The sequence below is a fragment of the Humulus lupulus genome, chromosome 9, assembly GCF_963169125.1.
Source record: "Humulus lupulus chromosome 9, drHumLupu1.1, whole genome shotgun sequence".
NCBI classification, from domain to species: domain Eukaryota; kingdom Viridiplantae; phylum Streptophyta; class Magnoliopsida; order Rosales; family Cannabaceae; genus Humulus; species Humulus lupulus.
Window position 1 is genome coordinate 177,096,440 of NC_084801.1, and position 72,089 is coordinate 177,168,528.

General features: G+C 36.3%; 1 protein-coding gene, 2 long non-coding RNA genes and 1 pseudogene across 3 annotated transcripts; 1 reads left to right on the forward strand and 3 right to left on the reverse strand.

Moving 5' to 3' along the window:
* Positions 1–23,554: 23,554 nt before the first annotated feature.
* Positions 23,555–24,641, reverse strand: LOC133801287 (probable glutathione S-transferase). The gene is made up of 2 exons (XM_062239459.1): positions 24,173–24,641; positions 23,555–24,037 (listed from the first exon to the last, which is right to left on the reverse strand). Exons 1-2 carry the CDS (start codon positions 24,482–24,484, stop codon positions 23,693–23,695), a joined length of 657 nt encoding a protein of 218 aa, XP_062095443.1. The 5' UTR covers positions 24,485–24,641; the 3' UTR covers positions 23,555–23,692.
* A 2,342-nt stretch (positions 24,642–26,983) lies between these two features.
* On the forward strand, positions 26,984–28,794 carry LOC133800356 (protein FAR1-RELATED SEQUENCE 4-like; annotated as a pseudogene).
* A 14,893-nt stretch (positions 28,795–43,687) lies between these two features.
* On the reverse strand, positions 43,688–47,508 carry LOC133801290 (uncharacterized). Its single transcript, XR_009876812.1, has 3 exons — positions 46,001–47,508; positions 45,005–45,068; positions 43,688–43,844 (listed from the first exon to the last, which is right to left on the reverse strand). It is a non-coding gene; the product is annotated as an uncharacterized LOC133801290 (long non-coding RNA).
* Positions 47,509–48,876: 1,368 nt separating this feature from the next.
* On the reverse strand, positions 48,877–52,644 carry LOC133801291 (uncharacterized). The gene is made up of 3 exons (XR_009876813.1): positions 51,815–52,644; positions 50,819–50,882; positions 48,877–49,658 (listed from the first exon to the last, which is right to left on the reverse strand). It is a non-coding gene; the product is annotated as an uncharacterized LOC133801291 (long non-coding RNA).
* Positions 52,645–72,089: the final 19,445 nt, after the last annotated feature.

The window sequence follows — 72,089 nt, forward strand, 5'->3', positions numbered from 1 at the left end:
CCAGGGCTGCCGCCACGCATGGAGATTGAGTTAGCACCGGGGACAGAACCAGTATCGTGAGCACCATATAGGATGGCACCAGCTGAGTTGAAGGAACTAAAGATACAGCTGCATGAGCTTCTGGATCTGGGTTTCATCAGACCTAGTTACTCACCATGGGGTGCTCCAGTGTTATTTGTTAGAAAGAAGGATGGGACGTTGAGGATGTGTATAGACTATAGAGAGTTGAACAAGTTGACTATCAAGAATAAGTACTCTCTACCAAGAATTGATGACTTGTTTGATGAGCTGCAGGGAAAGACGGTGTTCTCAAAGATTGATCTGCGATCTGGTTATCACCAGTTGAGGATCAAAGATGAGGATATACCAAAGACAGCCTTCCGGACGCGGTATGGGCACTATGAGTTCTTGGTCATATCTTTTGGTTTGACCAACGCCCCGACAACTTTTATGGATTTGATGAACAGAGTGTTCAAGGACTTCTTGGATCAGTTCGTCATTGTCTTCATCGATGACATCTTGGTATAATCCAGTTCAGAGGCAGAGCATGAGTAGCATCTTCGACAGGTTTTACAGAGGTTAAGGGAGCATCAGATATACGCTAATTTTAAGAAATGTGAGTTTTGGTTGCCAGAGGTGACTTTTCTTGGGCATATAGTCGGTGCAGAAGGGTTAAGGTGGATCCGTCCAAGGTGGAAGCAGTAAGAGATTGGCCGAGGCCAAGGAACACCTCGGAGGTGCGGAGTTTCCTTGGGTTGGCAGGGTATTACAGACAGTTTGTGGAGGGATTCTCAAAGATCGCTTCACCAATGACAAAGTTGACGACGAAGAATCAAAGGTTTGCTTGGTCAGAGAGGTGTGAGAACAGTTTCCAAGAGTTGAAGCGACGGCTTATTTCTGCACCTGTGCTGAGTCTTCCTTCGGAGGAAGGAAAGTTTGTGGTTTACTGTGATGCATCGAGGATGGGTTTAGGCTACGTGCTGATGCAGAATGAGAAAGTTATAGCCTATGCATCGCGGCAGCTGAAGGAGTATGAGCAGCGGTATTGTAACGACCCAAAATCACTGATATGGCTTATTAGTGTGCCAGGAGGGCATAATTGGTTTATGTGTGAATTTATTGATTTAATTCATGATTACATGATAAGCATGCTTGTATGATTATATGTATATAAATGTTATACTTGTGAGAACCACATTATTATGTGGGTAAATCTGCAGCGGACAACTTGACGCGATCGTAGGGAGCTAGATAGCGGGAAAGTCACAACGGGGCCTAATGCTTGACTTTGGACAAGTCAAGGGGTATTTCAGGTATCGGGTGGTTATTTAGATTACTGGGTTATGAAAATAAATCATTTGAGATATATTTGAGGTTAGGAGGTCTAGGTGGGAATATTGGGGAATTTTACTATTTTGCCCTCAGGGACGTTTCCGGTACCCCGAGCCTTGGGATTAACTTGATTGCTTAAGGATAGACTTAAGAAGATTTTAGAAAACTGTGGAATATAGCAAACCGACCCTCTCTTCCTTTCTCTCTTTCTCTCCCAAAGAAAACCACAGAAGCTTAGAGGTCTTGGCTGGAATTCTAAGAATTAAAAGCTGGGGTTTATAGGATTAGCTCAAGGATTGTCAAAGAAACTTAATCAAGGTTGAGGTTGTTGGGTTTTATGCCCTTATAAAACCATGTCGAACATGTAGCATGATTTCATATTATCAATAAAAGTAGTAGAAATCATTTAGTTTGACAACTATGTTGCTTGCTTGTTTTATTACATGGTTATTGAAATAATACAAACATTTATAAAATCCCGAACATATGAATAGTTACAATTATAGTGACTAGGTCACAGTAGATTATAGTTGTAATTATATGTTCAAAAGAACGAGTCCTAAGATTAGATCAGTACATTGGATTTTCACTGATTAGGAAATCTACGATATGATCTACTTACACATTCAGGGTGTGATGTCTTGTCGAAGGAATTGACCAAGTAGATAAGATCGGATGTATTTAGTTACATCGGACTAGGACCGATATTGATTATTGATTGATAAATAAGTATCGTTGTTATCAAATCTAATCAATGTCACAACGTTGACCATATATTAAGTCGATCTTAATTCTGAGTGATAATATTCTTCTAATTATATTATTTAAATCTTTTGACTTGTTCGTTACCATCTTACCCTACGGTCTAGCCCATACTTACATCTTGGAGATTTATTAGTGTAATTGAGTGGGAGTATTATTCATAGATACGAAATCTATAACTTATGTATGAGAAGTGAAAAGATGATTTCCTTAAGTGCTTTGTTCAAAAGGTTAAATGATTGAGATCTCATTTCTGTGATTAAGTTCACGAAAATATCATTTATAAGGAACTTAGTGGGAGTTAAGGATAAAATACTGATGAGGGGTAAAACGGTAATTTTCACCCAGCTCGTTAGTAAGTCATCGATAGAGGATTGACTGATTGTAATGGTTATAACAATGGATAACGTATTTATGGTTTTGAAAATAAGTTCTATGAATTCAAGAGTTCAATTCTGAGTCTATAGTAGAGTCACAAGAAATTAATAAGGTAGTGAAATTATTCATAAATAAATTCACGGTAACTTGTTGGAGCTTGATTTCATGGATCCACGGTCCCCGCATCACCTTTGAGCAAATCATCTAGAATGTCTCAATTAATTGATTTAATTATCAATTAGGATTTTTAAAGTTGACTAGGTTAATTTTGGAAAATTTACAGAGATATGAGATTTAGAGAATAAAAGAGAATCTTTGGGTAAATTTATTAATATTGATAAATTGGTATCAATATAAATAAATAATATTAAATCAAGTTTCAAATTATAATTAGTTGATTTGAATAAGGATTTAATTAATTAATTAAAAAACAAATAAATAAAAGGTTTTGAATTTAGGCCCAGTTGGGATTTAAATTCAAAACAAAGAGATTGGGCCCAAGTCCATTTATGGCAGCCCAAGGCTTTTATTTTTGTTTATTATTGTTAATTAATTTAAATTTAAATAAATCTCATTAAGTTGCCTATATAAGGAATATGACATCTAGGGTTTTCAGAAGAAAATAAGTTTCAGTTGATTGGTAAGTGAAAACCTAGACAGTCTAATCTTTCTTAGCCACTCTCTCTTCTTCTTCTCTGCAAGATTTCTATCTCATGTGTTGAGAACCAGCCCACACTAGTTCTAGGTTGATCAAAGGCTTGGTGAGGAAGACTGTGTTGCTGATCTTGTTCAATCTCTTGATAATACTCTGCTACAGAAAGGAATCAAGGGTTAGAGAGATTGAAGGATGGAGTTGTTCCAGTTCTGCTGCGTAATGTAATTTTTTACTTTACTCTGTATCTGTATCAATTTCATAGGAGCATGTTCTAGGAATTTGCATGTTTGTTTGATAATATGTAAATTGTATGAAAATAAATAAAGATCCTGCAATTAGTATATCCTACAAAGGTAAGCATTGAATTCCATTTTCTGTGGTTGAAAGTCTGTGTTTTTTAGTGTGTTCTAAGAGATTTTGGGTTTTTGGATTTGAAAATTAAATTAAGGCTGGAACCTTGGAAGTTAGGCCAAACAACTCTTGGAGGATTGGTTCTGCAGCTGAGGTAAGCTCTAATTTAAGGTTTAAAGGTTGAGTTATAGTGTTTCCATGGCTGGGTTTTGAGTTCTTGAGTTAGAAAGTTTCAGTGATTGAAGTGGGTTTTTGATGCGTTTCTAGTCTAGGTTTCAGCTGGGTTATGTTGCTGGAATCTTGTGGGAAGTTTTTGGATAATTGAGTTGTGGAATTGGGGTAGTTTTGAGTGAGTTTGCATGAGGTTTGAGAGTCAAAAATGGAGGTTTTTCTGGGTTCGAAGGGGTCGGACCGCGACATAGTTCTTGGTGAGTCGCGGCCCTTCGAAGCTGATGGGTGCTGAGGAAGGAGGGCGGGCCGCTACATGGTCTAAGTAGGGCCGCGACCCTTACCTGTTTTTGGGCATTAGGAGGCCTCTGGTTGGGGCCATGCCGCGGCATGGGTGGCTAATGCCGCGGCCCTAAAGATATTTTGGGATTTTGAGATTCTAGGCTTGGGAATTTAAGCTAGGGTGCTCGGGATTGAATCTTATACCATGTTTGGTGAAGTTTAATGTTCCGGAGACTAGAACTTTGTCTAGAAGCTCATTTAAGATTATTGATGGCATCCTTTATCTTGGTTGTGACTAGGTGCTAAGCTAGGGCTCAGGGATCGAATCTCGCTTAAGGAGCATCAGTCGTAACTAGTACACTTGGAAGCCAAAGGTAAGAAAACTGCACCCGGTTGTGTATTTGTAATGGGACTAAGGGTTCCCTAATAGGCATGCTTTGAAAAGGATGCTATTATGCCATGTAAATAGTAAACCAATGGCCTAAGAGTGCCAAAGGTTACACTTGCGCACAGGGGGCAGCTCAGCCACTGGTAGCCGAGGACAGCTTATTATGCACTGAGCTCGGTTTAAGCGGGCCGGAGTCAGTGGGGTAAACAGAGGGTGTGGCCTAAGTTGTCGACCCTAGTTATTATGTGATTTGACTGTTATTAATGATTGGTTGCATCTTTGATTCTGATTACATGCTATGTGATTAATGTGGAATGTTAAATGTTTGATCATGCTTAAAAGGTTATACTTTTGTTATGATTGTTGAGATGTGTATTATGTTTTCTTGCTGGGCCTTGGCTCACGGGTGCTACGTGTTGCAGGTAAAGGCAAGGGTAAACTTGATCAGCCCTGACTTGGGGAGCTCTGTGAGCAGAATGTACATGACCAGCTACTCAGCCGCCACGGTTGAGAGGATAACAGGAACAGAAAAGCTATAAATGCATGTTTTGCCTTAGAGTGGTTGATGGTAGTCTGTATTTTGGAAATTTTGTAAACTAACCTTTAAACATTGTTCCTTTTTGGGATCCCATATGTAAATCTGTTTAAATATATGAAATGTATCTTTTGAGACCAAAACCATTTTAACCTTAGTACATTTAAGGTTTAGTATCACGTTTTGACTAAATGACTTGATTAGCAAGTGCTGCACCTTTATAAGTACACAGTGTAGCGGTCCTGGCTATCCAGGGCGTTACATGTATCCTACTCATGATTTGGAAATGGCAGCAGTGGTATTCGCACGAAAGGTTTGGCGGCATTACTTGTATGGGGAGAAGTGCGAGATATACACTAACCACAAGAGTTTGAAATATTCTTCACTCAGAAGGATCTGAACATGAGACAGAGGCGTTGGTTGGAGATGGTTAAGGATTATGACTGTGATATCCTTTACCACCCGGGGAAAGCCAACGTGGTGGCGGATGCATTAAGCCGGAGGGGCCCAGGATAGTTGTATAGTTCCACCCAAATCTTGAGGGAGTTAGCAGATGAAATGACCAGAGCAATGATAGAATTTGTGGTGCGCTAGTTAGCTAATATTACCCTGCAGTCGACCCTGCTAGAGAGGATTAAGGAGGGACAATTGGTGGATGTGCAGTTGCAGGAAGTTAAGCAGCATGTTTTAGCGGGGACAGCTAAGGATTATTCCGTCTCTGAGACTGGTATGCTTCGATATCAGGGGCGGATTTGTGTTCTAGCAGATGAGGGGATCAGACGAGAGATACTGGATGAGTCTCACACTGTAACGACCCAAAATTACTAATGAGGCTTAAGGGCCTTGATTAGTGTGTCGGGAGGGCATAATTGGAGGTTAAGAGAATTAATGGTAAGAAAGCATGAATATGGGTATTGGATAAGCAATGCGGGCCGTGTTTGGCTGGTAAGGGCATAATTGTAATTTTGGCCTATTTGGGCATAAACGTGATTGTGTGTGTGATAAATTGTTGAGACCACATTATTATGTGGATAGGTATATATATATATATATGCATGTGTGTTTGTAGCTTTCGGCACGAGGCGATCCTAGAGCTAGATAGCGGGAAAAGTCACAACGGGGCTTAATAGTTGACTTTGGATAAGTCAGGGGTATTTTAGGTATCGGGTTATGAAAATAAATATATGGAGATATATTTGAGGCTAGGAAGTCTAAGCGGGAATATTGGGGAATTTTACCGTTTTGCCCTCGGGGACGGTTCCGGCACCCCGAGCCTCGGGTTTGACCAAAATGATAAGGTTAGACTTAAGAAAACAGTAGAACACAAATAAACCGGCCTTTTTCTTTCTTCTCAGCTCTTTTCTCTCTCTCTCAAGGAAATTAGGCAAAACCACAAGGAAAGAAAAAAAGAGAAAACCAAGTGGATTGAGCTGGGAATTGCTGAGAATTCAGTGGGGATTTAGAAGCTCAGTTCAAGGATTATCCAAGAAAACTTTAACCAAAGCCAAGGTGAGAATTAAACTGTGTTTTAAAGTTAGAAACTTTGAGCTTTTGACTGAGTAGTAAGATGATTGTGTTGTTGATGTTTAAGGTTAAATTGGAGCTGATAAACTTGGGAATTAACTGGGATTCTGCTTATAGAAGGGGTTCAGCTAAAGAGGTAAACTTTAATTCATGATTAGAAGCTTAAATTTGAGCTTTGTTTGGTTGTTTTTAGTGTTTGAAGTTCTTGAGTTTCAGAGATTGAAACATGGATTTTAATGAGTTTTAGGTTGGGTTTTCTGTTGAATTATGTTGTTAAAGTTATTTTAAAAGTGTTAGGAATGATTGATAATGAAATAGGGAGCTTTGGGATGATTTTGGGTAAGGTTTAGAGGTTGGAAATGGTGGAAATTTTTGGGCTCGAAGGGAAGGGTCGCGGCTCTGTTATAGAGCGCTGCGGCCCTAGGATGAAGATGAGCCAGGAGGGCTCGGCAAGGGGTGAGCGTCGCGGCGCCCAAAGCAAGGGCCGCGGCGCGTGTCTTCTTCCAGGGAGGGCTTAGGTTCTGTTTTAGGGCAGGGCCGCGGCTAGGTTCAAGGGCCGCAGCCCTTAGTTGTATACTTGAACATTTGGGGTTTTAAAGCATGGGAATCTAACCTAAAGTGCTCGGGATCGATTTCACCACCATGTTTGGTGGAATTCGATTTCCCGGAAGCTAGTTTTGTACCCGAAAACCTATATTTGAATATTAATGGAATCCATTACCTTGGTTGTGACTAGGTAATAAGCTAGGGCTCAGGAAACGGATCGTGCTCGGGGTCGTCCTTTTTATTTAAGGCACTTGGAATTAAGGTAAGAAAACTGCACCTACGTAGGTGGATTGGATGGGACTAAGTGTTCCCTATGTTTGTATGTGTTGTTATGTGATTGTGATAAACCATGTGAATATGTTGGGACTAAGAGTTCCCTATAACTGTATGAATGTCATGAGGTGGCATTATGCCACTGGGACATGTGATAAACGGCCTAAGGGTGCTGAAATCAATACTTGTGCACATGGCGCAACTTGAACACTGGTATTCGAGGATAGCTTATTAATCACTAAGCTCGGTTAAGCTGGCCGGAGTCTGTGGGTATGTCAATGGGCTTGGCCTAAGCGAGCCAAAGACAGTGAATTAAATAGAGGGTGCGGCCTGCGGGCATTAACCCTAGTAATTGCTTGACATATGTTCTATTGTTGATTATTGTGTATGAGTTGATGAGTATCTGGAGCTGAATTATTGGTTATTGACCAATGCGCTGCCTTGAATGTATTTTATGGTTTGCTGGTAACTGATTAATGCCTTGTAATTATTGGATTATGCTCTACGAACTGTTTAGCTGCTAATACAGTTATGTTACGATATTTTGCTTTCATGTTGGGCCTCGGCTCACGGGTGCTACCTGGTTCAGGTAAGGAAAGTTGACCATGGGTTGGAGAGCTCTGGGGGTGAGGTGTACATTGTCAGCTGCCCAGCCACCACGGTTAAGGATTTGTACAGGAACGGGAACCTAAATCGTATATTTTTCCATTAGAGTGGCTTGGTTATTTTTTTGTTATTGAAAATTTTGTATTTGCGTTATTTAAACCTTGTTTTGGGATCCCATGTATCAAACATGTTTTTTTTTCATAAAATGTAATCGTTTATAACCAAAATTCTTTTCAACCTAATTTGTTTATGTCATTAGATACACATTTTGATTTAAGTGACTTGATTAGCAAGTCTTGCACTATTTCAAACACAGAGTGTAACTGTCTTGGTTATTCAGGGCGTTACACACACTATGCCATACTCGCTTCATCTGGGTACCACGAAGATGTATCAGGATCTACGGGCATTATACTGGTGGCCCGGGATGAAGAAGGATGTGGTAGAGTATGTGTCTAGATGTTTGACATGTCAACAGGTAAAGGTTGAGCATCAGCGACCAGCGGGATTGTTTCAGCCTTTGGGTATCCCAGAGTGGAAATGGGAGGACATCACGATGGATTTTGTGGGAGGATTACCCAAGACAGTGGGACTTTGTGACTCGGTGTGGGTAATAGTGGACAGATACACCAAGTCAGCTCATTTTCTGCCAGTAAAGTCGACGTACTCTGTGGAACAGTATGCAGAGTTGTATGTGAGGGAGATAGTTCATCTCCATGGGGTTCCAAAATCTATTGTATCTGATCGAGACCCTATCTTTACTTCCAAGTTTTGGGGAGCTCTACAGAGAGCCATGGGGACTCAGTTGAAGTTTAGCATAGATTTTTATCCTCAAACTGATGGACAATCTGAGAGGATGATTCAGGTGTTAGAGGACATGCTTAGAGTGTGTGTGATTGATTTCGAGGGATCTTGGAGTAAGTATCTACCATTGATTGAGTTCTCGTATAATACCAGTTATCAATCCACGATTGGAGTGGCTCCTTATGAAATAATTTACGGGAGGAAATGTAGATCACCCATTCACTAGGATGAAATGGGTGAGAGGAGTTACTTAGGTCCAGATATGGTTCAGAAGACTAATGAGGTTGTTGAGAAGATTCGAGCCAGAATGCTTGCTTCGCAGAGTAGACAGAAAAGCTACGCTGATCCTAAGCGTAGGGACGTGGAGTTCCAGGTTGAGGACCACGTGTTTCTGCGAGTTTCACAACTGAGAGGGGTGAGGAGATTTGGGGTAAAGGGCAAGCTGAGCCCTCGGTTTGTTGGACCTTTCGAGATTTCGGAGAGGATTGGACGGGTGGCTTATAGGTTGGCCTTGCCACCGTCACTGTCAGGGGTTCATAATGTATTCCACATCTCCATGTTGCGGAAGTATGTTTCAAATACAACGCATGTGCTGAAGTATGAGGACTTAGAGTTACAGACAGATTTGTCCTATGAGGAGCAACCAGTTCAGATTTTGGCTAGAAAGGACAAAGTTTTACGGAATAAGACAATTCCTTTAGTAAAGGTATTGTTGAGAAATAGCAAGGTCGAGGAAGCGACTTGGGAGTTAGAGTCAGCGATGCGGGATCAATATCCCGAGCTATTCAGGTAAATTTCTAGGATGAAATTCTCAGTAGGAGGGGATAGTTGTAACGACCCAAAATCACTAATATGGCTTAAGGGCCCTGGTTAGTGTGCAGGGAAGGCATAATTGACTTATGAGTGAATTTATTGATTTAATGGATGCTTGTATGAATATTTGAATGTAAATGTGGTTAAATTTTATATCTGTGAGAACCACATTATTATGTGGATAGATTAGCGGTGAGCGACTTGAGGCGATCCTAGGGAGCCAGATATCGGGAAAAGTCACAACGGGGCTTAATAATATTTGACTTTGGATAAGTCAGGGGTATTTTAGGTATCTGGTAGTTATCTAGACTATTGGGTTATGGAAATAAATATATGGAGATATATTTGTGGATAGAAAGCTTAGACGGGAATATTAGGGAAATTTACCATTTTGCCCTCGGGGACGTTTCTGGTACCTCGAGCCTCGGGATTGACTTAACTGGTTAGGATTAGACTAAGTTAATGAAAAACAGAGAAACAAAACACAAACCAACCTCAACTTTTCTTCTCTCTTCCCTTCTCTTCCTTCTCTCTTCTCTTTCAAGGAAAACACAGAAAAATTCAAGGGAAATCAACTGGGAATTTAGTGATTTTGGCTGGAACTTGTATGTTAAATCTAGTGCTCAGCTAAGGGAACTCAACCAAGATTAAGGTAAGGGCTGAATCATGTCTCTCAGCATTTGAATTTTGAGTTTTGACTGGGTATTAAGGGAGTTTATGGTTTTGATGTTTAAGGGTTGAATTAAGCTTAGAAGCTTGGATTTAAGCTCAGGAATTCGTCAAGAAGGTGGTTCAGCAAAAGAGGTAAGCTTCAATTCGAAATTCATAGGTTAAAATTTGAGTTTTGCATGACTGGTTTTGGTGTTTAGAGTTGCTGGGTTTCAGAGAATCAAAATGGATTTTTAGTAGGTTTTTAGGCTGAATTTCTGTTGGATTATGTTGTTAGAGTCATGATAAAAGTTTTGTGATTAATGGATTTTGAGTTAAGGTGCTTTGGAATGGTTTTGGATGGGGTTAGGATGCTAGAAATGGTGGTTTTTCTGGGCACGAAGGGAAGGGTCGCGACTCTATTCTAGAGCGCTGCGACACTACGAAGCAAGAGAGCCAGGGAGGCTCGGCCAGGGGAGAGCGTCGCGGCGCCCTTAGGCAGGGCCACGGCACGTGTCTGCTTGCTGGGGGCCTTGGGCTCTGTTTTGGAGGCAGGTCATGGCTAGGCTTCAAGGGTCGCAGCCCTTAGGAGCATTCTTGAATATTTTGGGATTTTAGGCACGGGAGTCTAGCCAAGGGTGCTCAGGATCGATTTTCCCACCGTGCTTGGTAGAATTCGTTGTCCCGGAAGTTAGTATTGTACGCGAAAACATTTACTTGAATATTAATGGAATCCAATACCTTGGTTGTGATTAGGTGTTAAGGTTAGGGCCCAGGAACGGATCGTGCTCGGGGAGCGTCGATCGTAATCAGTGAACGCAAAAACTAAAGGTAAGAAAACTGCACCCGATTGTATATTTGTAATGGGACTAAGGGTTCCCTAATATGTATGCCTGAAAAGATGGTATTATGCCACGTAGACAGTGAACCAACAGTCTAAGAGTGCCAAGGGTTACACTAGCGCACAGGGCGCAGCTTGGCCACTAGTAGCCAAGGACAACTTATTATGCACTGAGCTCGGTTTAAGCGGGCCGGAGTCAGTGGGGTAAACAGAGGGTGCGACCTAAGTTGTCGGCCCTAACTATTATGTGACCTAATTGTTAGTTGTTATTAGTTGCATTATTGGTTATGTATAAGTGCTGAGTGGTCAATGTGGAGTATTAAGTGTTTGAACATGCTTAAAGAGTTGATTATTTGTTATTGTTGTTCGTGTTGCATAATATCTTTTCTTGCTGGGCCTTGGCTCACGGGTGCTACGTGGTGCAGGTAAAGGCAAGGGAAAGCTTGATCAATCCTGACTTGGAGAGCTCTGCGAGCTTAATGTACTTGACCAGCTGCTCAGCCGCCACGGTTGAGGATTAGGCAGGGACGTGAGAACCAGAAATGTCTATTTTGCCTTAGTATGGCTGATGGTTGTCTGTATTTTGGAGATTCTATAAACCAACTTTTAAACTCTGTTTCTTTTTGGGATCCCATGTATAAAACTGTTTAATTATATAAAGTGTAACCTTTGAGGCCAAAACATTTTTAACCCTAGCTCATACATGCTTAGTGACACGTTTTTAAATTAATGACTTGATTAGCAAGTCGTGCACCTTTATAAGTACACAGTGTAGCGGTCTTGGCTATCCAGGGCGTTAAACCTTACCTCTATGTTAAACACACCCTTGAGCTGATTTCCCAAGTCACAACAAGTAAAATTATTCAGTTCTTAGTCTAAAATCCTCAAAGTTCTTCAAGCTCCCAATCACCAAGGAGAGGCAAAGGGAGTGTCGAGTATAAGAGAGAAAGCTGAGAAATTTCTTGTTTTTGTTTCTTTTCCTTTCCTCTAAGTCTCTAGAAACTCAGCATCTCAAAATCCATATACATCCCTTAGCTAAAAGTCCAAATTACCCCTTAAGTATATCTAAATCCTCAAGTTCCGCAAAAGGGCAATTTCGTCATAAGCCATATCTCGCTAAGTCCCCGAGTACTCCTACAAATCCCCGTTAATCACGGCATATTCAAACCATTACTAAATTACTACTTGTTACTCGATAAATCCCAAATTCATATTACATTCCCAAAATACCCCTAGGCTCCTCCCGAGCCAGGTATTTGACCCTGCTATGACTTTCTAGCTGAACTGCTCCCTAGGACTGTCTCGGATCGTGCATCACATATATATCACCACTCACACATGGTCTCAATCACAATATACACAAATATTGCATTTATGCCCTCAACGACTAAAATTACAAATATGCCCTTAACAACCAAATGGCGCCCACATGCATATTTAATTCACCTAAGCATGCATTCCTAATCACATACTCATCAAAGTCACATATTAACATAATAAATCAATTATTGCCCTCCAGGCATGCTAATCAAGGTCCTAAGCCTTATTATAAAATTTGGGACGCTACACTCAATCTTGCTTCAAAAATTCAAAGGAAAAGAGGAGAAGGAGAGATGATCGAGAGGTAGAAGGAAAAGGCTCTATTTTCAGCCTACTTCTTTCTACAACCATCTAGTTTAAATATAACCCTTGGTCAAAAGACCAAAATGCCCCTATGTCCATTTAATTCCTTAACAGCCACCCAAGGGCAAAATAGTCATTTTCCACTTATCCTGCTAATTATAATTAACGTCCTGCAATTCCTGTTATTCCCAATATTCTCAAATAATAATTAAATCATATCCCATTACCCGTTTGTTCCCGGTAATGTACTAAACATCAAATTACCACTAGGTTCACCCCAAGCCCGGAAATTAATCACATTATGACCAAACCGCTAATTCGCATTCTAAGATCGTCTCGTGCCGAATAGCTCAAACGAATCCACATTATAATGTGGTCTCATCCATACATCACAAACATGCACATAAATATACATATTGCCCTCAACATACCAAATTATGAAAATGCCATTCTAATGATAAATGAACCCACATGCATGTAATTATCATCATATAATCATGCATTTAATCACATAATGGCATAATAAATCAATTATGGCCCTCCCGGCCTCCTAATCCGAGCATTAAGCCACATTAGGAATTTTGGGACATTACATGTATGCTAATTTACTCGGGCTTGCCAAAGAGTTTCTGGGGTGAGGCAGTAACCACGGCTTGCTACCTGATAAACAGATGCCCTTCCTCAGCTATTGGATTTAAAACTCAAATTGAAGCTTGGACGGGAAGGCCTGCAAACTATGGACATCTAAGAATATTTGGATGTGTGGTATATGCCGATGTTTGATAGGACAAGCTGGAACCAAAGCCAGAAAGAGCATTTTTCTTGGTTACCCCGAGGGAGTTAAAGGCTACAAAATGTGGAGCATCGAGCATGGAGATCACAATAAGTTTTTCATCAGTAAAGATGTCATATTTGAAGAAGAAAAGATGTATAAATACACCCTATAAGCTCAACTTACAGTTGGTCAAAATGCAGTGAACAAAAGCTCACAAATTGAGGTGGAGATTGAAAAGGACAAGGCTCAAGCGGCTGCATATGTACACGTCCAATAAATCCTAGTTCCTCTGAGAAAGCTTGGCCATGGTGGTCAAGCGAATGCATATGTACACGTCGCCACCTAAGCTCTCCAACTCATGGCTAGTCCAGCTTTTCTTTTCTTCACCTACACCACATAGCACTTGTGAGCCAAGGCCCAGCAAGAAAACTTAATACAAGTGCATGAACAATATATACGGATTCAAATGTATATCTAGCATACCCATGTAATGACCCAAAATCGCTAATAAGGCTTAAGGACCTTGATTAGCATGTCGGAAGGGCATAATTGGTTTATGTGTGATTTAAATGATTAAATACATGATTATGTGATAAGCATGATTATATGATTATATGGATATGTGAAATGCATGTTTATGAGTATTAATATGCATGTGGGCCCTATTTTAGCTTATAAGGGCATATTTGTAATTTTGGCCAGTTGAGGGCATAAATGTGATTATTTGTGGTAAATTGTTAAGACCACATTATTATGTGGATGTATTTGCAGCTTATGGCTCGAGACGATCCTAGTGAGCGGTTTGGCAATATAGTCACGGCGGGGATTTATACCCGGCTCGGGTGAGCCTGGGGGTATTTCTAGGAATTTGGGAAATATATTGGAGATTTTTAGACATTGGGAAAAAATAATTAGTGATTAATTAGATGACGGGATTTAAATGATAAATATTAGGAAGACTCGAGGGATTAGCGGGAATTGGGAACAAATGACCAATATACCCTTAGATTAATTAAAAGGCTTAGTTTTAGGTTGGGAAGGTAAAAGAGTCTTTTGGTTATTAGAGGGGATAACTGATATAATCTGTTTTCCTTAGACTATAGTAGAAAGAAGTAGAAGCACTGAAGGAAAGAAACAAAAACAGAGAACACTTAGCTCACTCTTTCCCCTTTCTCACGATTTATTTCTCTCTCACTCTCCCTTGAGAATTTTGAAGCTTAAAACTCAAGAGGAAGTCTAGGCTAGGTTTTGGGGCTTTGATCCTTAGAGTAGCTAAGGAGTTCAGCTGGAAATAGCTTCCAAATTAAGGTAAGGTTTAAGGTTTTATCTGAGTTTGCTGAGCTTTGTTGAGAATGATTTATGAGTTTGGTTTTGGATGGAAGTTTAAGGATTTAAACTTGGGAATAGGAGGAATCAAAGCTGGGAGGAACATTGAAGGCAACCTAGGGTCGGATTCATTCATTAGAGGTAACAATTTCTGACCTTGATTATCTGGGTTTCTGGCTTTAGATGGTGTTCTTAAGCTTCAGAGCTCAAGTTTGATTCTTGTGTTTGATGAAGTTGTTAGCCAAGTTTTGGTGTTATGTGGGTGTTTTGGTTGAGCTATAGTGAATTGTAGGTTCAATTTTGAGTTTGGTTTATGATTGGAGTGGGTTTTTGGAGCTTTGGCTCAGGGAAGTTCGATGGGAAAAACCCAGAACTTTGCATGTTCTGGTTGTAGCGATAGGTTGGGAGCGCTACAGCGCTAGGCTGCGTTTTCTGAGGGGGCTAGAGTCTCTGACTCTAGCGCTGTAGCGCTCACCTAGTAGCGTTGTAGCACTACTCAGCCTTTTGAACTTGGTTTTTGGGAATTCTTTTAGGGTTTTTGCTTGGGGGCTTGGGGGACGATTTCACCACTTCCTTTGGTGGGATTAAAGGTCCCAAGAGCACGAGTTTGGTCTCGGGATTGTCCTTAGAATTCAAACTCATCGAAGTACCATTTTATGGATTGTAACTAGGTGTACGCTACGGCTCAGAGCAGGATCATGCTCGAGGGTCGTCTCTATTAACCAAAGCAATCAAAATCAAAGGTAAGAAAACTGCACCCTTATGTGATTGTGTGAGACTGAGATTCCCTGTAATCGAATGCATATGTTGTGTGATCATAATATGCCACATGAGCATGAAATAAACGGCCTAAGAGTGCCGAAACTGATATTTGCACACATGACGCGGCTCAGCCATTGGTAGCTGAGGACAGCTAAATAATCACTGAGCTCGGCTTAAGCAGGCCGGAGCCAGTGGGTTAAGCACTGGGCTCGGCCTAAGTGAGCCGGAGACAGTGGATTAAATAGAGGGTGCGGCCTAAGGGCGTCGACCTTGAGTATTGTATGATGAATATTGATATGTTATCATTGTTTTCTATTGATTATAACTTGTTTAATACTAAGATGAATAGCTTATGAATAATTGCTTAACCTCTCTGAGTAGATGACTGATATGCCATGCTGAACACTTGGTTAACAACTTTATGGATTATTTGATTGTCTGTACTGTTTATGCTCTGCATTATGGTTTTCTTGCTGGGCCTTGGCTCACGGGTGCTACGTGGTGTAGGTAAAGGCAAGGGCATGGTGGACCATTCCTAAGTTGGAGAGCTTTAGGGCAGAATGTACATAGTCAGCTGCTCGGCCGCCACGGCCGAGGGATGGTACAGGGACAGGAGAACCTAAAGTGCCTATTTTACCATTAGAGTGGCTTGTGGTTGTACATGAACTTTGAAATTTTGTAAACTGCCCTTTAAACCCTGTTTTTGGGATCCCATGTATCAGATGTTTAATTAAATGAAAATTTGTCTTTTATGACCAAAATCTTTTTAACCCTATTTCGATTATGGTCTTAGTATCACATTTTTGACTAAATGACTTGATTAGCAAGTCTTGCACCTTTATAAACACACAGTGGAACGGTCTTGGTTATCCAGGGCGTTATAACCCTACAGTAATAACCTTACTCATGCATGCATACAAGTACTAATAAATGATTATAGAATCATTCTGGGGCTCGCAGCCCTAATCAGATGACCATGGAGTCAACCTGAGGCCCTTTGCCCTGAATAGATGACCATAGGGTCAACCTGGGGCCATTTTCCCTAGCTATGTGACCATAGGGTCACTTGTTGGTTTTTATAGATCAAATCAGAGATTATACGCAGCGGAACAACAATCAAAATTGTTAATTTAATCCCACAAGATTTCTAGATCTACTTCTTCACATGCATATATATATATTGAATCAAAGACATGAATAGAAAATTACCTCAGGTCCTTCCTTGTTGCTATCTTTTTGTATGGAAAAAATCCTTGAGATCTCACACCAAGATCTTCCAAAATGTTCTCAGCACACAAATAACGAGTGTGGGCTCGTTATACAAAATAATAGACAAAATCTATTTATCAGATGTTCTCAACACATGAGATCTGATAAAGTTTGGACCTAAGTTTGTGAAGAACAGTGACCTCTGCTTGTATCACTGTTCTCTTTCTCTCAGAGAGATTTCACAATATTTTTCTATCCCTGAAAAGTTACGTTCTAAAAAACTGATATCCTATATTTAATACATCCAATATATTAAAAATAAAATATTAGTTATTTTAAACAATTTGAAAATAACTAATCAGATATCAGATTATGTTTAAATAATAATATTTTAATCATATTACAATATCTCATTATTTATTTAATATTTAAATAACTAAAATTGTGGAACCAAGAAACTACTCAGAGTCTCTTATGCGTGTAGCACAGTGACTGTGCACTGTGCTACACGTGTACCACATGCCAGGGATGGCATGTGATTTTTCTCAATTTTTTTTCTTATTATTTAAATGCCAAAAATCCCAAATATAAATTAATTCAAAATTAATTATATTTTTGTTAAATCAAATAATTAATTAATTAATTACACATAATTATACAATAATTATGTTTGATGCATAGAAAAATATTTTACTTATCAAATAAGTCATTTTGCTCATTTTTGTATTTACCTTTGTCAGTGTTTGTTTGAGCCATTTCGGGGACCATGGACCTATAACATTAAGCTCCAATAAATTGAAACTAAATAATTAAGCTTTTTAATTATAATAGTTAATTTATTGATTCTGATATTTCTCCACTATAAATTCAGAATTGCACTTTTTATGTTATAGATATACTTTTACAGAAATCTTATCTTAAGTCGTCCATTGATATAACCATCTTACAATAGTTAAACCCTCTAATTAAATAGTTCATAAATTAGAATGGAACAATTACTATTTTACCTTTCTAATTTACTTCTTATTCCTTAAGTACCATTAATTCACTAGTGAATAATTAATCTATAATCTAATTATAGATTTGAGCTCAAAATCATTCAGTTCCAAAATTAACCCTTAAGGGAACTAATATACGATCCATTAGGAAAGATTAGATTCTGTATTTTTGATACATGTTCCCAGCCATCCATGATATTAAATCTCCAAAACAAAAGTCATTAGCCTCATACTATGAAGAGACCTTACCGAATGAATCAAAATATTTAATAAACATGAACAGGAGTTCATGAACACTCAGGATTTAGGTTGATCTATAAATGATCGTCAGTTATGATATGAATTACAAGTCTTTATTGTTAAATGGTTTTTGGATAAATAATTTTATTCATATCGGTCCATGTCATATATAATCATATTATATAAAGCACATTTACCGAGATGTCTTACCACATCAATAATCTGAATCTAGATTATTTGTATCATTATGATACTCAGCAAACCGTACTTACAACTCCAATTACAAAATTACATAACTTTAATTTGTTGTTGTTGACTATTTTTATTCATTCATGTGATCTTAATACTCTCGTACTAATACAAGATCACATCCCCAATAATGAATATGGAATTTTTCTGATATTTACAAATTATTCAAACAATAATTTAACAATATAAATATAACAATAATAATAAACCATTATATTTATTTATTCACAAAAATAACAAATGGCTTTTACATGCTTTTAGGACACACTCCTAACATCAACCTGGGTCATTTTCCCTATCTTTGAGTAACTAGTCATAAAGCTAGTCAAGCGCTTTAGTTTTCTACGACCATTGGGTCAAACGAGCATGTAATGCTCTCCTGATTAGATCTAATCATATCAACCAACGTTCAACATTATTGTCGTCCTTGACTGATAAGGTAATTGTTTTCTCAAGTATATAATGCAAACAAGCATTCAACATATAACAAATATCCATATATAGAACACTCAACATGCTTCATCAATAATCACAGGCATAATCATGCGCATTTACAAGAGCCAATGCCCAATCAAAACCATATTCAACATTCGGGTCAAGCCCTAATCATGTATGTCACATAATGGGTACAATTTTCTTACCTCAGGTCCGAGTGCAAAATAAATTAAGAACGACCCTCGAGCACGATCCTTATCTTGAGCCCTTAGCAGTAACCTAATCATAACCAAATATAAAATTCTATCAATAACGAGCAAATAAAGGCTTTCAGACCAAGTCCTAGCCTCCAGGACCTCAAATTCTACCAAACCGGGTAGTAGATTCGATCCTAAGCCTTAAGGTTTGAAATCCCCTCATTAAAACCAAACCTAGCCAAAAATGACCAGGCGGGTCGCGACCTGCCCTCAAGGGTCGCAGCGCACCTCCCAGACAGAAAGTCCCCCTGTCTAGGTCCAGGGGTGGGCCGTGACTTGCCCTTGAGGGCCGCGGTGCGACATCAGGACAGAGCCCCCTCCTAGGCTCTGGGAAACCCACAGGTCACAACGACCAAGAACACGACCACAGCGCGCCCCTACGAACCCAGCACCCCTATCTTCCTTAGCTCAAAACTCACGACAAATCAAAGACAAACAACCCCAAACATCACACCACAATCCTAGCAACAAAACCCAAGCTTTAACACATTCAACACACTACTAAAAACCCCATTCACAACCTTAACTTTCAAGCTTAAGAGCAACCAAAACCATAGAGAAAACCAACTAAAACAGAGTTTATAAACCTTACCTCAGCTATGAATTAAAGCCCTTTTTAGCTGCTGCAATCACCTAACCTCAAGCTTTAAATCCCTAAGCTTAGCCTCAAAATCCCAAGTCCAAATTGAGAGAGAAACCGTGAGAAAGAAGGAGAATAATCGTGAGAGAAAAGGAGTGTCCTGCTCTGTTTTTGCTTCCTTCAGCCAAAGGAAAAGGTGACTGAGTCACCAAATTTTTTCCTTAAATGACTAAAATGCCCCTAGGACCAATCCTCTCTCTCAAAGCCCCTTAAGTACAGCTTAGTCTTTTACCCTTGCTCCCGTTAATTATAATTAACGTCTCACAATTCTTGTTACTCCCAATGTCCTCAAATAATTACTAAATAATTTCCCATCACCCGCTCAATCCCGGTAATGTACTAAGTACCAAATCAACCCTAGGCTCACCCCGAGCCCAGTATTTGACCCTGTTATGACTAAACCTCTAACTTGCCTCCTAGGATCTCCTCGTGCCGAGTAACTCAAATATATCCACATAATAATGTGGTCTTGCACTTATATTATATATATGCACCCAAATATACAAATATGCCCTCAATGAGCCAAAATTACGGAAATGCCCTTCTTATAAGAAACAGACCTACATGCATGCAAATACCGTCATATAATAATATAACTCACATAATCATGCATATAATCACATAATAACGCAATAAATCAATTATTGCCCTCCTGTCCCCCTAATCAAGGCACTAAGCCACATTAGGAAATTTGGAATGTTACACAGAGTATGTCTTTACGTTGTTTGGGTGTGTTAATTGGAAGGCTTCTGATAGGAATTTAGATGTGAAAATGGCTATTAATTATTAACTATTGATATTTAATATCAGAAATACAAAATAAAGGAAAATAGTAGGGGGAAATTCGAGGATCCCCTAAGCCTCCCAAAGAATTCCCATAATTACAAAATAATTCCACACCCCACTACAAACATCTATTCTTCTATTTATACACTCTCCACAACTAGAGTATTCCTAACACATTCTATAACCATCTCAAAACCCCCTATTGCCACATAAACTATACAATTCAGCCAGCTATCATGGCTAATACATTCCATATCCCCTATCCTAACACTACTCCCCTCCCCAAAAGTCATATTGCCCTCAAGGTAACAGAATTGGTTGATAGCAGATTCTTTAGTACAAGGGATTGCAGGGGCTGCAGATTCATTTCTGCCCAAAGATATGTTGAGGAATGCTACGAATTTTGAATTCCCTGCCATAGGAAAAGAACAAGGAAGAGAAATGAGTGTTATGTTTGTACGACTTGGTACCACAACCCATTGTAATTGTTGTAGGTCTCACCAATTGGCAACCCATATAAAAAAAATAGTAAGCCCACTAAAATCATGAGCATGTCTCAAAATTAGCACATCAGTACAACAATTAGTGTTAAGCATGTTGTTGCCCCAAAAAATCAATGTAGCTCGATACCACTCCAGGAATTACACCAACTGAAGCCAACCCAAAGCATGTAAAATTTGTGGAGCCACCATATGAGAACCAAGATAGAACGACACATGTAGGAAAAAGTGACTGATTCCAAAGAATAAATCCCTTGGCCAAAATGACTCATATTTACCAGTAATTCCATTGGACTCAATCGTGGAAGTCATAGAACAAATAACACCATAAATTGAAAATAAATGCTTTTTCTGCTCCCTTTGTCTAGCCATGCCCAATAATAGACAACCCCATATATCATTAATCAGTTGTCCAAGATAAATTGAAAACATGAAATGACCAGTATAATTGGTCTTATGCCATAAGAATACCTGTTTGCCCAACTCATATTTTGAAAACTTTGGCTCTGTAAGAAATCCCCCGCAAAGTGAGGCATCTTCCTCTATCAAATCCACCAGTTAACCAAGGCAGAAAATCCCACATCAATGTCCACTTTTGGCAGCTGCGCATAGGACAAAGAATAATAAAATGGAAGGATGTGCAGATGTAGTTCACTGAGTAAAGCTCAGATGGTGGAAAAAAATCCCTTCCCATTGCAAAGCTCTTGAATCTGCCGCCCTTTGTCAAAGACCCAACACTGTAGTCGCTCTTTCCAGTTTAGGACTTGGCGTAGGTGAGTGGAAAAGAAGAGGCTAAGTAAGGCTGAATAAGCACGATTAGGTTGTTGAATACGATTGTCTCTCCCCTGACTCAAAACAAATGATGTACAAGCCTGTAAACTTAGTCCTAAATATTAGGCCTGAAACTTAGTCCTAAATATTAGGCCTGAAACTTACTTAGGCTCATGATGTTGGGCTTTGTACCAAGATAGGGAAAAATTAGATGGGTTGTATCTTGGGCAGCAGTAGGGCATGTGACGTGCCCAACCTTACGTTCGTGCCCACTCTAGTTAGACGTAAACAATGGCGCCCTTGACCTCTCCGAAAATGACCAGTCGTGCGAATCCTTCGAAAACGAGTTATGACTCTTGTGAGTGTCCCCCACGTAGACCAAGTTGAAAGAACGTCGTGCCTGAAACTTACCCTGCCAGCTAAGAACTTCAACCCAACTTAGAGAAGGTAATCTGAGAGAGTCTCCAACGCAGGTGGTATCCAATGGAGCGAAGAGTGCCTTCTTCGGTCCCGGTACATTGAGATTCAACTTCGACGATCAATCTCTGCACTCACGTCGTCAATTCACGATAAGTCCAGAAGCAGCAATGAACACTTCCTCGACTGTATCGAATGACCCAAATGGCTTCACGTGTCCCGCTGTTGAATTCATGGTTGCCCCAACATGTAATATTCCTTTAGCGTGTTTGTAGTCTTCATTCGTGCTCCCAGTGGTCGTTACTCGGTTGAATACTTCCCGCAGCACTACTGGTTGTTGCAGTGATTTGAGTCCCTTGCATTGAAGCAGCTGAGTTAGGTGACCAATAATGAAATCGAGCTTCTTATCAAGTCTCTAAACACCCGATTTAATCATGGCGATTTCCTTGGGAAACTAGTGAAACTCATATCTAACTTCTGAGATCTCCCGACGAAAATCAAACTGAATCGACTCCAAGCAATCATCCAATTCAACTTGCACATCACTTTTCTTTGAGCTCATTGAGGATCGAAGTCTCTGATACCACTTTGATAAGAATTTAGATGTGAAAATGGCTATTAAGCCTTAACTATTGAATTTAATCTCATAAATACAAAATAAAGGAAGATAGTAGAGGAAATTTGAGGATTCCCTAAGCCTCCCAATGAATTCCAAGGAATTCCCACAATTACAAAATAATTTCACACCCCATTACAAACCTTTCTTCTTCTATCCATCTCAATCCCCTCCCTTTTACCACCTAAACTATACAATTCAGCCTGTTGTCATGGCTAATACAATCCATATCCCCTATTCTAACAGCTTCATTACAACCTATTGCGGTCCTCTCAACAAGTATGGCAGGGCTTGTATCGCTACAAAAGTTGTTAAAGAGGTAATTTGTTAAATGGGCTAACTAGTGAGCTCAAAATAAATAAATAAAAAATGGAAATGGTTTTTGTGAAAAATCATAGAACAATATATTTGACCAAGAATCACATGTAGGATGAAAAAACCAAGCATATTAAGTTGTAAGAAATTTGTATTTCAAGCATCAACTAATTTCTAAAATAATTATCAACTTTGTTCTAAAAACATCCACTTTTTATGGCCAAACCGCAAAATTGAGAAGAAGAAAATCTACCATGGCCCTTTTTTAAATAAAACAAAGTTACACATGTTAAAAACATAAAAATATAGTATAGAAAAATATTTTAAAATAAAAAAAAAAACAATAAACTATGCTAAGAAATATCAATTAGTGATGAGTAAACTCATATCTTTGTAAATGCATCAATACTTTTACATACTATCTGTATAGGAAACTCTACTAGATTATGATTTTGTGCATCCTCCCCAAAAACGCTAGTAAATGATCTGGACTGATTCCTATTCAACTCTTTTTTTTTTTCAAATTTACTTTTATATCTCAAGTCTTTCGTTGGTCTTGCCACAATTTTTCTTTTAGCCCAAGTAGTTATTTACAAAGCCAATTTTAAAAAAAAAATTAGTTTTACTAAGAGATAAAATGTGGTGACCAACATCACTTACATAATTAGATAATTAGTTAAATATGTAGAAACACATTAAATTTTACAATTCACATAATAATGCATCAAATAGAGTTAACATGATAACCATGACTTATTTATTATGAAAAAACTTGCAATGACTTCTCGAAGTCTTCTTGAAAAATATAGATAGATATAAAACGCACAATAACATCATCCAACATATTATAACTAAACTAAATCTTTTTCAATTGGTGATGTTCAAAAGAGGCTTGAAGACAGCAATGAGTTCTTCTTTAGAAGGCGATACTTCCTTGATGAGAAGATGAGTTGAAAAATCATGGCTCCATTTACAGAGCTTAGGAAACTTTTCCTTTGTAATTAACTCTACTCCCAGAATTTCTTGTATAGCTGGGATCCATTTGGCTATGATGTTTCCTGCTATGTCCACCACCCCAATGTTTTCTCCTCCAAAGTACTTGCCTTTCAGCTCTTTTTCCAGTATCCCTAGATACTCACTAACTTTTTCAAAACCCTTTTCTTGCTCTTCCTTCTGGCTCTCCCAGAACGCTTTCCATGCAGTTGCCCCGATCTGGGAAAATCAAATCATGTTCACTCTCAAAACCAATACTTTAAAATACCCAAATCATTATAAGTGTTCGATGAAAGTTCTAGCTCAAAAAGAAGAAGAAGAAGAAGAAGAAGACTATTTAGGAAGAATTGTTACCTGGTCATCGATGAAACGAGTCCAAAAACGAGCTTGAGCTCTTTCGTAGGGGTCTCGAGGGAAGATGGGATTAGTCTTCCATGTCTCATCGATGTATTCAAGAATTACAAGCGACTCTGCTAAGGGTTTCTCATTGTGAACAAAGGTAGGGACCTTCTTGTGAATTGGGTTGTATTTGAGAAGTGAAGGACTCTTGTTGTTCAAATCTTCCTCATAATATTTATGTTCAACACCTTTGAGTTTCAGAACTACATCTACTCTGTTACTAAAACGGCTTCCCCTAACACCATAAAGCTTCACTTCCTCTCCCATAATCTTATATATATTGTTACTCTTACTGGCAAAAACAAGTGTTTTGGATCTCTAATTTTCGTTGTTTAGACCTCTCTGTAATCTGAATTTATAATGGTTTTGTAGCCACATATATATATTTTATATTTATGTATTTTTTGTATATAATAAATGAGTGCTTGAAAACTAGTCATGATTCTATTTTTAATAATTTATTTATAATGTTGGGAATCATTTAAAAAGACTTAAAGTCAGCAGAAAAGTCTTATTACATTCATGCAAGTTTTTTTTTACCTTTGTATTATTACATTTATTAAAATCTATTCTATTTTAACTGAACAATTTAGTTATTAATTTTAAATATTTTTAATATTAACTTTGTATTATAACATTTATTAAAATTAATCCTACATTCGACCTCGATCAAATTATTTTTTATATGATTATTTATCATAATTATAATATAATCATCTTAAAAAGAAAAATTCAAGTAAAATATTATTTTAAATAATTTAATCAAAGCTGAAGAAAGTGTTAATTTTGAGAATTTTTGTGAAATAGCAAAATTATTATTAGAATATTTTTTTTAAAAGAAAATATATGACTTAATTTATAAAACTTAACTGAAAAAAAACATGAATTTATTCAAGTTCAAGTACTGATTTAGTTTTATTATTGTTAACATAGTAGTAAAATTAAATTTGTCAGAAATAAATATTAAAACTTAGAGCGAAATAAATAAATATTAAAATTCATTGGGTTTATAAAGGTAAATGGTGATGTAATAGCATACGAATTTAATTGGAGTGGTCCACTCACGTTAAGACAACATTAAGGATTGGTTGTCCACATACATTGACTTGTCTTTTACTAAAAGAGAATTTTTCAAGGACACGTCATTTTTTATAAAAAAAAATTGAGAAAGGAAAGTCATGTTTTTCTCGTGACTCTACATTTTTAAGCTACTTTTAGATTTTAGGATAAAAATTTGAAAAAAAAAGCTAAGGAGGTGTGATTGGTAGTTGATTTGGAAATAATTTTATGATTTTGAAAACTTAAAATTGATGTGACCTACCAAAATATTTGATTGGTAAATTATTTTTGAAAACTATATCATAATCAGAATTCTAATTTTGTGTTGTAATTTAGAAAATAACGATTTCGCGTTTTCTTTGTTTTGTGATTTTTTTTCTCCAAAAACCTAAAATCAAAATCAGGGTTTGTTTGTTCTCTCTACTCCTATCATCTGTATCATTGCTTGTATTTTTTTTTTTTGCCAATTTTTATGACTTGAGTATGTTCCCACTAGTAATAAGGTGTTTATGGAACATTTTATGACATTTAGGATGCCCAATTCAAAAATAAGTTGTGCTCGTATTTTTATAGATGACAATGCAATATTGTTATGAATTTAATAAATAATTATTATTAAATTTTAATTTATCATTATAATTAAATCTATTGATAAATCAAAATTTAATATTATACAACCTATGTATATAAAATATATAAAATTAAAATAATATTCAGATTCAGTTGTTCCAATCACGTATTTAGTTTCTGTTATATTTTCAAATTTAATACCAATCACAGATTTATTTTTTTAAAACTCAAAAACAGATTACTGACATTGAACCAATCACATTTTCAGAAACATGATTTTAGTCACTAAATTCATATTTTCATTTCAGAATCTTACTTTTTAAAAATACAGTTTTCTAATCGCGAACTAATCAGACCATGTGGAAAAAAATCACAAGTCCAGGTAAAGTTACAAGTGTATGCCATATTAATTAAAAAATATTATTTAATTTAATAAAAAAAATAGATTTTGTACTGTTTGTTAACTTTACCAAAATATACTCTATTCTTTTTCATTTCATTTTACTTTGCAAATAAGATAACTTTTCAACTACTCTCAGACAACAGAATAAAAGCTTTTTTTTATTTACAATATATCAAAGAGGAGAAAGAGAAGCTCTTTTCATCTACAATATATCAAAGAGGAGAATCAATATAACTATTTTCATTAACTATAGGTAAATGAAGATTACGATAATGTGATATTTTTCTTAACATAGGTATTTATTATTTCATTTTTTTCCTGTTTCTTTTTTTATTTATAAATGAGAGATGTTGTATGATAAAAAAAATTTATTGTTGCTAATATGATAAATTTTAATCATAGCAAATAGGCTTAATGTGAAAGATAATTCCTTTTGTGGTGTAATATTCTTTTCCTCAAGGTAAGCTCTCGTTAAATAATTTTTTTTATACATGATATTTCCCTCCATAAAAAATTCATTGTAGTGTGTAATTGTTCTTTTGATTAACCATGAATAATTATTCATATATGAACAAGTTTTGTGTGTTACCTATTTTTCTTGGCTGGATTAGCACATGGAAGAGACATATATGGACATGGATTTGATAAAAGAGAGAAGTGAAAGAGTTTAAGATAATCAAAAAGAGAAGGTTGAGTATTCAGAAATTCTAAAAGCACCAGAACCTCAACCTAGAATGTATTTTAGTTCATTTAGTGATCTTTATGAGTACTATAGACAATATGGAAAGCAAGAGGGTGTTGGAATAACAAAGAAAACTTCACGTGCTTCAGAAGACAAAAAAAAACAAAAATAAAAACTTTGTCGTGTTCTTGAGCAGGAAAATCAGAATCACATAAGCAAAACTATCTGAATCCAAATCCTTTGACAAAAGTGGGATGTAAAGCCATAATTAATGGTACTATTCTTGAAGTTGGAAAATGTAAGATTAATTCAGTTATACTTGAGCATAACCATGGGTTGAGTCCTCAAAAGTCACGATTCTATTTTGTGCAATAGAGAGATAAGCATTGGTGCACAAAGAAAACTTGAATTAAATGATCAAGCAGGAATAAGTATTGTAAAGAATTTTCAATCATTTGTGGTTGAAGCTGGGGGTCATGATAATGTTCCATTTTTAGAGAAAGATTGTAGAAATCTTATTGAGAAAGCAAGACGATTACGACTAGGAGTTGGAGATGCTGAAGCAATTCACCAATATTTTGTTCGAATGCAATCTAAGAATTCAAGTTTTTTCTATATGATGGATTTAGATGATAAGTCAAGAATCAAAAATGTATTTTGGGCTGATGCAAGGAGTAAAGTGATATATGAAGAATTTGGGGATGTGATTACATTTGACACTACATATTTGACAAACAAGTATGATATTCCCTTTGCCCCTTTTGTTGGAGTAAATCACCATGGTCAGTCAATTTTGTTAGGATGTGGATTGTTATCAAGTGAGAGTACCGAAACATTTATTCGTTTGTTTAAGACTTGGCTTGCATGCATGTCTGGATGTGCTCCGAATGCCATAATTACTGACCAAGCTCTAGCAATGAAGAAGGCGATTGAGGTAGTGTTTCCCCAAAGTCGACATCGTTGGTGCCTTTGGCATATAATGAAAAAGATTCCTGAGAAGTTATGTGGCTATCAGTCTTATAAACCAATTAAAAAAGCTTTGAAAAATTGTGTTTATAATTCTTTGACAAAAGAATAATTTGAACGAGCATGGAGTCTACTCATCAATGATTTTGATCTTCAGGATAATGCATGGTTGCATAGCTTATATGAAGAAAGATATCGCTCGGTTCCTGCTTTTGTCAAAGACACATTTTGGGCTGGAATGTCAACTACTCAACGAAGTGAAAGTATGAATGCATTTTTTGATGGATATATCAACTCAAAGACAACACTTAAGCAATTTGTTGAGCAATATGATAGTGCTTTAAGAGACAAGATTGAGAAGGAAAATCGAGCTGATTTTCAATCTTTTAGCACGTTGATTCCATGTGTGACTCATTTTGCAATAGAAAAGCAATTTCAGGCAGCCTACACAAATACAAATTTAAAGAATTCCAAAAGGAGTTAACTGGGAAGATTTATTGTGATATTTCCTATGTTGGTGAAAGTTCTGGGTTATTCGATGTATGTGAGGTTGTATTCTTTGATGGAGGAAGTAAAGAAGTTCATTTCACAGTTCATTTCAATAAAGAAAATTCTGAGGTTCATTGTGCTTGTCGATTGTTTGAATTTAAAGGAATTTTATGCAAGCATGCTATCTCAATTCTTATTAAAATGGGAGTTCAAAATATTTCAATGAAATATGTTTTAGCAAGATGGAGAAAGAATTTAAGAAGATGTCATACAAAGATCAAACTTGTTTATGATGATTTACATAGCAATCTTGAAGCACAGCGATATCATGAGCTCCAAAAACAATTTGACAAAGTAGCAGATTGGGCTATTGTCTTTGATGAAAAGTTCAAATATTTTAGAATTTGATTCATGAATTTGAAATGAACTTAGCTAAAGATGAAGCGAGTTATATAGTGGATTTGGCTACCGCTCAAGGTTCTCCTACTAAAAATCATCATGATGAAATGATTAATGAAAGTAATGAACCTCGTTCTCCTATTAATGTTCGAAGACATGGGCGTCCACCAAAGAATAGGAGAGTTCCAATGGTTGAAAAGCTAACAACTATGAAAAAGAAAGGAAAAAATGAAAGAATCAAGAAAGAAAGAAAGAAATTAAAGGCAAGGAATTTATCTTGCTATATATTGTTATATTCTTAATATTTATTCCCAATTAAAGCTTATGCATGTGTTCCATATTTTTACAGGATACAAAGAAGGAAGAATGTAGTATACATAATGCGAACATTGCTGGTACATTAGATAGATTGAGTATCTGGTATAATAAGCATCAAATTTGTATAGTGACTTGTTTAATTTTTTTAATTTAATCATCTAGTCACTAGTATAACTTGATCTGATATTCTTTTTTCATAATAAAGAAGCACAAATACAAATGCCCATGTCATATGAACTACCTACAACACAAATTTTAGGTTTCCAACCAAATTTGCAAACATTACCTATATCCTACTTCCATTACCCACCATCATATAGTTTGAATCCTTTTATCTTTCCAAGAAGCATATACAATGCACAAGGTAAAAACAAAATTCATTGAAAAAATTATTACATTGTTTATATCCTTGTTAACTTACTTGACTTTTCTTTTCTTTTTTTTTTATAAAGAAACTGCAAACCTTTCAAATTCTGCCCAAACTAGTAGACAACATCAAATGGGAGAAGGTATTTTTTATTTTTGGCTATGTAATTGTTAGTTATCTTTACATGCATTCCACTGAAATTTTATTATATTGAAATTTGAATTTACAATTCCAGGATTATGAGGAAGTTCCATGATTGTGAAGTTCAATATGAAGATCTTTGTAATATTTTTTGTTCTGGTTTTACAATGGTTGTACTGAAGAACTTCCAGTTAATTTAGTGTGATTAGATAAACCTTTGTAGCTTACTAATGCTCCCCTATTTTTGGACAAATTGGGTGTCAATGCAGTTCTTGACTAGTGTTACATACACCTCCAACTAAAGGTATCAAAACAGATATATATATATATATACCTACAATTATTGTAGATCTTTAAAAACTTTGATTACTTGATAAGAGTCACGTACCAATCTGGAATAGGCTTGTGCAATACCAAGCTATCAGCAGCAACTTTTGAATGAGCAAAATATCACTTCTTAGTATTTCTCCACTCAAACACATATATACATACATAGCTCTCGTCATCATTGTGAAAAGTTTTTTATAAAATGATAATAAATCTTGCAATAAGATGATAATGAAACTAAATAAATATAATATTAACAACAACAAAAATTAAATGAAAATTATACACCAAAAAAATAATATAAATAAACAAAATACATTTATTTTGATTTACATAAAAAATGAGCAAGTAGAAGACCTAGAAATTCGATTCATAATTCCTTTTATTGATTGTAAAAATTAATTTTCATATCAAATAAAAGTTAAATTTGTTTTCTTGGATACTAAACAGAAATTTCAATGAAAATATTCAAACTTAAAATAGAAAGAGACAATAGGAGAAAAAAAAACTTAAATATAAAATTCCAGATATACATACTTGTGAATGTGAACCTTACCTTAACAAAATCATAAATGAGGGATTGAGCATTCAAACCTCTAGTCTTGGAATCTTGGACTGTAGATGGATATGGACTATAGAGTAATGTTTTTCATCATCTCCATAAGCAAAAAGCAACAGAGGTTTGTCTTTCTTTTTCTATAGAAGAGAGAGAAAATAAAATTTAATACGTGTAATAAAGTAATCAAAGTAAAAAAAAAAAAAGTAATGCCACGTGGCTATTTTTATAGCCTACATATTGTCCGTGATTTATTTCCATCGGGATGTACAGCATCTCTCTAAAAAATTATTTTCGAAAATATTTGGGTAAAAAATAAAAGTATTACTTTTGGAGAAATTAAATTTCCTAACTAAATTCCTAACTTTCTTAAAAGATCTTTTTGATAAGTTATTTTTTTAAAGTGGAATAATTTTATTATTTACTCATAAATGATCTCTTCTTATTAATAAATTTTAGAAAAATTTACGTATATCACAAAAAATTAACAAAAAAATATATTTATACTGCAACACAGTATTTTTTTCTTTTTTTCGGATCAAAGTTTTTTTTATGTTTATACGAGGTCTTCATCTTCGCACAGTGAAACTTCATCTTATCCGATGAGGCAGCAGTAGAGAACCCAACAAGGCATCGAACTCTGCTAACCATCGAACTAGCCTTCATGTCGCTCAAACCTTCCGCCTCTGTCCCTCCGCTCCTCTGCCAGAGAAGAAATTCATACGCCGAGAAAAATCTCTTCTTGTTGGGCTAGCTCTCCTCCGATTGTGACCGACTCTCGAACGAAGGCAAAGTTCACCTTCCTTGGCTACTCGCTCTACTTCGACAAAGAACCACTACTTGGCAGGCTAAGAGTGATGTTGAGTACAGCTCACACTAGGAATGATTTGGTGAGCCTCAAAAAATGCACTATACCGTTGTATAGATCTCAAAGAAATAAGTGTTAATGGCTCATCATATGCATATGTGAGGATGTAGTTTTTCATTCTTTTGGAAAACAAAGACCCCTTGTTATTGTTATTATCATTACTGAATTAAATTAGACATTATTTATAGTCAGAATGAAGTTAAGCACTTTATATATTTGATTTTAGATTTCTATGATTCTGCCCAAAAACGTATTCTTTATTGAAATTTGAAACATATGAAAATATAATGCTTGAAAATGTGTCAGTTTGAAACAAATAAGGTGGAGAGAGGTGGCAATCACTTCCATAAAAGGCATGGTGTTTGATCCGTATCTTCAGGATATAAGTAGTGATATGTGTCACCAAATTGTATAAGTTTTATATAGTCTTTGAATAAAGACAAAAGGTTAGTCATGCATTTATATCGAACAAACCTACTTATTTATTCTTATGGAGGTGCACAACGTGTCTTCACAATAAGAGTAGTAATATGTGTTACCATATTGTATAACATTTATATAGTCATTGAATAAAGACGAAAGACTAGTCATGCATTTATCAAACAAATCTAGTCACTATTTTGATGTTGTTTTTTAGTTTATGTTGGGTTGATGCAATGTATTGAGTCTATTATTTTGTTGTTGATGTCTAGTTGATTTTAAGTTGTTTTTTTAACACTGTATTGTTTAGGTTTAAGTTTATGTATAGATGTCTAATATCATTTTGTTTTTGTGTTGTTTAGAATTATAAATAGTTGTTTTCTTGTTGTTTTTTCGTTGTTTAAGTTTATGTATATTTGTTATGTTGTTGTGTTGATGTCTAATTGATTTCTAATTGAGTAAATTTTTAGTTTTTCTTGACACATTTTAAAATGCAGTGATAAGTTTTTCAATGTTGTTTTTTTTTTTTTAGTTTATTTTGGATATATGTTTAGTTGTTTTGAGATATATTTTAAATTTATTTTAACTCATTTAAAAATACAGGGTAAATTTATTTTGAGGTTGCTTTTTTGTTATTTTTAAGTTTATTTTGAGTTAATGCAATGAATTGATGTCTAATTCCCTTTTCAAGAATGTATTGTTGTGAGGTTGTTGTCGTGTTGCATTTAAGTTGCTTTTTGATATTGTATTGCAATGTGTTACTTTTTTAAAATGTAAGAATGAGTTTTTTTATGTTGTTTTTGTGTTGGTTTTTGGTTTTTTTTTTTTTTGGTACCTGCAATGGGTTACACTGTGTTGTTGTGAGGTTGTTGTCGTGTTGCTTTCTTGTTGTTTTTTAACGTTATGTTTTGTGGGTTGATGTTTAGTGTAAATCGTATTTTTGTAATTTTGAAACATTAAAATTGTATTTTTGAAAACTTGAGTTAGTAAAAATATAAAAAAAAAAATGAAGGACCGTAAAAATGTAAAAAAATCATAAAAAATGGGTATTTATAAAAAATAAAAAAATAAAAAAACCCTAAATTTTATTATAAGATGTTAGGTACTCATGGGTGGGTATAATACCCATTAAAAAATGTTTTTATTATGCATAATTTCTATCATCAAAATAGATGTTAGATATTAATTGTAATTCCTCTAAAAAAGATATTAATTGTAAAAATATATTAAGGAAAAGAGTCAATAACATTAAACATTTAATAAATTATGTGTATATTTTCCATAATAAAACATCATAATCAATACAAAATACAATTATTAATCTTCTCTATCTTGGAAATAGAGATTAATTGAAGCCTTAAAAAAATTATTATTTCGGCCAATAGGAAAATTTGGCAATTAATAAATTTTAAACAACTAAAATAATAATGAGACCAATTCAAAGAGGGATTTTTTTATATAATTTTTCTTGATAGTAAAAATAATTTTGAGGTACACTTTCTTGCCACAATGAAGATAAGACCACTAGACTATCCTATACCATTAATATCAACAAAACAAAACAAAAAAATATTTTAGTGGTGTCATTGTGATATTGGTATAGTAGTTAATTTTGATGTCAATATTAGAGAAATTTTGATAACTTTTTAAGTACATATACATTTTTTTTTTCTTAAAGGAGATAAATTCATGAACTTTAAAAGTGTGTAGATAACAGAAATTTTTTGTTTTAACGATTTTTTTATTTTTTTCGTTAATTTTAACAGAACATTCTTATATTTAATCGAATATTTTTATATTTAATGATAGATTGTAATATGACTTAAACTAAGATAAGATTAAATAAATAAATAATTAAACAAATTAAAATAAGATATTTTTTTTAGATATTTTACAATGATAATTATTTAAAAATACTAAAACTATAGCGTCTCAAATTTGTTAATAAGACTTAGGGCATTGATTAGCGTGACTGGAGGGAAATAATTGATTTATTGTGTTAATATGTTAATTTGAGAAATATGTGATTAGAAATGCATATTTAAGTGAGTTAAGTATGCATGTGGGCCCCATTTGGTTATTAGGGGCATGTTTGTAATTTAAGCCCGCTGAGGGCATAAATACAATATTTGTGTATATTGTGGTTGACACCACATGTGAGTGGTGATATAATTGTGATGCACGATCCGAGATGGTCCTAGGGAGCAGTTTAGCTAGAAAGTCACAATGGAGTCAAATACCTGGCTCGGGAGGAACTTAAGGGTATTTTGGTGTATATAATATGAGTTTGGGATTTATTAAGTATCGGGTAGTAATTTAATAATGATTTGAGTATGCCGGGATTAACGGGGATTTTTAGGTGTACTCGAGGATTTAGCGGGATATGTCAAATGACTAAACTACCCTTGGTGTTATTTGAGGACTTGGGTTAACTTAAGGGGGGCAATTTAGTCATTTTTGCAAGTAGATATACTCAGTGGGAGATGGGGGTTCTAGAGGCATTTAGACAAAAGCAGAGAAAGGAAAAAATAATAGAAATTTCTCTCAACTCTCTCTCTTCCATTCGGTTCTCTCTCTCTCACCATAGGGCTTAATTTTGAAGGATCTTAGGCCAGAAATTCAAGTGTTCAGAAGCTTAGTTAAGATCAAGGGTAAGTTTTCTAGTCAATTCTTTGTTGATTTCTGTTGGAAGAGTTGTTTTGGTGAGCTGAATTTATGTTTTCTTGGTGGACTTTGGGATGGAGTTTTTGTGAAGCTTAAGCTTAGGAATTTGTGGATTTGAGCTTGGAACTGGAATTGAAAGCATCTCAGGTCGAATTCCTACTTGAGGTAAGAATTCCATTGATTTCTGAAGTAAATATTCTGGTGTGGTTTAAGTTTTGTGGAGTGTGGTTTAAGTTTTGTGGAGTTTTAAACCACTAGGTGATTTTTGAGTTTGGTTGAGTGTTTGAGTTTGTTGCTGGTATTTCTGAGTTGCTATACTATTTATTTGAAGTTTTAGGTCGAATTGGGACATGGGTGTACTCTGGTAGTAATTTGGATGAGTTTTGGCTCGGGAAAAATGTTAGGAAAAACCCAATTTTCTGGGTTCGCGTATGAGCGTCGCGGCTCTATTCTTCCGTGTTGCGACGCTAGGTTGAATCAGGACAGGGGAGCCCTGCTGGGCACCGCGGCCCCTATAGGGCTATGCTGCGGCGCTAGGCCATTTTCAGGATGTGGGATTTTGTATTTTTAGGGTTTTGGCTCATGGGGCTCGGGGGACACTTTTGCTACCTTATGTGGGGAAACGGGAGGTCCCGAGAGCAGGGGATTGGTTCCGGGGTACAATTATGAATTGGTTAGTAACGAGAGTGTTACTTGTGTGTTGTGACTAGGTTTTCAGCAAGGCTCAGGTTAGAGAACTGTGCTTGGGATTTCGATGCTCAAGCAGCTCGGGACACAGGTAAGAAAACAGTTGTACCCGTAAAGCAGGATGTGGCCCTATAGCTTGTATTGCAGGGCACGACCCTATGTGATTGAATTGCAGGGCGTAGCCCTATTGTTTATGTTTGGTATATGTTTAAGTAGTTATCGATATTATGATATGTATGCTTATCTGTGAATGAATGGCAAAGGCCAAGAACGGCAAGGCCGGGTACGACAAAGGGTCGGGAACAACGTTAAGCACGTGGAGTGCAAGGCTGAGTACGGCAAGGGGTCGGGAGCGGCGTTAAGCACGCAAAGTGCAAGCTGTTAGGGTTAGACCCTTCTCAGATGCATGAGTCATCCTCACGGTATAGACTGCAAACCCAGGGTCTGGTAAAGCGCCTGGGACGGCATGGCCGCTAAATGTTTAGCCTGTTGTATATGTTGGTTGCTGGATATGTATATGTTGATTATTTGTGTTGAGTTTTCTTGCTGGGCTTCGGCTCACGGGTGCTCTATGGTGCAGGTAAGGTCAAGGGAAAGGTCAACCAACCATGAGTACGGAGAGCGTGAAGCAACGTGTATATGTTTGGCCTACCTGGTTGCCACGGCCAGGGGTATTTTTGGGAGACGTTATGTATTAATCAGAGTTTTGTCGTTTAGTCGACTTTAATCATATTTTTGAGTTGTAAATATTTCTAAACAGTAATTTTGGGATCCCAAATGTATAACGCTTTATAATTTTAATGAATGAGTATGTTTTCAAATTATATGACTTTTATTACAGTATAGCTACACTTTTAACCTAAAATCTCGATTAGCGAGTTAATTGCACATTTAAAACTCATTTAGTAATGACTCTAATGAAGTAGAGCGTTACGTACAAAAATCATGCATTTTATAACATAAATAAAATTTAATTAAACTTAAACTTGAAGTATTAGAATAATATCATATTAAATATATAATATAATATAATTTACTATCAACTAGCAACAAACTTAAATTTAAAATCCTCGTCTAATATTAATATTATATTAAATGGATAATAATTAATGTCTTATTGTCACTGCCAAATTTAAAAACTATAACAAACATAAACTTAAACAAAAATTAATTAATTAGTTAATTAATATGATATTTTTAAGATATTTTATGATAATTTAGATAAGTAAATCATATTAATTTAAAAATAATAAAGGTATACATATTTTTTTTTTATTTTATAAATTTTTATGATAGTTTATTTTTTATCAAGTGAATGAAACTATTTTTCTTCATCAAATTCACCAAATGACATTGTCGGATACATTAGAAAATAAAAATAGTTGATTCATGTATACTACTGTCTAGACAATGACTTTTTCTATTCTTATTTTATTTCTATTATTAATTTATTTTTAAATATTGTTGTAATTTATATATATATATGTCATGTAGTCATGTAAATATATATATGTCAATATTGTGTTTAGACGTCATATATGTAAAGATTATTGACATAAATATTTATATATACTATAGAACTATAATTCATTATATTATATATATATAAATATTTAAAAAATAGTGAACCAGATTTTATTAAAATTATAGAGAGTGTTTACAACTGTGCATTACACGTTGATTCTAGCTAGTATATACATATATATATATATAGATCTTCTATATAATAAGTGTGTAGAAAACGGAAATTCTTGGTTTTAACGGTTTTTTATTTTTTTAATGTTAACTTTAACGGAATATTCTTATATTTAACAGAATATTCTTATATTTAACGGTATTTTGTAAACACTTAAACTTAAATAAAATAAAATAAATAATTAAAAAAAATTAAAATATGATATTTTTGAGATATTTTACAATGATAATTATTTAAAAATAATAAATAATTAAACAAATTAAAATATGATATTTTTGAGATATTTTTAAATGATAATTATTTAAAAATAATAAAATCATTTTATAACTTAAATAAAATTTAATTAAACTTAAACTCACTTATTAGAATAATATCATATTAAATATATAATATAATGTACTGTCAATTAGTAACAAATTGTTTTTGAAAAATACTAGCAAAAACTTAAATTTAAAATCCACCTATAATGTTTAATATTACATTAAACATATAATATATAATCTCTTGTTGTTACTCCCAAATTCAAAAACTAGAACAAACATAAACTTAAACAAAAATAAATAAATTATTTAATTAAAATATGATATTTATTTGAAATTTATATGACATTAATATAAATTTAATAAAAATAGTTAATAAATTCTATAAATAAAACTAAGCAAACATGTATATTGCACATTGCTTGTATATAGTATATATATATATATGTAACACCCCAAACTCCAAGGACCGTTACAGTATGCCTTATAAACAGTGCTAAACTCGCTAATCGAGTCATTTGGCCAAAATCGTTTAACTAAGTATGATTAGCAGTTTAGGGATTAAAATTTTTGGTTAAGATATAACGTTTCATTAGAACGTTTACTTTATACATTGGGATCCCAAAAATATAATTTCAGAGTCTATTACAAGAAAATATTTACAACAGCCGATCTAAGCAGCAAAACAGGGCTTAACCCTAGTTCCTCTTTCAACCCTCGGCCGTGGCGGTCGAGCAGCTGCATATGTACACATCGTCACCTAAGCTCTCCAGCTCAAGGATGGTCCAGCTTTCTTTTGCCTTTACCTGCACCACATAGCACCCGTGAGCCGAAGCCCAACAAGAAAACTTAATATGCTCATGACCAATAATAACATGTCATCAAATCATAAGGCACACGCCTAGCAGATATAGCCCTATTCCTGCAGGCAAACAAATCCACATAAAGTTGAGTATAACACATCAACCAATGATCGTAATAATCATCCAGGGCTTTTAGCCCAAAATATAAGAGTGATAGTTGTACTAGTCACTGAGGTGGGTTCCGTTCCCAATAGCCATGTGACTATAGGGTCACCGGGGCTTATAGATAAGTGATCATTTCACTAGCTTAAACAAGATAGGTAACTGGTGAAATAGTCACCAGCATAAACCTGTCGAGTAGATAAGTGATCCTTTCACTAGCTTAAATAGGATAGGTGCATGATGACTAGTCACCAACATAACCTTCCTCATGAGCATAGAGTCATAACCATGGAACTCTGTTCCCTAGCCATGTGACAAGCTGTCACCTAGGCCTTTGGCCTTGGCTCTGAGTAACTAGTCTTAGACTAGACAAACGCTTATAAGTTTCATCGACCTTAGGGTCGATCTAGCATTAATACCCCATATAAGTCATTCAATGCTGATATCGATTAGATCTAATCTTCATTCGGCCCTGCGTTAGGGACGCTTATGCCGTTTCTGACTCTTAGGTCAGTGATACACGACCAATGTCGATTCTGAACAGTTGGTACCATACACAAGTAAGCAATGCCACCAAACATATATTATATATCCAATATCCGAATACAGGGCATTCAATATGCTTACCTAACAACTACTAGCACAATTAAGATCATGCATAAACACAGAGGCCCAAGCTCTGAACAATCTCATACTCAATATTCACGGCATGCCCTAATCACATGTTTCTCGTGCATCATATGCATTACACTTAAACATCCAACATGCATCAAGAATAACCATGCATGTCACATATACACAGGGTGCAGTTTTCTTACCTCCGGTTCAAGCGAGAATTAAAATAAGAACGACCCTTGAGAACGATCGATCCTAAATCCTTTAGCGGCCACCCAGTCATAACCAAAAACAATCTCTGATTAATGAAAATTAACAAAGATAGGGTCTTGATCTAAACCCCACTCCCGGGACCTCGAAACATGCCCACACGGTGATTAGATTCGATCCCGGACCTTAAGGATTGAAACCCCGAGCCAAAAACCCTTAAAAACACTCAAAACGGGGTTCTGAAGAAACAGGGTAGCGCTACAGCGCTAGCGCCCCAGCGCTCTTCTCAGAACCACAAACCGCCCCAAAATATCCTGTGTAGCGCTATAGCACCCTCTGATGGGCATTGTAGCGCTACCCCCAGACTGAACCTCCCCTGAAACCTCCTTCTTCGACTCCTTCAATTCTAACTCGATTCCAATGCTTCCAAATCCAATTTTTGATGCCAAATGAACCCAAAAACCATCCTCACATGCCCCAAGCATCATAACCCCAAGAATCCTAGCCAAAACTCCAATCAATTCCCAACTTTCCAACTCAAAAATCAGCTGAAACTTAACTAAGAAAACAGAGTAAAAGCAAGAGTTCTAGTGGCTAAAAAATCACCTCAATCTCAGCAACACACCCTCTTCAATGGTGGAGCATAACCCTAGCTTTGTTCCTTGGCTTGATTCCTCAAAAATAGCTTGAAAATCCAAAGAGAAATGGAGGAGAAAAACCAACGGAAGAGAAGGAAAGCAACACTCTGTTTTCCCCTTCTTTCTACAGCCTTAATGGCTGATATACATCTCTAAGGGTGAAAAGACCTAAATGCCCTCAAGTCTAAAATAAAGCCTTAACAGCCACCAAGGGCAAAATCATCCTTTCGCACCTATTTCGTTAATCATAATTAACACCCTTCAATTCCCGCTATTCTCAATATTCTCAAACACCAATAATCCATATCCCATTACCCTTTAATTCCCGGTAATGTTCTAACCATTAAAATCACCCCAAGACTCACCCCGAGCCCCGAACTTAAACCCGTTATGACCAGACCGAACTCTTGCATTTCATGATCGTCTCATGCCGAAAGGCTGGAACAATTCCACATATAATGTGGTACCATTCATAACTCACCCACATGCACGAAAATACACAATCACGCCCTCAATGAGCCAAATTACCAAAATGCCCTTATAATTATAAATACGCCCATATGCATGCATTTATCATCATATAATAATATAATTCACATAAACATGCATATGATCACTAAATAACATCATAAATCAATTATGACCCTCCCGGCCTCCTAATCAAGGTCCTAACCCTTATTAGGAAATTCGGGGCATTACAATTATCCCCTCCTTATAGAAATTTCGTCGTCGAAATTTACCTAAACAGCCCGGAATAAACATTCCACACAACTAATTCCATTTTCCCCAGGTCATTCTCTTGACCTCACTGTTTCTATAACATTACCTTAACTCAAGGTACAATCTGTTCCTCAGAACCTTATTACTTCTGTTACAATCTGAACTGGCTATTCCTTACCGAAATACTTAACCGCAACCTTTAGATTCTTATGACTCAACTCATGAGTTCATTTAACCCATGTCCCCTGCATGGAAATACATAACACACTATATACAACTGACAGTGCCAAAGATAAGATCGAACCAAAGTCAACCTAATCATTCCTATCCAGGATTTAAACTACCAAGATAATCTAGGGCTTAACTTGCCCTTAACTCCTTACCTCTTTCCATGGTGATACTTTAAGGAAGATACATTCTCCTACTTGGAATTTCACATTCCTACTTTTCAATTCAGTAAAACTTTTCCATTTATTCTGCGAAGTGAGCATCCAAGCTTCAACCTCTAATAATCCCAATAGCCCCCTGAACCAGCTCAGGATCCAGATATATATATTAACTCATTCATCTTATAAGATGTTCTTCCAATAATAATTGGATAACCCTCTCTCTCTGATTTACCATCAGTCTGAGAGTAGTAAACTATATTGAATTCCATCTATATACTCATTGCCTTCTTAACCCTTCCAAAACCTGGAAGTCGCACTAGAGTCTTCATCTGATAAGATAAACCTTGAGTTTCATGAAGGCACTCTATTCCTTTCTCACATAGGAATCTGAATACTGATCGGCTGCATTACTTATCCTTACTGATAGAAATAAACTCACTTGGACTACTGGTTCATCATGACTCAATGCCAGCTCACTAACCTGGCAATCCCACCGCGAAACCCATCGCGATGCTCTCTTATTTCCTTTATAAAATACTCAAAGGCTATCATGGCCTCGCCGATTCCTGACACTCTGATCTGACTCTCTAACAGGCTAAGAACTTTACCACACATCTCATTACATCCATTTCCATCTCAGGCCATCACTATAAAGCTTTCATATCTTGTTACATTTCCATGATGCCTGAATGAAGAGAATAGAAGAATAGCACAAGATTCATCTAGAATCTCTCAATTAATTTCAGTGTCCATCGGATCCCAAATCCGATCTCTATATCACAATAAACCCATATCTGACACTGTATAATCCTTAGCTAACCCAGCTAAGACATTCTCCTCAATCTTCCTATCTGTGGTTCACTTAATCATCTTTCCTTTTTGATCTTCCCTGAGATGGTAATCTCAAACATAAATCTGGCCACCTGGCCCACCAGAAACTCTACTCTAGTTCTGGTCAGATCCTTTACTCAACACGTTGCATAGGCAACCACTTTTCTCTATTACTGAGGTGTCATAACAACCTCCAAACTAATTCTGATCTACAAGAAGACTCATAATTAATTCCCAAGGCACCTGCAATATCTTTACCACCCAAGGAAACTCTTGCTCGTAAGGTATTCCTTGATCTTGGCAAATCTTCGCAGAGAAAACATCACACTACCATCGTCCAAGACGATCACAATTCCATTCAAATAAACCTTTGAATGCTCTGTACATCTGATTCACAAACACTTGGCATTAAAAAAATTCCCAATACATAACTCAGCACTCCCTGTGTCCTTACCTGATACAAACAATCCTTTATTTATCCTTTTCCCTGATCTCTAACTGGTACTAACCAGATCATAGATCCACCTTAAAGAATACCATATTACTCATTAACTAGGCCTTTTATTCTTACAACTCTGCTGAGCCATTCAAAACAGTGCCTTAAAACTTGAATCCATCGCTGGCACCAAGCCTTGGAAACACATCTAGAACTCACAAACCAATCTAATCTATCTTGACCCCACTGGCACAATCTAAGTGGTATCCACCACACTAGCTAAGAGCTCCATGCGTCTCTCTGCCATAGACTCTAGCTCTCACTACAGATGTCATAAACATATCAAATCCATGCACAGTGCCAATTATCACAGGCTTCCCACTCTCAAGCCCAAGAGATACTACACTTTTCCTTGCCATGTAAAATTTCTCCATAATTACTTAACCAATCCATACCCTGGATCAAACCAAAGCCAGACATGACCAGCTTTATCAAAGTCACCAATGAGTCCTTCCATAATAATTCACCCGATCTCTTAAATTACCAATACAATATCACTTTTCATCATAACATAACCATATGACTTGTATATCAACTTTATACCTCTCTGTATGCAACAAGTAAAGGATAACATGGCAGCAAATCAGTCAGCACAAAATAAAGATCAGAACCAAAAACTGACTTGCCACCCCCGATGAACTAGTCTCGGTCTCAGACTCTGACTTCCTCGGAATAAACACTCGAGTTGGAATCGAGCTGTCTATCCCATTTTGCTCATGATTTCTTAGCCTTGGGCAATCCTTCTTGAAATGCCCAACCATGCCACATGCAAAACATGCCCTCTCTCGGCATTCTCCCAGATGACGCCTCGTGCACCGACTGCATATTGGACGAGTCTTCCAGCTTTCACTCTTGCTTGCTCTAATAAGTGGAGATACCACTATCTGAGCTCCGTGCTCTCTGGCACTCTTCTTCTCATCTTTTATGCTCTCAACAGCAAGAGCCTTCTCTACCACCTGAGCATAGGTAGAGACTTCATGCACTGGGGCAACTTTAATGCCCTGAGCTATTCCAGGATTCAATCCCTGAACAAACTTTTCCTTCCGAGCTACATTTGTGGGTACCATGTCTAAAGAAAACTTGGCCAACCCATCAAATCTGCTAACATATTCGGTTACTGTTGCCTTTCCTTGAACAAGATTCAGAAACTCATTCATCTTAGCAATCTTAGCTACATCACAGTAATATCTTTCATTAAACAGCTGCCTAAATTCTTTCCTATCCATCACAGCTGTATCTCGTGTCTGGGATACTACTTCCCACCACATCCGGGCATCATCCCGCAATACACATGTAACACAGAGCACCTTATCGTGACCTACGAGCCCTATACTATCAAGAATGGAACTGATCATGCCCATCCATTGCTCAGCTCTGAATGGATCTAGGCCTCCCTCGAAGACTGGAGGATAATATTCCTGGAATCTTCCACAGAGAAATTCCCATCCGCTCTCAACCCTAGGCTGAGCCAAAGCTGGTGCCACTCCTGGCACAACATAGGAAGAAGTGCTCCCCAACAGATTCCGCTGTTGCTTCAAACACCTGATCTCTTCCTCATGCCTCTGCAATCACGATTGCAAATCTGCAAGCATCTGCTGAAAATTCATAGGAGCAGATGAAGAACTAATGTAACGTCCCTAAGGTAGGGTACGTCTGCCACATACTCGTAATTCTAGGGTTTACGAGTATGTAAGGCACTTGACCAAAAGAATTAAATAAAATGATACGAAGAAATACAGAAAAATTTAAAACTTTTATATAAACTTATTAGAAGAAATTATTACACGTATGAATACTTTAAATTTAAGGCAGCCATATGAAAACTCTAAAACCATTATTGCATTGCTACTGAGTCCGTGCTCCACAAGTTGCTCAACAGCTAAAGCCACACCTGGAAAAATGTTGGAAAATAACATAATGAGCTAACGCTCAGTAAGCAAATCTCATGCATACACATACACATGAATGTCGTGAGTTTGTAGTGCACATATACTAATATGCTGACTTATATACTTATGCATTTCATTTATTGCTCATGCACTTTCAAACTTTACTTTTATGCTCTTTCTTTTAGTTTCACATTTTTATGGGCCCAATATCACTTGTGCACACTGTTTGATTCAGCCAATGCCTGCAGGGCTTGTTACACATATCATATAGAATCCCATGGGTTCTCCTCCGGCTAGCCATCATCTCAGCTAGGCTCATCATAACACTCATTTCATCGTTGCCATAGCTGCCATACTTATTACACATATGGAGGAGAAAGACGGAAACATGGCAAACATATCTGAATGGTCAACTCTGACCTAGCCCACACTAGTGGGCAGCCACTATAAGTCTTATAGACTTCCGTCTTCTTTACTGAACTTACTTGATTGCTTCATCAAAACAGTGGCACCCTTTTTAAACATCTTATTATCACTTTGCTTAAGCCTTGTGTCATTAAAATGTTTAACTTTACATAAGACTTTTCAAGACATTTCATAACTTTTCTCATATTCATATGCATGGTCTTATATCACATAATAATGTATCACATAACTGTACATGCCATGCATACATGCTGATGCTGAAATGCCAATGTTCGTGTTCATGACTCATGTTGATGGTATTCAATCAAGGCATTGTATCACATCTCATATAACTCAAAACATCTTTAGTCATAATACATGAAGCTTTGGGTTGGTGGCGTTGTTATACCTTAACGTAGAGCTATGGCTCAGGTCTAAGGTTTCCAGCCTAAAAACTTAAACGCTTCATATATCATAACATATAACAAATCATGAACATAGAGTAATCCACATATCCATCAACATAAGAACACATACTTGCACATAATTCATATCATTCTTAACCAAGTAAGACATCTTTCACATATCACAGAATTCATCAATTACATATCACACAACACCCTTATGGTGTTCATATAACCATTTTTCACATACTTATCATATGCATCATCATCATACCATACTTAACTCATCAGATGTACACAATCAATGTAGTCATGCATCTTACACTTAAGCACAAAATGTGAGATTTACTTACCTTAGGTCCTTAGCTTATTTTAAAATTCCTCACCAAGAGTCAATCAATCAAATCCATACAAATCCTATTCAAGGCACATCATTTATTAAATTCTATCAAAATCATAAATATACACTATTGATAGTGTATATTAATAATACCAGAAACTATATAAATGATAATAATAAATTATTATCAACGTAATGCAAATAACTCTTCATATAAAACCATGCTTTAAACCTTGCTCATAAGATAATGTACCCTTATGATAATAATAATAATAATCCCAACAAAAATAATAATTATCGTCTATAATTAAACTTATTTCGATATTAATAACAAAATACTTCAATAGCAATACGTATATGGATGTATATATTCAAATAGTCATTTTATAAAAGAAATCATATTTTTAACATAAAGTTGTAATAATCAATATAATGATAATAATATAAATATAAATATTTATATTATTATTAATTAGTCATAATATCAATTCCAGTGATATAATAAATATACTTTCTCCAAACTTCACTGGTCTTACAAATATCAATAACTGTAAGAAACTAATATTTGATATTATTTTAATATTCAAATATTAATATACAATAATAATGGTTAGATAATAGGTTTACTATAAATCATACTTTTCATATATATATATATATATATATGAATCTGTATTCTTGATTTACTTAACAAAATAATAACAATAATAATTAAAATTACTTAATCATAATAATTTCCATATTAATATAAAATCAATTAAATATGTATTTTTATACTTTATTTAATATCTAATATTTTCTAGAAAATTAGACAGCACAACGGCTATAAAGTGGACAATTCCAAAATCAAAACCTGTATAAAAAATATATATAATCCCAGACAGCCAGTAAATTACAGAAAATAGTCCACATATCAATAATATATAATTATATACTATAAATACACATAATAACAATTACTCTAATCAATCACAATTAAATCACAATATATAGGTTAAAGAAATTATACCAAAATGATCGGGTTCCACAATAAGTCAAACGATGATTTTCTGAGACTCAAAACGTACTTCGGAACCTCGAACACTAAGTTTCGACCGTCGATCTACGGTGGATCGCGGTGGCTCGTGGTGGGCCCACCACCCAACTATGGTAGATGTAGGAACAAGTTATTGGGTTTTGAAGCCCACAACACGAGGAGCACGATGGTGGTGACGGATCGGCAAACGGATGCCCGAGGTGGCCGAATCGCAACTTTGAAGTCGCGGGGTGGCCGAACTTAAATCGAGTGGTTGAGGCGTTTAATCGGCGAGTGAGCTCTAGATTCCCGCGTTGGTCGATAGTTCGGAGGCCTCTGAATCCAACGGTCCGGCGCGTGGCTAAAAATGGTGGCCGGAAAGTACTCCTGCGTCGTCGGCAACAGTAATACGCAGAGGAGAGAGAGAGAGAGAGATAGAGAGAGAGAGAGAGAGAGTTTCTGAGGAGAGAGAGAGAGAGGGTTTCTGAGGAGAGAGAGAGAGGGGCTCGGGTAAAATGAAAGGCTGAAGCCTTTTATTTTATTTTATTTTTTTATTTATTTATTTTTAAAAATTACACTTGGACCCAAAATACTAAAATTCTTTTCAAATAAGCCCTTTAGCCAAACTTTCTTAATTTTATAAAAATCCCCAATTAAAATTATTTGACATTTGGGTCCAATACTTGACTACTCAAGTTTCTCTTTCTTTAATCTCATTAAAAACATAAAATCATATTTTAAACACTATTTTTCCATTACTATTTCTTAAATTTGTAAAGTTGTACATTTTATGTATTAAAACTTTGATTTATAATAAATAAATGTATTATGAAAATGTTGGATATTACAATCCTTCCCCCGTTAAAATAATTTCGTCCTCGAAATTTCAAACTAAAATTTGATAATCGGAGACAATAACTACCATTACAAATAAACAGAACAACATTTCACAGCATAAGATTTTATACACAACACTTACTTTCACCCCGAAAACAAAACTTATTCCTGACTTCTTGTAATCCTTATCATATATAAAAAGGCGAGGATGTGTAAACACCTCACATGAGGACTACAATATAGATAGAAAGGAAATAAGCTATAACAATAGTATAAATTACAATGAATGTATACGAAAATACAAACGAATCCTCATCATCCATACTTTTGAACACAAACCACATAACGTAAGAAGAGAAAATGACCATCATCATGAAAACATCCTTGATCTTCATGTCTTACAGTCAATTTTTTTTTTTTTTTTTTTTTTAAGCAGATGCAATTGACTGGTTATACCTTGATAATAGATGCTAAATTGAGCAACAAGTTTGTTCAATAGAAAGTTTTTCGACATAAAAAAAATTGGATAACTAGAAAACAATTATATAGCCGATGAAGATTATTCTTTAAAACCAAGTCTCTGTGAAACCCTTTCGTTGTCAAAACCGACTTCTTGCCCTGAATGAGAAATAGTGAGATAGGCCATTCATTAGGTACCAGTTCAGAAAAGCCTAACTCTCATTCTTTCTCTAAGAAAACATTTAAAAATCAAAATTGTTTCCAAATGTATAAAATAATAAAGGGCATATTGATACTATGCTAGAATGCAAATAACCGTGGCCACTCGGAAATTCACACACTTAGCTTAGTATCCCTTCATTGAATAAAACATGGGATAAGTCTTGACTGACCAATCCACCACTTCATCTACGAAAACGAATAATTCTCACATGTCTAATAAGTTAGACATGTCTCATTTCAACACCTATACCAATAATACTCAGTCATCACTTCACACAAGTAATACATTATCTTACTTTCGGGATAAAACAGCTAATATACTATAATTTAATCGCCGAAAGTAATTCACACTACATAGTAATTCAGTAAATAACATTTATCACCTCGATTCATTCAACAATTTACAAATTGTTTCCATGTTCAAATCAGGATCGCAAAATCAATAGAAGTGATTTCCATGTCGACAACATCTAATAAGTTTGACTTTCATCATCAGAGAGGATAGCGTAACACATTGAACAAGATAAAATCTGTGATATCTATCTTGAAAACAAACAAATTCAAGGATCCAATGACCCAACAGTTCAACACATTTTTCTATAAATAAAATTCATCACATACACACTAAAACACAATCAATCTCAAGCTTTTGAAAACCAAATCATTATTACTTCCGTCCATTACTCAAGCTAAGCAACCTATGGCATCCTCATCATCTCAGCTGAACTTAGACCTAACTTTAGCTTTACCTGAGCCAAATCTTCCCACTATCGAATCTTCACCACAAATTTCTGCACCCCTACCACAGCTAATGGTGTATCCTACGGTACACATCCCAGAACGAAATACTCAATTTCCCAGAGTTTGGCTTCCCAAATTTTATTCTGATACTGGCCTTGTCACGGTGGAGGATTCAGCTATGCTCGATAAAAAGGTGGCCATTAGTATAGGTCAAAGCATACTCACCCCTAAAGACCAAATAATTTTATCCCATAGGTCAGACCTACAAGCTGTAAAAGATTCCTTAGTTCTTACCACTCAGGCGGCAGCATCGGTCTCAAACCTAGGCCAACGGGTTCTTGCAAGAGAACAAGAGGTTGACCACTTGAAAAGGTATATAGAAACACAAAAACAAGAGATGATAACCATTAGAAATGCCAACAAGGCATTGACTCGAGAGAAGGAGAAGTTGGTTAAGGAGAATGGGACTTTAACTACACTTCTTGCTAACTACTCAGTCGATATGAAGGAAAAATTTCAGACACTGCAAACTACTGGGGAGACCCTTAGAGTTGAACAACAAAAGTTGATTGACGAGGTAGAACGTGTCCAAAACCCCAATCCTTAATGTATTATGTATTTTTTTTTTTTTTTTTTTTCTATATATTACTACTGTTTCACTAAAGTCTCTTATTGTGTGTGCTCTCAGCAACAACCTAAAACTTTGCTCTCCAAAACACTAACCTGACATATTAACCCTTAACACACTAACTGGACTAATAGGTCACTTTCAAAGCTTGAGAATATCAATTAACAATCCAAACATCGACATCGATAAATCATCAATTATTTATCACATCAATAATAAAGGCATGCATTCAGATAAATAACAAACTTCAATTTCTCTACCGTGCATGAGAATATTCATTTAATCCAAACTCATACTTATATCATGGAAACTCAAACACACAATGAGTTTCTAATACAATTATACAACATCATTAACATACATTAACTAAAATATGGATAAATTATACTAACCATTAACGTGTGGCTTGTCTTGTGGCGGAACTCAGTAGCATTTCAGATCCCAAAATCTAATAACATAACGAGTATACGACATCTACAAACTCAAAGCTCTGATACCATTTGTAACGTCCCTAAGGTAGGGTACGTCTGCCACATACTCGTAATTCTAGGGTTTACGAGTATGTAAGGCACTTGACCAAAAGAATTAAATAAAATGATACGAAGAAATACAGAAAAATTTAAAACTTTTATATAAACTTATTAGAAGAAATTATTACACGTATGAATACTTTAAATTTAAGGCAGCCATATGAAAACTCTAAAACCATTATTGCATTGCTACTGAGTCCGTGCTCCACAAGTTGCTCAACAGCTAAAGCCACACCTGGAAAAATGTTGGAAAATAACATAATGAGCTAACGCTCAGTAAGCAAATCTCATGCATACACATACACATGAATGTCGTGAGTTTGTAGTGCACATATACTAATATGCTGACTTATATACTTATGCATTTCATTTATTGCTCATGCACTTTCAAACTTTACTTTTATGCTCTTTCTTTTAGTTTCACATTTTTATGGGCCCAATATCACTTGTGCACACTGTTTGATTCAGCCAATGCCTGCAGGGCTTGTTACACATATCATATAGAATCCCATGGGTTCTCCTCCGGCTAGCCATCATCTCAGCTAGGCTCATCATAACACTCATTTCATCGTTGCCATAGCTGCCATACTTATTACACATATGGAGGAGAAAGACGGAAACATGGCAAACATATCTGAATGGTCAACTCTGACCTAGCCCACACTAGTGGGCAGCCACTATAAGTCTTATAGACTTCCGTCTTCTTTACTGAACTTACTTGATTGCTTCATCAAAACAGTGGCACCCTTTTTAAACATCTTATTATCACTTTGCTTAAGCCTTGTGTCATTAAAATGTTTAACTTTACATAAGACTTTTCAAGACATTTCATAACTTTTCTCATATTCATATGCATGGTCTTATATCACATAATAATGTATCACATAACTGTACATGCCATGCATACATGCTGATGCTGAAATGCCAATGTTCGTGTTCATGACTCATGTTGATGGTATTCAATCAAGGCATTGTATCACATCTCATATAACTCAAAACATCTTTAGTCATAATACATGAAGCTTTGGGTTGGTGGCGTTGTTATACCTTAACGTAGAGCTATGGCTCAGGTCTAAGGTTTCCAGCCTAAAAACTTAAACGCTTCATATATCATAACATATAACAAATCATGAACATAGAGTAATCCACATATCCATCAACATAAGAACACATACTTGCACATAATTCATATCATTCTTAACCAAGTAAGACATCTTTCACATATCACAGAATTCATCAATTACATATCACACAACACCCTTATGGTGTTCATATAACCATTTTTCACATACTTATCATATGCATCATCATCATACCATACTTAACTCATCAGATGTACACAATCAATGTAGTCATGCATCTTACACTTAAGCACAAAATGTGAGATTTACTTACCTTAGGTCCTTAGCTTATTTTAAAATTCCTCACCAAGAGTCAATCAATCAAATCCATACAAATCCTATTCAAGGCACATCATTTATTAAATTCTATCAAAATCATAAATATACACTATTGATAGTGTATATTAATAATACCAGAAACTATATAAATGATAATAATAAATTATTATCAACGTAATGCAAATAACTCTTCATATAAAACCATGCTTTAAACCTTGCTCATAAGATAATGTACCCTTATGATAATAATAATAATAATCCCAACAAAAATAATAATTATCGTCTATAATTAAACTTATTTCGATATTAATAACAAAATACTTCAATAGCAATACGTATATGGATGTATATATTCAAATAGTCATTTTATAAAAGAAATCATATTTTTAACATAAAGTTGTAATAATCAATATAATGATAATAATATAAATATAAATATTTATATTATTATTAATTAGTCATAATATCAATTCCAGTGATATAATAAATATACTTTCTCCAAACTTCACTGGTCTTACAAATATCAATAACTGTAAGAAACTAATATTTGATATTATTTTAATATTCAAATATTAATATACAATAATAATGGTTAGATAATAGGTTTACTATAAATCATACTTTTCATATATATATATATATATATATGAATCTGTATTCTTGATTTACTTAACAAAATAATAACAATAATAATTAAAATTACTTAATCATAATAATTTCCATATTAATATAAAATCAATTAAATATGTATTTTTATACTTTATTTAATATCTAATATTTTCTAGAAAATTAGACAGCACAACGGCTATAAAGTGGACAATTCCAAAATCAAAACCTGTATAAAAAATATATATAATCCCAGACAGCCAGTAAATTACAGAAAATAGTCCACATATCAATAATATATAATTATATACTATAAATACACATAATAACAATTACTCTAATCAATCACAATTAAATCACAATATATAGGTTAAAGAAATTATACCAAAATGATCGGGTTCCACAATAAGTCAAACGATGATTTTCTGAGACTCAAAACGTACTTCGGAACCTCGAACACTAAGTTTCGACCGTCGATCTACGGTGGATCGCGGTGGCTCGTGGTGGGCCCACCACCCAACTATGGTAGATGTAGGAACAAGTTATTGGGTTTTGAAGCCCACAACACGAGGAGCACGATGGTGGTGACGGATCGGCAAACGGATGCCCGAGGTGGCCGAATCGCAACTTTGAAGTCGCGGGGTGGCCGAACTTAAATCGAGTGGTTGAGGCGTTTAATCGGCGAGTGAGCTCTAGATTCCCGCGTTGGTCGATAGTTCGGAGGCCTCTGAATCCAACGGTCCGGCGCGTGGCTAAAAATGGTGGCCGGAAAGTACTCCTGCGTCGTCGGCAACAGTAATACGCAGAGGAGAGAGAGAGAGAGAGATAGAGAGAGAGAGAGAGAGAGAGAGTTTCTGAGGAGAGAGAGAGAGAGGGTTTCTGAGGAGAGAGAGAGAGGGGCTCGGGTAAAATGAAAGGCTGAAGCCTTTTATTTTATTTTATTTTTTTATTTATTTATTTTTAAAAATTACACTTGGACCCAAAATACTAAAATTCTTTTCAAATAAGCCCTTTAGCCAAACTTTCTTAATTTTATAAAAATCCCCAATTAAAATTATTTGACATTTGGGTCCAATACTTGACTACTCAAGTTTCTCTTTCTTTAATCTCATTAAAAACATAAAATCATATTTTAAACACTATTTTTCCATTACTATTTCTTAAATTTGTAAAGTTGTACATTTTATGTATTAAAACTTTGATTTATAATAAATAAATGTATTATGAAAATGTTGGATATTACAACTAATACCCTGGTTGTAACTCCCAGCCCCTGAATAACTACCACCAGGTCTCATTATCTGCCTTGGATATAAACCTGCTAATTGAATCTGCAGTCAATAACTTGACCCATTAATCATGATGAGCATATCAAGAGCTTTCCCCCACGGAATAAATCTTACCACACCACAATCACAAACCACTTGCAGTCCTAAAACATGCCCATGGCATACATACATCAATCATGATCCCTGCTCTTCCAACATTCACACCATGCCTCCAACTCCAGCATGCAAATATCACAATTATATCTTCATGGAGCAGGTAATCATATGATCACATTCATATATATATATATATTCACGAAGCATATAATCACATAGTCAAGAGCCCGACTCTATCAGAATCTCATGCTCCCTAATACAATGTGCAGGTAAAGCATTTACATTCTATTTAAGCAGTTAAGCACATAACTACAGAAATAGTTACCATTCCCTGAGTGAAGCTAACTTCAGTAACGAGTGTACATGCCTGGCTTGTCTTCAGGAACCATAAACCTTGGCTCGCTCTGATACCAAAGTTGTAACGCCCCAAACTCTAGGGACCGTTACAGTGTGCCTTATAAACAGTGCTAAACTCGCTAATCGAGTCATTTGGCCAAAATCGTGTAACTAAGTATGATTAGTAGTTTAGGGATTAAATTTTTTGGTTAAGATATAAAGTTTCATTAGATTGTTTACTTTATACATTGGGATCCCAAAAAAATAATTTCAGAGTCTATTACAAGAAAATATTTACAACAGCCAATCTAAGCGGCAAAACAGGGTTTAACCCTAGTTCCTCTTTCAACCCTCGGCCGTGGCGGTCGAGCAGTCACATATGTACACATCGTCACCTAAGCTCTCCAGCTCAAGGATGGTCCAGCTTTCTTTTGTCTTTACCTGCACCACATAGCACCCGTGAGCCGAAGCCCGGCAAGAAAGCTTAATATGCTCATGAACAGTAATAACATGTCATCAAATCATAAGGCACACGCCTAGCAGATATAGCCCTATTCTAGCAGGCAAACAAATCCACGTAAAGTTGAGTATAACACATCAACCAATGATCATAATAATCATCCAGGGCTTTTAGCCCAAAATAGAATAGTGACAGTTGTACTAGTCACTGAGGTGGGTTCCGTTCCCAATAGCCATGTGACGATAGGGTCACCGGGGCTTATAGATAAGTGATCATTTCACTAGCTTAAACAAGATAGGTATCTGGTGAAATAGTCCCCATCATAAACATGTCGAGTAGATAAGTGATCCTTTCACTAGCTTAAATAGGATAGGTGCTTATGACTAGTCACCAACATAACCTTCCTCATGAGCATAGAGTCATAACCATGGAACTCTGTTCCCTAGCCATGTGACAAGTTGTCACCTAGGCCTATGGCCTTGGCTCTGAGTAACTAGTCTTAGACTAGACAAGCGCTTATAAGTTTTATCGACCTTAGGGTCAGTCCAGCATTAATACCCCATATGATTCATTCAATGCTGATATCGATTAGATCTAATCTTCATTCGGCCCTACGTTCAGGACGCTTATGCCGTTTCCGACTCTTAGGTCAGTGATACGCGACCAATGTCGATTCTGAACAGTTGGTACCATACACAAGTAAGCAATGTCACCAAACATATATCATATATCCAATATCCGAATACAGGGCATTCAGCATGCTTACCTAACAACTACTAGCACAATTAAGATCATGCATAAACACAGAGGCCCAAGCTCTGAACAATCTCATACTCAATATTCACGGCATGCCCTAATCACATGTTTCTCGTGCATCATATGCATTACACTTAAACATTCAACATACATCAAGAATAACCATGCATGTCACATATACACAGGGTGCAGTTTTCTTACCTCCGGTTCAAGCGAGAATTAAAACAAGAACGACCCTTGAGAACGATCGATCCTAAATCCTTTAGCAGTCACCTATTCATAACCAAAAACATTCTCTTATTAATGAAAATTAACAAAGATAGGGTCTTGATCTAAACCCCACTCCGGGGACCTCGAAACATGCTCACACGGTGAGTAGATTCGATCCCGTACCTTAAGGATTGAAACCCCGAGCCAAAAACCCTTAAAAACACTCAAAACGGGGTTCTGAAGAAACAGGGTAGAGCTACAGCGCTACCCTCCTAGCGCCCCAGCGCTCTTCTCAGAACCACAAACCGCCCCAAAATATCCTGTGTAGCGCTACAGCGCCCTCTGATGGGCGCTGTAGCGCTACCCCCAGACTGAACCTCCCCTGAAACCTCCTTCTTCGACTCCTTCAATTCTAACTTGATTTCAATGCTTCCAAATCCCATTTTTTGTGCCAAATGAACCCAAAAACCATCCTCACATGCCCCAAGCATCACAACCCCAAAAATCCTAGCCAAAACTCCAATCAATCCCCAACTTTCCAACTCAAAAACCAACTGAAACTTAACTAAGAAAACAGAGCAAAAGCAAGAGTTCTAGTGGCTAAAAACTCACCTCAATCTCAGCAACACACCCTCTTCAATGGTTGAGCATAACCCTAGCTTATCCTAGCTTGGTTCCTTGGCTTGATTCCTCAAAAATAGCTTGAAAATCCAAAGAGAAATGGAGGAGAAAAACCAACGGGAGAGAAGGATAGCAACACTCTGTTTTCCTCTTCTTTCTACAGCCTTAATGGCTGATATACATCTCTAAGGGTGAAAATACCTAAATGCCCTAAAGTCTAAAATAAAGCCTTAACAGCCACCAAGGGAAAAATCATCCTTTCGCACCTATTTCGTTAATCATAATTAACACCCTTCAATTCCCACTATTCTCAATATTCTCAAACACCAATAATCCATATCTCATTACCCTTTAATTCCCGGTAATGTTCTAACCATTAAAATCACCCCGAGACTCACCCCGAGCCCCGAACTTAAACCCGTTATGACCAGACCGAACACTTGCATTTCATGATTGTCTCATGCCGAAAGGCTCGAACAATTCCACATATAATGTGGTACCATTCATAGCTCACCCACATGCACGAAAATACACAAACACACCCTCAACGAGCAAAATTACCAAAATGCCCTTATAATTATAAATACGCCCATATGCATGCATTTATCATCATATAATAATATAATTCACATAAACATGTATATGATCACTAAATAACATCATAAATCAATTATGGCCATCCCGGCCTCCTAATCAAGGTCTTAACCCTTATTAGGAAATTCGGGGCATTACAATATATATATTCCTTCGGTCAAAGAAAGAAGCTAGCATGGGAGAAAAATATGCTATCATATATTTGTAAAAGAAATTAAGAATAAGATAAAGACGAACATTCTATCATTAATTAATCATATATATTATCAATGATAAGTTAATACTTTACAAAATTTTCAAGATCTTTGCATAATTTTCAAGATATTGTCAAAAAATAATTTATATATATATTTGAAAGAAATGTTAAAAAAACCTCACTTGTACACCCTGTATTATTATTGGTGCAAATCAATATCTAATCCTACATATTTCAATTATATTAATTTAAAATTAAAATATGTGGTTTCTAATATTGAATAGTAATAATGATAATATGACACGTCCTATGATGTTTAAACAGTCTAGGGTGTCTTAATTATACCAATATTCTAAAAAAAAATTATCATCAACATACATGATAGATATTAATTGTAAAAATTAAACTATTAATAAGATTGAATATATAATTGTTACACTCGGATTTTGATCTCGAAACACAGGCTCGTATGGTGTAAGCTCGAGATAAGCATACTTGTCATGTAAATTAACATTAATGAGAAAGTCAGGGACAATCTCGCTAAGCAGTGAAGGTGATGACATTGGAATTGGTGAGCTCGGAAACTACGTGGGCTTGGAGGAGTTCCAAGCTCATAAGTCAGGCTCGAAACCACAATGACAATAGTTCAACACTTGTATAAATCTCCTACCATCAGACAATACGGTCCGAGCTTGAGCGTTGTGAGCTCGAAGAGGATGATCTCGATAACATCACTTGTTGAGAATATAGGCGAACTGAGGTGTCGAGCTCGAAATGGGTGAACGGTCTCGAAGGCGTGTGAGTCTAGTGTCCAAGCTCGTAAGCAGTGTGTGAACGTGTTTATTGTTGTAAAATCCCTATGTTTAAGGGATCAAATGTAGTCTGTTGTTAAATCTCAAATATCATGGGATTTATACGTGTACGCAGTAACTGTATGCATTTCATTGTATTTATTTTTATTGATACGTATCATAATTCCCCGAAATATGTGAGAAGATAGTCCCTGAACCACTATATATAGAGTGTAATAGTTCATTTGTAAGGACGAAACAATTTGTATTGGGAAGGTTCTGTAAAATTGCTTCCAGAGAGCTTTGAGAGAATTCCAACAAGTGAATAACAGAGACCCGTGGACTAGACAGATTTTAACTGCTAAACGACATAAAAAATTATGTCTATATTGTTTGTTTTCTCTTATATTTTTGTTTAATTGCTCTTCATTTCTAAGTTGACAAAAAAATTGCGTAAACAATAATAAATTATGTGTATATTTTCCATAAAAAAAATCATCATAATCAATACAAAATACATATATTGATATTTTCAATCTTAAAAGTAGGAAATTAATATTTTCATTCTCGATAGTACAAATAATTTTGAGTGTTTACTTTTCCTTTCCCTTAAAAGGATCAAAGTAGTTGAAAGATGGAGAGTGATTGGGATGGAAGACCCCAATGCTAGCTAATGATGTCCTTCAACACGTGTCATTTTCGAAAATATAATTAATCTATATGGTGAAAAGCATTATTTTATTTGTTATTGTTTATTTTATTTGAGTCGTCAGTGATTAGGGTTTCATATATTCTTACTTCTGATTTTTCTTTTTCAAAAAGTTTTAAGATCTGATTATTATTATTTTTTTATTTGACCAATTAATTTTTCCTTTCAAACTTGAGATCAATGAGCTTTAATTCCTTTCAGAAATTAAGAAGAAGACATTGGAAGTTGAAAACTAATGGTTTGAATTGGCTTTCTTAAATGGAAAAAAATAAAATAAATTGCCAATTATAACATCTTTATTTTCCTTCTAGCTAGTAATTATTAATCTTAGTTATTTTTCATTTCTAGAAACGGTCATATTTAATTCCTTATCTTTTCCAAGACTATGTAAGATTACAACTTTTTATATTTCCTATCATCAAGACAGACATTAGATATTGATTGCAAAGATTTATTAAAACAAAATGTCAATAAAATTAAACATATAACAAATTATGTGCATATTTCCCCCAACAAAACATCATAACCAATACAAAATACAATTATTAATATTCTCTATCTTGAAAATATACGGAATTAATTAAAGCCCTTAAAAAAAATTCATTATTTCAGCCAATAAGAAAATTTGGTAATTAATGGATTTTAAGATACAAATATTAATAAAATTAATTTGAAAGAGATCTTTTTCTAATAGTATAGCTAATTTTTCGGTATATAATTAAATAATCGTGGTTAATATTTTTAAAAATTACAAAAAAAGTTTAGAAATGATAACAATTTTTTTTACAAATTTATTTGAAAAATATATATTTATTTTATCAATAGAATATAAGATTTATATATTTTTGGATCATTCGTTTTGTCTAATTACTTATTTGGATCCTGTATTTTAATAAATAATTTTTTAGATTCTATATTTTATAAAATAGTTCAAATAGAACCCTAGTGATACTACAATTCTCCTCACAAATAGGATGTCCCAATTTCGAATCCCTCCTCCTCAATATAAAAAAAATTGAATATAATATTTAATTATTTTTGGAGAATATATCTTTAATGTTTAACTTTTTCTAAAACTAAAATTCCCATTTAAAATTTTTCTCAAGGTCCTCAAAAAGTTTTGGACAATTTGGGTAAAATGCATTATTAAATTCACATAAATTTGAAATAATTGTGCAAAATAATCAAGCATGCATTATACTCATTTTATGTTATGACAATAAAATAAAATAAAATTGATATTTTTTTCCTTAGGTTGAGAAAATAAAATAAATATATAAATAAATGTAAATATAAAAGTTAAATTTTAAAAAAAAAATTGAAGAATGATCATTTTTTTTAAAACAAAATATCATCAATTCTCTCTCATGCGAAGGAGCTGGTGAATGCATGTGGTATTGCTTATTTTGTATACTGAACTAACATCTGCAGTAATTAAAGTGTTGCACTAAAATAAGAAACTCATAATTATCAAATTGTTCAACACAATACAATACGACTCTTTCTCTTTTGAAAACATGTGACCTTTTGATAACATTTTATTCTTCTTTAAAAAAATTGTCACATAATTTACACATATATAAAGATTCTTCATCCTTGAGGAATTGCATGCAAGTGCTTTTCATCCCAATCAACTGAATTTCCAAAACACATGAATGAAAAGGGTTTATTAAACAACAATTAATACTAGGGTTTATATTTTTTTGTATCATGGGTTTTATCTCCTTACTTGTTTGGACCTTGTGTTTTGACAATTTTTTTTTTTGAATCTTGTGTTTTATAAAATGGTTCAAATAAACTCATAAATTTAATTTTGATGAAGAAAAAATTGAATATAACAACACATTTGTCAGACAAAATGATTTTTATTTTTATTTTTTTTAATCTTAGTTTGGTAAATTATTTGTAATTTTAGCTCAGAAAATTTTGACCAAAATCGAGTTTAAGATTCTATTTGAACCATTTCACAAAATACAGGATCCAAAAAATCATTTATCAAAACACAGAGTCTAAAAAATTATAAACTCTTAATATTATACGAGTTCTTAATATACTCCTAATAAATATCAAAATTAATTAACCTTTAATGTTACAATGTAGTTACTATATAGAAGCCTACTCTAACCTACTCAATTACATTATTCTTATTATGTTCCCCTCTCTCTAATTTCGTGCAAACATATATTCATTTATATACATTCAAAACAAAAAATATAAATGAGCATTAAAATAAATGTGAAGCTTCCCAGAAAAAAAATGAATGTTTTATTGTCCTTTCCTAAAAATGTCTACTTGAACTTTATTATTGTTGAGGCTTTTATAGAATTTCCTTCAAGAAAAATGAGTCATAGTCTTTTTTTCATAATCACATTTACATGTTTTAGGGGTGTACACGGTTTGGTTTGGTGCGGTTTAGAAGAATTTTGAAACCAAACCGCTCATGCGGTTTTTTCAAAATGAAAAACTAAACCAAACCATTAAAATTAAAAAACCAAACCAAACCAAACCATAAATAAACGGTTTGGTGCGGTTTGGTTTGGTTTTAACCATATATCTAAATTATTAAAATTTTAAACTTTTTTTATTATAAAATAATTAACTATATAATTTTATTTAAATAATAATAATTTTAACTTTACTTTTAAGACCATAAAAGTCTACAAGAAGCTTATTTTCTTTGTTGTTGTAAGTGTAAGTATTTTGAATCATTTTATAGAAGTGGGAAAAAGAAATGTTTACTTTCTAAACAATGTGGGACTTTACATTTCTCTTTTTTTAGTTTTGGAAACTTGTGCATGTATTAAATACTACTAAAAACATATCCTAAACAATTAAATTGTGTTGGCTTGGATGGTTTGGTAGATTTTATATTAACTTAAGTGTAGGGGTTCAAATCTTTGAACCATCATTTCTAAAAACTATTTTTTTAGAAAAAATCACGGTCCGATCCGGTTTAATTGGTTTTAAAAAATTAGAAACCGTGACCAAACCATTAAAGTTGAGCGGTCCGGTTAAAACCGAACCATCAAAAACGGTTTCACCGGTTATGGTTTTTGGCGGTTTGGTGCGGTGCGGTTTTGTTCCAAACCACGGTTTGCGGTTTATATGAACACCCCTAACATGTTTTCTTTAGTTCATTTAGAGAGGCACGTGCTTTCTTTTAATACTTAAATGGACATTTCAAGTTTGAAGGCTCAAAATCAAACACGATTTCTTTATTTTTATTTTTTTTCTTGAGGTGGGGGAATGATAATTTCATTAAAAGGTTAATATGAAACAAATTCCAATACAAATCTCACACGGACCTCTCTCTCTCTCTCTCTCTCTCTCTCTCTCTGTTGAAATGAAAGGCATTTGCTCATCAGAAATTGAGGAGGACCACAAGTTTGACAGCTAGCTCGTCATTGGCATCAATACAAATCGTTGCTATTTTTCCTGATATTTAGGGATTGTTGTACAATTGATTATTCCCCTGATTCTATTTTCTCTTGTATTATCGTCCTTTGTGCATTTCCTTTTCTGTATAAATATTTGTATTGAATTCATTCAATTGTAACTGCTGAGCAATTAATACAAAGTTTTCCTAAAGTGTACGTAGTTTATATTTCTTAACTTGGTATTAGCCGCCATGACCACCCTTGGCGATTCCTCTTCCACAGTCTCTATTCCACCATCACCACCCTCTACCACCACCACTGGTACCCCTATAGTCTCAGCTCCAGTTCAATCTTCCTCAGTCCCTCCTTCAATCCCCAATCCTCTCGTCTCTACTCAACCCCAACTCTTGGCCCCCAGTCTCAATATTTCAAAGTTTTTCCCCTATTACCCTCAAGTTAGACCGAGGGAACTCCTTCTGGAAATCGTAGGTTTTTCCTGCTCTCCATGCGCATGACCTTGACGAGTATGTACTTGGCACTAAACTCTGTCCTCCCCAATTTGTTGATCACACCATTGGCGGCCTTGTTCAAGGTGAACCACGCCACCTCAATGTTGGCTATGCTCTCTGGTGGCGCACTGACCAGGCCATTCTGAGCTAGTTGATGAACTCCATCTCTGAGACCATGTTTGGTCACATAGTTCGGTGTACCACCTCTCATGAAGTTTGGCGTACTCTTGAACTTCTCTTCACCACTCAGTCGAAGGCCCGGACCCTTCGGCTTCGATTTCAACTTCAATCCCTTAAAAAGGCCAATCTCTCTATTCATGATTACATATTAAAAATGACTAGTTTGGCTGAAAATCTCTCTGCTGCAAGTCAGTTAATCTCTGATGAGGAGCTTATCCTCTACATCTTAGGTGGCTTGGGACATGACTATGACCATGTGGTCATCAATCTCACCTCTCGTCATGACCCCGTTACTATTCAGGAAGTCCAATTCCTTCTCCAAAGTCAGGAGATGCGTCTTGAGCATCTCAATACCCCTTCTCTTGGTTATCTGTCCTCTCCCAATGCTCGCATTGCCACTCACTTCCGTCGCTCTCTCAATCTTAGTGGCGCTTTTGGATCAAATGGCAACTCTGGCTGTGGTTTTCCTTCTCGTAGTCGTGGTCGAGGGCGAGGGGGCAGAGGCAATCGTCCCGTGTATTAGCTCTGCAACCGAGTAGGCCATGTTGTCTCCAAGTATTATCACAAATTCGACATAAATTTCCAAGCTGCCACTCTTGGTCCAAATCACTCCAACTCCAATGCTCCCTCAGGCCATCAACTATCTGGACAAGGTCAGCAAGCCTTCTACTCATCTTCCAATGATGCTGACCAAGACAATTCTTGGTACATAGACAGTGGAGCCACCAATCACATTACCTTGGATGCCAACAATCTGCAACACAAAGGTACCCCTCATATGCTCATTGGTAATGGGCAACCCCTTTTAATCACTGAACCTCAAAATAATACATTGAATTTTCATAATAACTCCTCTCTTTCATTGAAAAATATTTTCTGTGTTCCCTAAATAACCAAGATTCTTTTATCCATTTCTCAACTAACCAAAGACAATGTTGTTTATGTTGAGTTTTATTTTGATTATTGTGTTATAAAGGATCTGGCTATAAGGAGGGAGCTACTTCGAGGACAGCTTAACAATGATCTTTATCAACTCCAACTTCCACAGTCATGTTTCAAGTCTATCTCTTCCAGCAGTCAAAGTCTTTGTTTTTCTACTTCTTTAAATTCCAAGAAAAATCTTGTCTTAGAGTCTCATTGTAAGAGTCCACAAAAATCAAATTAAAAAGTTTGTTCTGTTCACTCCTTTTTGGTTCAATCCACTAACACTAGTGATCTAAATGTTTGGCACATGAGACTTGGTCATCCAAATCTGAATGTAATGAAACAAATGTTGATTAAAGCCTCTTTCAAAATTCCTCCAAGTTTTTGTGATGCTTGTCATATTGGAAAATCCAAACACAAACACTATCATTCATCACCCAAAACAGCTAGTAAACTTCTAGAAATCATTCATTCTGATGTTTTGGGTACCTCACCAATCTTATCAAAAGATGGATATTGATACTATGTTCATTTTGTGGATGAATTTAGTAACTTTACTTGGATATATCCACTCAAACTTAAATCTGATGTGAAAGAGATATTTATAAATTTCCAAAAATTTGTTGAAAGAAAATTTGACAGCAAAATAAAAACACTCCATTCTGATTTTTTTTTTGGGGAAGGGGGGCCAATACAAAAGCTTAGTTCCCTTTCTAGCATCCTTAGGCATCCATGCCCTCATACTCATCCTCAAAATGGAAAATCTAAAAGAAAACATAAGCATATAGTGGAAATGGGTCTTACAATTCTAACACAAGCATCCATTCCCCTTCATTATTGGTGGGAGGCTTTTAGCACAGCAACGTTTCTTATTAATCATCTTTCAACACCAACTCTTAAAAATAAATCACCAATTGAAGTGTTGTTCAAAGTTCAACCAAATCTGAAATTTCTAAAGGTCTTCGGATGTGCCTCATTTCCTCATCTCAGAGACTATAATCAACATAAACTAGATTTTAGATCAACCAAGTGTGTCTTCATCAGTTATAGTCCAAATCATAAAGGATATAAGTGTCTTCACCCATCCGGAAGAATTTACTTAGTTCAAAGTGTCACTTTCAATGAAAAAGAATTTCCTTTTGCATCAGGTTTTAGAGTCTTGCATTTCAAAAATTCATAAATAAATTCATGCCCTAGTGAGTTCCAATATATTCAATGGCTGCCTTTCACTTCTCACATCTTGCAGGAACATGACGATGGAAACACTAGAGTTGATGATGATCATTGTTCTCCAGTCCCTGAAGTATCTTCTCCGACATCATCCTCAAGTTCAAGATCCTCACATAATCATGGTAAAACTCCAAACTCAGCAACCTCTTTTTCTACCTTGCCTCTTGAGAATGTACTACCTATACCAGCATCCCCAACACCTCAAAACACCTCTCCAACACCAGAAAAACAGTCAGTACAGCCCACTCATCCAATGATTACTTGATCCAAAGCTGGCATCTTTAAACCCAAAACATTTCTAGCTTCCATTCTCAAAGCACCTACATCCTCTATCCTCAATGAAATCCTACCCGAGACTACCAACCAAGCCCTTACCTCACCTCAATGGACTCTAGCAATGAAAGAGGAGTACAATGCTCTCATGAAAAATCACACTTGGGATCTTGTGCTGAGGACACCATATATGCACACTGTTGATAACATATGGTTTTTTCGAGTTAAATATAACTCTGATGGTACTATCAATCGTCATAAGGCTCGCCTCGTTGCGAAAGGCTTTCAACAAAATTCTGGTATTGACTTATTTGAGACGTTCAGCCCGGTGGTTAAACCATCCACAATCCGAGTAATACTCTCCATGGCCATCACACACAACTGGGATATCCAACAAATAGATATCAACAATGCTTTCTTGAATGGTACACTCCAAGAAGAAGTGTTCATGGAGCAACCAGCTGGTTTTGTCTGTAATGACCCAACTATTTCTAAGACCTTAGATCATTAAAACTACTAGACATAGCTACTATTTTGGAAAACATACATAAGGAATAACATAACTTTATTTAAAACCCCAAAAATAAATATTGTGCAAAATACAAAGTAACATATGAAATATAAAATACGGTATGGGTACCCATTGTTTAATACATAAAAACATAAAACATAACTTAAATCAATTGCTTAAAGACTAAGTGCGGAAATACATAAGACATAAATAAGAAGACTTAAAAAACAACGTCATCCTCTATCGACACGCAATCCATTCAATCCATTCATCCTCAATACACAAGCCAAGCTGCCATGAATCTTTCCGCCTTCCATATTCATTTTCCTGCATCAAGCTAAAAAAACAAAGGAATGAGCCTAATGCCCAGGAAGGAAAATCTACTAAAAACATACATCATAAATCATAAACATAAGACTATATCATATACTATAAAACATATGACTATAAAAACATATATCATATAGGACTACAATATTAATGGCCATTAACTCATTAACAGGGCATGTGATAAACCATCTAGGTCCTCTGTCTACTAATCGAGGTAGGTTAGATCACATGGTAGTATATGATAACCCATCTAGGTCCTCTGTCTACTAATCGAGGTAGGGTAAATCATAACTCTAAACCATGAAAATGATAAAAATTCTTGGGATGTGCTATCTAAGCAACTATAAGCCCTAAGTGACATAAAAAATAATAATAATGGGGTTTTCTATCTAAGCAACTATAAGCCCCAAATGACTACAAGACATATTTATATACATATATCATAGCATAAAACATATCATAACATAAACATATAAACACATAAAAACTATCATATTTTCCTTACCAAAAACCAGGATATTTGAGAATAAGAACGAGATTGGAACACTCTTAAAAACCAACAGCAAAACCATGAGTATTTCTAAAGAATGAATATGAAAGGGAACTAAACCATCCAAGTAGAAACTTATCGAAAAGAACCTTAAGTTTCAAGAAACTTAAATACCTAACCAAGAATCATAAACAAGAGTTAGGATATGAAAAGAAAATAAAAGAAAACTAAAGAGCCATAAAGAACTGGACTTAGGGATAAGAATATTGTTGACGTGTTTTTTCACCAACAATGAATTATATGAATAACTAGGATGGATTAGTGCTTAATGATAAACCGTACTAAGAAAGTGATAATGCTCAAGGATGTTAGAAGTCAACTACAAAGAAAATGATCCCTCATTTTTACGTGTTTCAGAGGTTAAAATCCCCCTAGTCCACGAGTCAATATTATTGCTGTATACTACTTCCTATTTTTACAAAGTATTTGCATTACAAAAACAATCCAACCCCTTGCACTACCCAAGGTCTTGGTATTTATAAGAGAATGATCCCTGGGTAGGTATCGGGGGCATCTCGTGATCTCTTGATCCTTCACATCATCTCTGTGACATTGAAGATTAATATCCAAATTTTACATTGAAGTGTGGTCTAATCAATAGGTAAAATAGATAATGGGCTGCATGGCCTAAATCAGGCGTGTGATGTCTGATCATGCACGTTTATATTGCGTATCCGAGAATTCGGGAATAAAACAGACACGTGATGTCTATTTTATGCACGTTTATATTGCATGGTCAACTTTATAAAGATTTTGGGGTACATCAGACCTCTGGCATACCACGAGCTTAACGTAATGTTAGCTCGCGCCTTTTGATGCCATATTACACAATGGTTCCAGGTGATAAGTTGCTAAATGACTCATCAGTTCGAGCTATTTGTCTAAGGGGTCGTACCGAATTTCCTCGGATGAAAGGTGAACATGTGGAACGTCGACTATGGCTTTTTGCTAGTTCGTTGTACCCGAGCTGCCTCAACAAGGTACGTGCTAATTTTCAGGGCGTACATTTTCCCCCAAGTTCCTGCTCGTGTTCTATAACGCCACTTCTGACTTTAACGGTAGGGACTTTTAAACTTCCTTTTCGATTATCCAGACTGTAACGCCCTGGATAACCAAGACCATTACACTGTGTGTTTGAAATAGTGCGAGGCTTGCTAATCAATTCATTTGATTAAAAATGTGAATCTAATGTTACATACAGGTTAGGTTTAAAAGATTTTGGTTATAAACGAATAATTTTCGTTTAAAATACATGTTTGGTACATGGGATCCCAAATTAAGGTTTAAATAACATAATTACAGAATTTCTAAAGCTTATAAATAACCAAGCCACTCTAATGGAAAAATACACGCTTTAGGTTCTCGTTCCTATACAAATCCTCGACCGTGGCGGCCGAGCAGCTGACAATGTACACCTTGCCCCCAGAGCTCTCCAACCCATGGTCAACTTGCCTTACCCTTGCCATTACCTGCACCACGTAGCACCCGTGAGCCAAGACCCAGCAAGAAAACATAACATTTAAGACACAATCAGTAATAATACTCAATTATTTCACAAGACATAACCAGGAACTCAAAAAAACACAATATTCATCCATTCAATGATAATAATCAACAAGCTAACAATCTGCTATTCAACTAACCAGCATATCATAATTATCATAATAATTACAATAAAATCACATGATAATTAGGGCCGACAACTTAGGCCGCACCCTCTGTTTATCCCACTGACTCTGGCCCGCTTAAACCGAGCTCAGTGCATAATAAGCTGTCCTCAGCTACCAGTGGCCGAGTCGTGCCCTGTGCGCATGTGTAAACTCCGGCGCTCTTAGGTCGCTCGTTTACTATTTACATGGCGTGATACCATCCATTTACATTATACATGGCATAATACCATTCTTTCAAAGCATACAAGATAGGGAACCCTTAGTCCCATTATATATCCACAACCGGGTGCAGTTTTCTTACCTTTAGTTCCAAGAGCTTTAATTAGGAAAGACGACCCCCGAGCACGATCCTGCTCTGAGCCAAGTGTACACCTATTCACATCCATGATAAAGGATTCCATCAATAATTGCATAAGGGATTCCGGATAGAATTCTAGCCTCCGGGACATCGAATTCCACCAAACACGGTAGTGGGATCGATCCCGAGCACCAAAGTCCCACACTTAAAACTCCAAATGGCCACAAATGCCCTTAAGGGTCGCGGCCCACCCCTTAAAACAGAGGCTAGGCCTCTCTAACCACAGACACGCGCCACGGCGCTCCCTCATCTCAGAGCCCTCCTGGCTCTTCCTTGCTCTGAAGGGTCGTGACGCTCTAGAACTGAGCCGTGACCCAGCCCCACGAACCCAGAAAAACCACCATTTTTAATATTCAAACCTCACCCAAATCCACCCTAGACCATCCCAACAACATAACTCAACTATCACAACTCTCTAACATGCTTCCAGCAGAAAACCCAGCAGAAATCTAGTCTAGAAACCCATCAAAACAACATTTAAATCTTTTGAACCCACACACTCAAGAACACTCAAATCAGCCACAAAACACCAGAATTCATACATTAAATCATAGTTTTGAGCTTACCCTCACTGCAGAACAAATTCTCCAAGTTATTTCTGGGCTAACTCCCAAGTTCCCAGCTTCAATTCAGTCCTTAAATATCAAAACCATAAACACCCTTAAAACCCAGCCAAAACACAGAATTCTAATGACCAAGAGTATGATTCAGTTCTTACCTTTGTTCCTAGCTTGTTTCCCTTAGCTTCCACTGAATTAAACCTCCAATTGCTCAGCTTAAACTCTAATTCCCAGCCACAATCCTTTGGTTTCACTGAGTTTCTTGAGAGAAAAGGAGAGAGGGAGAGAAAATTTGGTTCCTTGAGTTTCTACAGTTTTCTATTTTTTTTCCTTAGTCTAACTTTAGTTACTTAAGTCTATCCCGAGACTCAGGGTACCGGAAACGTCCCCGAGGGCAAAACGGTAAAATTTCCCAATATTCCCACTTAGGCTTCCTAACCTCAAATATATCTCCAATTATTTATTTTCATAACCCAATAATCCAAATAATCATCCAATACCCGAAATACCCCATGACTTGCCCCAAGTCAAGTACCGAGTCCCGCTGTGACTTTCCCGCTACTTGCTCCCTAGGATTGCCTCGTGTCGAAAGCTGCAACACATATATCCACATAATAATGTGGTCTTATCAGTTTATCACAAAATCACATTTATGCCCTAACGGCCAAAATTACAACTATGCTCTTACAACCAAGCAGGGCCCGCATGCTTATCCAATACTCATAAACATGCATTTCACATAATCAAACATAACACACTCCATTAGTTCACATAACTTCCAATTATGCCCTCCCGGCACACTAATCAAGGCCCTTAAGCCTTATTAGTAATTTTGGGTCATTACACAGACCCTGCCCACCATTTAAATACTGGACACGTGGAACGCCGTGATTGGCATCTTTTTGCCGCCGTTTCGTCTTTCGAATTATGACCCTCGTATCCCGCATTAATTTGATCGAACGGTCCTCGTTTCCTCATGTCTTTTACGTATAGATAGGGCTGGCAATTTTCAGCACTCATCACCTTTCATTCGAATTTTTTCTTTATTTTCTCTCTTCCGAGTTTCAAAAGCTCTTCTTCTTCTGATTAAAATCCCAGAAATCCCCATACTCTCGCCACAAAAAACCCTTCAGAAGTCCAATCTCAAGGATTTCTTCAGGACTCCTTCTTCTACGCTGCTTGCAATTTTCGTTTGGAAAACATACTGTAAGTTTTCTATTTTTCGTGTGTTTTGACTTCCTTCCTTTTTCTTTGTCATGCAAATCTACATTTCATAGTCATAAATAGTAGGTTGTTCCAGAATAACTTTGGTGCATAGGTTTTGATTTTAGGCGTATTGAGTAGATCCTAAAACATGTCTAGGATTGTGATGTTCATATCTAGGTAATTTCTGGGTAAATTTAGGAAATACCCACTCGGGATATGGAAGACGAGAGGTTTTTAGGGTATAAAACCAGGTAGCTTAGGGGTCACGCTTCCTAGGTGGTTTTTCTCTCAAAACATCTCCCCCAAGGCATGTAATAGCCTGAACCTCCTGACACACGGATCCCTGAACATCAAGGATCTGTTGGAAACTTAGGCGCGTGTCCACGGCAGCGCGTGGCGTCACACCGTGAGCTAAGATTACCTCAGCTCGTGTATGAAAACATTTGTTCTTTCTGTGCTATTTGTCCTTTCATAACTTTTAGGTTGCCTACTAAGTATTTCATCGTTCTTATTCGATAGGCGATCAGATGGCGCCCAAAAGGAGGGTGTCCAAGAAAAGCACGGTCGGCTCGTCGTCCCAGCAACCCAGCAGGGGGAAAGAGGTCGCGATAGAATCCCCCATCCACTAGTTTGGTCCCACGGTGGAGAAGGAGATCGAGGTGGGACCTGATTCTTACTTTGAGGCGGAGAAGATAGTCTTGAAGATCACGACCCAAGGGAGGGTCAACAAGATAATGTTGTCCCATAACATCGAGATTGGGACTGGCGTTCTTATTGCCCGACCTCCCTTTGAGGGAGAGAGGAGCTGCGCACCCCTCGATGAAGACTTCGCGACCTGGAGCGATGACCATTTAAGGGCCAGGGCCTTCCTCCCCCTTGATCAATACTTTGTCGACTTCCTCAATTACGTGAAGTTGGCACCATTTCAACTTCCTCCGAATTCCTATCGTCTGTTGGTCGGGCTGAGGTATCTTTTCCTGAAGCAGATGTGGGAGGTCCCCACCCCTGCAGATATCCTCTACTTATTTTGTCTCAAGGCCAGTCCGGATCAAAGGGGACGAGGCGATGGGTTCTACTATCTGACCCACTTCCCGAACTCACTTGCAGTCATCGAACTGCCCAGCCATCCCAACGACTTCAAAGATCAGTTCTTTATGTCGAATGGGTTTCGCAACTGCAAGTACCATTACTTCAACCGTCCTCGTAAGCTTCCTTTCTATTCTCAGCTCGCGAAATTATTGTTACTTTTTTCTTTTTCTGTCTTTTCGCGTGTATACTGATTGGAGCATCATCATGCAGCCATTTTTCCGAGGACGGCCAAATCCGTGACCCTTGGGGGTCAATATGATACTCTGGCGCGACTTTCGCTCAGTGAGAGGACTACCGCCAGCTCGTGTCTGATGACACGATGTTGGCATGTAAGTTAATCTCCGCAGGCCAAACTCTGGCCTTAAGGAGGACACGGGCCATTTACCCAGTAGCCTGCGAGCTGGCGCCTATTCCCGAGGGAGACACTGCGGTCGACGATCGTGACGAGCAGGAAGAGGAGGCCGAGGTGCTGCTCGTGCGGAAGAGGCGAGCTCTTGAGGCTGCTCGGGACCCCGATTTGGACAGAGCTCAATTGGGGGCAGCAACCGGTCCTTCCGGCCAAGGTAACCCATACCCTTTTAGGGACCTAGATAGGGATGCCGCAGACCTTAGGCTAGCTAGGTTTAACCCCAACCAGCTCGTACACCGCCACCAAAATGACCCAGACCGTAACATAACCTTGCTCTAATGCGTAGATCAATTAGTATTGTGTTATGACATGGGTCGTCTTAGGGGTACCATAGTAGTAGACAACACCTTGTCTTTTAGGTCAGCATTTTTTGAGGAGTATGGAACCAACCTTAGGTCATGGCCCTCCGTTCTCGAGGGTATAGTTGCTGCAGGACTCAGACAATATGTAGAGGGGTCCAGTCCTGAGGCTGAACCTAACCCAGAACCCCCTTTGATTCATGAAGTAGTAGACTTAGACTCCCCCCCCCCCCCCCCCTCCCTATAGAAGTTTCGAGGCCGGAGGTCATGGCAATAGACTCCTTCTCTAGCTCGGAGGGTAGGACTTTTTCAATACACTTTTAGATTTCCTTTGTAATATAATAACTTTACATGTGTTACAACGTCCTTTTCCTCTTGTTTTAGGTGAGGAGATGGCACATCCCGGGAACAATGACCTGTGCTCCATCTTCCAGGAGGGGAATCCCTCCTCCGGGCCACTTGTAAAGAGGTCCCGGTTTCCAAGACTCCTCATGCCGCTGGGACAACCTCTAAGTCCCCTGCCAAGGGGAGAGGTCAGACTCCTGCAGCTACGGAGAAGATGCCGCCTCCTCCCCCACGACACCTAGCCCCTGCTCGGAACCAGGTGGCATCGGACGGAGCTCTGCCAGTCCCCACTCCCATCGTGCGTATCCCGGTCAACGCCCAAGATCTGGAGAAAATTCCAAACACCTTCCGAGGAACAGTCTATGAGACCGCGAACTATACGGTGGAACATTTTTACAAAGCCAATCCGAAGGACTTAAGGAAGATCGAGGCGAGGAGTCCCGAGAACGCCATAGAGTCCGCATTGGGGATGAACCTCACGGTAAACCTACTTAGTTAAATTTATTCTTTGGTTTTCTTCCCAGCACGCGCCTAACTTTCTTTACTTTTTTGCAGGCGGCTTTGGCCCTACATCACAGCCTAGCTCGGTCCAGGGCCAGGAATGAAGAGTTCAGGGCCGAGCTCCAGACCGATCAAGCCGCTCTCGCAACTGCTCAACAACAAGAGAAAAGTGCCAAGGTTGCCTTGACAACTGCCCAAGAAGGCGAGCAGGCTGCATAGGCCTCCTTGGCTGCTATGAAGGCTGAACTTGCGGAGGCCAGGGCTAAGCAGCTGGAGGCCGA

Coding starts and splice junctions, on each gene's coding strand:
- LOC133801287 (XM_062239459.1), bottom strand. CDS start 24,484: ATGGGAGAGGAAGTGAAGCTTTATGGTGTTAGGGGAAGCCGTTTTAGT. Junction 24,038..24,172: donor CTCGTTTCATCGATGACCAG/GTAACAATTCTT, acceptor TGATTTTCCCAG/ATCGGGGCAACTGCATGGAA.